At 38.3% G+C, this 72,089-nt stretch overlaps 2 protein-coding genes and 1 non-coding gene across 3 annotated transcripts; 2 read left to right on the forward strand and 1 right to left on the reverse strand.

Moving 5' to 3' along the window:
* Positions 1–19,894: 19,894 nt before the first annotated feature.
* On the forward strand, positions 19,895–25,976 carry LOC127081959 (CLP protease regulatory subunit CLPX1, mitochondrial). The gene is made up of 15 exons (XM_051022187.1): positions 19,895–20,816; positions 20,903–20,961; positions 21,115–21,227; positions 21,790–21,869; positions 22,345–22,395; positions 22,995–23,069; positions 23,146–23,223; positions 23,412–23,468; positions 23,803–23,873; positions 23,966–24,065; positions 24,162–24,266; positions 24,599–24,661; positions 25,008–25,130; positions 25,361–25,519; positions 25,596–25,976. The coding sequence occupies exons 1-15, from the start codon at positions 20,253–20,255 to the stop codon at positions 25,662–25,664; spliced, it is 1,767 nt and encodes a 588-aa protein (XP_050878144.1). The 5' UTR covers positions 19,895–20,252; the 3' UTR covers positions 25,665–25,976.
* Positions 25,977–45,039: 19,063 nt separating this feature from the next.
* LOC127088732 (small nucleolar RNA R71) lies at positions 45,040–45,146 on the forward strand. Its single transcript, XR_007790555.1, has one exon. It is a non-coding gene; the product is annotated as a small nucleolar RNA R71 (small nucleolar RNA).
* A 2,257-nt stretch (positions 45,147–47,403) lies between these two features.
* Positions 47,404–49,143, reverse strand: LOC127079579 (uncharacterized). Its single transcript, XM_051019963.1, has 4 exons — positions 48,756–49,143; positions 48,471–48,647; positions 47,710–48,399; positions 47,404–47,471 (listed from the first exon to the last, which is right to left on the reverse strand). The coding sequence occupies exons 1-4, from the start codon at positions 49,141–49,143 to the stop codon at positions 47,404–47,406; spliced, it is 1,323 nt and encodes a 440-aa protein (XP_050875920.1).
* Between the last annotated feature and the right edge of the window lie 22,946 nt (positions 49,144–72,089).

The following is a 72,089-nucleotide window of genomic DNA, read 5'->3' on the forward strand; positions in this document are numbered from 1 at the left end:
TGGATTTTTTATGAGAAAGTTATGGGCAGTTGAAGTTGGACTTCTGAGTTTTTCAACTGTTATCTGATCGATAATGTTTTATATTATTGCATGTGTTTCTTTTAGGAATATGAATTTTTGTCCAACATAACATTTGAACTAGACATCTTAAATTTTCCAATGCACTTGGTCCCACCTCAAAATAATAAAAAATGAGTGAGTTAGGTCCCTGCGAACTTGACCCAAAATTAGGGTTTATGTCAAAACAAGTGTATGTGAATTTTGCCAAAAGGGACCAACTTCAAGCCCTTTAGTTTGAATGATAAAAGCCTCAATTGACAAAACCTTCAACATAAAAGTTGTAGATCTTTTCAAGATAATGAATTTGGACTAAAGTTTTGCATCATTTGCAATTTTTATGAGTTAGGTATGGGCACCTGAAGTTGGACTCTTTGACATTTTATCTGTTATCTGACCTATAATGTTTTGTATTATTGCATGTGTTTGTGTTAGAGTTATGAATTTTTGTCCAACATAAGAAGTGAAGTAGACACCTTAAAGTTTCCAATGCACTTGGTCCCACCTCAAAATAATTAAAAATGAGTGAGGTAGGTCCTTGCGAACTTGACCCAAAATTAGGGTTTCTGTCAAAATATGTGTATGTGAATTTTGCCAAAAGGGACCAAATTCAAGCCCTTCAACATAACAATAACAAGTCCTTGAATTAGGGTTTCTGACCTATAAATTTTTGTATTATGAAATGTGTTTATTTTAGAATTATGAAAGAAACGTAATGTTTGGAGTTTACACAAAGATAAATTTGACATAATACGAATTGATATTAATAAAATTTGGATTTTACACAAAGAATCCTAATGGTGATGACCGGGATCACCTAACCGACCTCCGGTCCCACATCCCCTAGCTACCCTAACCCTTGGCCCTAACCCACGTTGACGATTCTGCACCGGTGTTTGTTCATCTGATGGTCCAGGAGCGTCATTACCTCCTACAGGAGAAGATCCGTTGAGGTATTCAGCCAACTCAGCATAGTCTTCAGTATTCAATGATGGTGTACCGGCGTAGCTGAGCTCATGACCCATGCCAGAGAAGTTGGGGTGTGGTTGACTCATGGATGGGCGACCGGGACGGTTGAAGGGGGACATGGGTGACAATGATGGGTCTAGGAAAGGTTGGAAAGGTTGTTGGGGTGTTTGGAAGAGATATGGTTGTGGGATGTTTTGGTATTGTGATGTTTGGGGTTCTTGGCTACGGTAGGTGATGGGGCGGTTAGTGTTTTGGGTAAGGCGACTTTGGTAGGGTGATGGCGTGGGTGCGAAGCGATGTTCGGTCGAAGGTTGATGGTCCATTTGTTGGTGGTGGTATGAGGGATGTTCTTGGTTTTGGGGTTGGGTGAATGGCATGTTTTGGTTGTATGTTTGTGTGTTTGTGGAACGGAAAGTTTGTCGGATAGGTGGTTGTGAGTAACCGGGCTGAGAATGTTGTTGGGGGTTAGATGTTGATCCTTCTTGTGTGTAACTTGTCTGGCGTGGGTCGTAGAGGTACATATCATCGGCGATGAATTGAAATCCAACTGATCTATACCAAGCCATATAAGTACGACTTGGTTTTACCTCATTTGACATGACTGCGTCAGTTAAGACATGGTCATGACGGTGCTTCCACTTGTGACACTCTGATCTTGCGAAGGTTTGCCAAGGGTTGTAGTTCCATTGGTCGTTCACTTTACGCATATGCCATTCTCCTAGGCTAGTTGGGGGATCTGGGATATTCTGGACCATACCAAACTGCAGCTTCACACGGTCGGTGTTGTGCAGCTCCACTGTTGTGAACCGTATTATCGGTGTGCATGTTGTCCATACGGCTGCGTCTTCAGGGTTGATCTGATGCTCATGATCCATATTAAGGTATGTGTCATACGGTGAACTGGACTTTTTGTGTTTTTTATCGCAATGTCGCGGTTAGCAAGAGTCGCCACCGACTTTTCTTTTATCCAATAAGGAAAGGTGGAAAAGAACAGGAAAGACCTTAATTTAGATTTTGGGTTCGGGAGGTACATTATACAAAGGGAAGGTGTTAGCACCCTTTGTATCCATGGTTATCCATGGGCTCTTAATTGCTCGATCACTTATATTATTTTTGTCTGAAAAAAAGTGTTTGTGAATTGTTTGGAAAATTGTTTTTGGAAAGAGAATTTAACTTTGTAATGATTCTTGTATGAATGTATACAAAGTGATTATCTCGTTTAGTTTTGAAAATTGTTTAGAAAAATATAACTCGGTAATGATTCTAGTATGAATGTATACCAAGTGGTGATTTTCTGAAGGTATTTTGAAAGGTGTGAGGTGTGAAAAAATGTTTTAGGTTGTGAGCCAGCAATTAAGAGTTATACCGACCCAAGGTCTTTATGAGTATTTCCTATCCTTATGAGGGTAAAACTGTCCTTATTATTGAGAAATAAGTAGTTTTATCCTTTGGATGTAAAAGGGTCATCGTAGGGTCATCGATTGGTCATTGAAGGCAACAGTTACGAGGATACCTTAGCATTCGAAGGGACTATCATCTTTTAACCGTAGGCAACATCGGAGGGTCATCGAGGGACAAAGTTGTATATTCGAAGGCAACATCCGAGGGACTATAATTTATTTTATGATGATTTAACCGAAGGGTCTTTGCTAAGGGTATCCCCACGTTCGCGGGACATGACCGTAATATCGTAATCGTAAGGCAACAAAGAGAGGTCCAAGATCACTTATTCAAAGGCAAAGTTTTACAATTAATTATATAATTAGGATGAAACTCCACATTAAAATTATTAAAAATAATATATAAAAAATTAATACATTAGAAATTAATACATTAAAAAATTAATTTAGGGTGAAACTCCACAAGGGTATCCCACAAATAAAGTGGAATACCTAGCCAATAACCTTTTCCTGGGATATGTGAACCTTTACGAAACTCAAAAAAAAGAAACATGTCAGAACACCAAATCAGGGTGCAATCGAAGATTACACCGGAGAAATATCACAACAATAAATAGGATAGGATAAATAATGCATGGCTATGATAAAAACATAAAAAAAACAGACTAGAAGAATCAGGTACTGTCTCGTTCGCCTCTGCCTCGCCTAGCGAAGGCCACGGATTTTGAATTTGAAAACAGCCCCATGTTAGGAACTTTGAATTTTATGGCATTTTATCACAGGAATAACATGGTCAAACATTCAGGGTATTCAGGCATATTTAAATTCCCATACGAAAGCAAATTATATATCAACATTTAATCATGATGCATTATATATGTAGATATGGCCAATTGAAAGTATAAACAATAGAGATACGCAAACCTGTTTGCCAATTCAAGGTTGAAGGGATTGACCACTTGTAGTATCGGAATAAGTTAGGCAGCGGGAATTGGACGGCGATGGCTTCGGTGCAGATGGGCTGCCTTCAGGGTTTCTTTACTCTGAATTCTCCGGGTAGGCAGGGTTCCTATGCCAAAGTTTCTATCCGTCCTTCTCTGTTCTCTCTCTTTCTTTTTCCTCAAGGTTTTGTTCCAAGGAAACCTCAGAGTGTTTTGCTTCTCTTCCTTCTTTCTCCAGTAAATCTCCCAGTGTAAACTCCAAGTCTCACTCCCCTACTGAAACTTCAGTATTTATAGACTAATTTCGTGGGTAATGGGCTTGGAATGAGGGAGACCCAAGTCCAAAATAATTTGTTATATTTTATTTATTTATTTATTTTAATTATTTAATTATTTAATTAATTAATTAATTAAAAAAAAAATTCTCTTTTTTTTTCGTTTTTTTTTTTCGTTTTTTTTTTCGTTTTTTTTTTTTTTTTTTTTTTTTTAAAAAAATGATGGGTAATTTTTGGGGTATGACAGCTGCCCCTGTTTAATATTCTTGAACCGAGAGAGTTAGGATGGCGTGTATGCCATTCGTGGTCTGGAGGTGGAAGATTATTGAACACTAGAATGCCCCAAAAATTTGCACTTGAGAATCGACAGTTGGTCTTGATGGAGATGGGCTTAAAGATGCCATCCGGGAGGTTTGATGACGAAAGCTTCAGATCGCGCCGTATATTAGGCCAATTTGAAGACATGGGTGCCACACTGGGTCGTACGTTAGACCGTATAATGAGTCATCCATTAGGCTGCCGACTTCGCTGGGGAGTCGGAGTGTGTCATATGCTGTTGGGGATAAAGGATCAGAATGGACCATACGCTAGATCGTATCTGAGTTGCAGAATGAGCCGTACGTTAGGCTGAATCTGATGACGAAAGGGGTAGTCGTACGTTAGACTACACTTCAGAAATGTACCGTATGTTAGGTAGGATCTGATGATGAAAGGGGTAGTCGTACGTTAGACTACACTTCAGAAATGTACCGTACGTTAGGTAGCATCTGAGGGTTGTAAGATCCAAACGGGTCGTACGTTAGACCGCGTTGGAGTTGCTGGAGTTCAGAATGGATCGTACGCTAGATCGTATCTGAGTTGCAGAATGAGCCGTACGTTAGGCTGTATCCGAAGAAGAAAGTAGTCGTACGCTAGACTACACCCCTGAATGTACCGTACGCTAGGCAGCATCTGAGGATTTGAAGGTCCAAATGGGTCGTACGTTAGACCGCATTGGAGTTGCTGAAGAAGTCATATGTTGGGCTGAATCAGAATGAACCGTACGTTAGGCTGTATCTGATAACCTGTATATGTTGTACTTGCAATAAATGTCTGGGATGGGCTTAAAGATGCCATCGTTAGGAGGATATCGAAGTGTTGTCAGAATGAATGTTCCCATGAACTGTATTTGAAATATGTATCTGAATCTTGAATGTGATTGATAAAGGTGTCTGTCTGAATGAACCTTCTACTTTGACTATATCAGGAGGATAATTAACCTGCAAAGAAAAAGTTAGCTTCATGCTATGTCATGATGCATGAGATGTTTCGTGTTATGCTAAAATAAATGTGAATGTTGTATGCATGCGTATGCTGTGAAAGGATGTAATGAATGAGTTATGCGTATGAGAAGTTCTGCTTGGGGACTCTACTGGGGAAAATAAATCCCCATCTACTGATTTGAGACATTTGTGTCGATGACCCTTTCTCGGCTGGGGATGCTTGATTTCTGTCTGATGGTGGAAATATTCAACAGAGCCTGGCTGGGGATGGATGAGATGATCAATCTGTCTGGTGACGCCGACCTCTGTTGGGGAGTAACTGGCTGTGCCTGGGGATACTGCCATTTTCTGAGGAAAAAAAAAGGCTTGCTGGGGAAGAGAATTGGTAGCGGATTCATTGGAAGCATGATTAGACCTTTTCCTTGATCCTGAAGTCGGGTAGTAATTGCTATTGCTATTCTATGCATGTATTTTTGGTAAACATCAGTCATATTCAAATGCACATATTAATTCAAATTAAATCAATGGACATTTACGCAACCAAAACAGAAAAGTAAAAACAAAAGCATCTTTTGAAAGAAGGTTGTATTGATTTTGAAAGAAGGCCTATAAACAGGCAATTTGTGTACAAGGAGACAGAAATCCTAGTAAGAGGAAATTGTCGAAAACAAAGAGAAAGCTATGTGGAAGAAGTCCTATTGATTTTAAGTCTACTACTGTCATTATGTCTTCGAGCATCTCATCCCTTGCTGTCGGATAGAAGTGATTGGCTTGGTCAGTCCCTCGAACTTGGATGAAAGTTGACTGAGAACGGGACATAGTCATACGCTTTAATCCCTAATTTTTGCCTGGACCGCCTTTTCAGGTTTTCAGTCCACCAGGATACCCTTTTTTGCCCAAGCCGCCTTTTCAGGTTTTCGACTTGCCGGGTGTACATTTTTTTTATATATCCCTAATTTTTGCCCGAACCCTTTTGGTTCGCCGGGATGCCCTTACTTTTGCCTAGATACGTCGATCTAGCGGGTCTCTTTTATGCGTAGTATTTTTTAACTATGTCCGCGTTCACGGGATGTGGGAAGTCTTCACCATCCATTGTAGCGAGTATCATGGCTCCACCTGAGAATACCTTCTTAACTACAAATGGCCCTTCGTATGTGGGAGTCCATTTGCCTCTGGGATCAGTTTGTGGTAGAATGATACGTTTGATTACCAAGTCGCCAATTTGGTACACCTGTCTCTTGACCCTTTTGTTGAATGCCCTGGTCATGCGCTTCTGATATATCTGCCCGTGACATACAGCCGCAAGTCTCTTCTCATCAATCAGATTTATCTGATCGAGTCGAGTCTGAATCCATTCATCTTTATCTAAGCCCGCCTCTTTCATGATTCTTAGAGAGGGAATCTGAACTTCCACTAGTAAGATGGCTTCCATTCCATAGACTAAAGAGAACGGAGTTGCCCCTGTCGTAGTGCGCACTGAAGTGCGATAACCGTAAAGAGTAAAGGGTAACATCTCATGCCAGTCTTTGTATGTTACTGTCATTTCTTGCATGACCTTCTTGATATTGTTAGCAGTCCCCACGGCGCCGTTCATCTTTGGCCGGTACGGAGAAGAGTTATGGTGTTTTATTTTGAACTGCGTGCAGAGTTCAGTAATCATCTTGTTGTTCAAATTAGTACCATTGTCAGTGATAACTCTTTCAGGAGACAGCAGGTTTCTCAAATAGGTATTTGATAGAATCCATCTTAGAAGTCAATAAGGTGGTATGATTCAACATATACTGTCTTAGTCGGCGAGCAACCCAGGCCAAAGCACAGCAAGCTTTCTCGGGCTGTGAGTATCTTGTTTCACAGTCGGTACCTTTTGCTAAGGCAGTATATGGCATGCTCTTTTCGACCAGACTCGTCATGTTGCCCCAACACACCTCATTGAATTTTCTAACACGGTCAAATACGTAATTAAAGGTCTTCCTTCAACTGGTGGCATCGGAACTGGAGGTTCTTGGCGATATTTCCTGATTTTGTCATAAGCTTCTTGGCATTCATCATTCCATACCATCTCTTGATTTTGTCTCAGTAATTTGAAGATGGGTTTGCAGGTAGCAGTCAAGTGTGGAATGAATCGGGCAATGTAATTCGAGTGCCCCAAGAAACCTCTGACTTCTTTCTTGTTTATTTCAGTACCCAGATTTACAATTTCAATTGATTCCTCATGCGGCTGTATAGTCTTTTCTTCTTGCAGTAGTCGGGCAAGTTCTCCAGGGACTTCACAATCTTCCTCGCTTCCATCCTCGGCTTGGTAGATCGGATTTTCAAAGTCATAATGAACAGTAGCAGAGTCATTACCAACAGGATCCAGAGTGGATATGGATCGGCAAATTGTTACGTGAGTGTGTGCAAGAAACATAGCTTGTTTGAAAAATGACAGGAAAGATAAAGAGCGCAATATTTGAATGCAAAAAGTCCATTGATCTATTGAATATGAATATGCTTATGAAAATGACAAACCCCTAACAAATTAGCCATTGTGCCTCGGGCATAGACACAATGCTTTAAGAAGTTTGATTGTAAAAGAAAATTAAAATTTGCAATTCTAGAATAAACAATAACAATTACTCCTGACTAAAGGAAATCGGGATAATGTCTTCAGTCTTCCAATTGTTGAGTCCGTCACCAATTGTTGGGAAAATCCAGCTATCCAAGTCGCAATCACTATCAGCATCTTCCATTGCATTAATCTGATTTTTGACTATCTTTCCAGAGTTAAACCCCAGGCCAGCTTTATCAGACTTGTACGGTACATTGATCAGTTGACCCCAACCAGCACGATCACCATTTTCAATCGCGGCTTGAGCATCTTTCAGAGAGATCATGACAGGGGGAGCACGAACAACCTTGGGCACAAGGGGAGTTGGCTTAAGGACAGGACTGGGTGGAGGAACCACTTCAAATGACTGAGAAGGAGTCTCAAAGAATTCACCATCCATCTCGACGTATTTGAAGGCTTGCACACTACTGACAATATACTCTTCTTCTCCACATACAGTGACAACCATGCCTGCTATTGGATACTTCAGCTTTTGATGAAGCGACGAAGCTACCGCACCTGCCCCATGGATCCAAGGGCGCCCCAACAAGCAGGAGTAGGCGGGACGAATGTCCATCACGTGAAAGGTAGTGTTGAAGACTTGAGGTCCTATCTTGATAGGGAGAACCACTTCACCATAGACAACACTCTTCGCACCATCGTAAGCACGCACCACAACATCACTAGGTTTCAGTTCAATGCCTTTGTAGTCAAATTTATCGAGTACAGCTTTCGGGAGCACATTCAAGGAAGAGCCGTTGTCGATCAACACGTGAGCCAGGGTGATCCCCTCACACTCGATGGAGATATGCAGAGCTTTATTGTGATTCTTTCCTGCTGGCGTCAGGTCAGCATCGGAAAAGCCTAGGCCATTGTCAACAGTCAAATTAGCAACATAATGTTCGAATTGATCGACGGATGTTTCTTGAGGCACATGAGCGGTCTTCAAGAATTTCATCAATGCATTGGCATGGGATTCAGAGGATAATAACAAGGACAACATTGAGATTTTAGACGGAGTATGCCCCAATTGTTCCACTACATCAAAATCGCTCTTACGGATGATTTTCAGCATCTCTTCCATTTCCTGTTTGGCAACATCTTCAGAAGTAACTTTGACCGATGTCTCTGACTGAGGAGGATTGACTGGTCTTTTTCCTCGAATTTCGGGAGCGGGAGGTGAGATTTCTGGGGAGTAGATCCTTCCACTTCGAGTAACTTTACTAGTCCCCACAATATCATTAGGATTAGCAGAACTACCAACTTGCTTTATGCCATGGATGTAAACGTCGCCTCCATAGTTCCACGGAATAGCTTTGCTGGAGGAATATGGCACGGGGCCAGGTGCGGTAATAATCAGGGGAGCCACTTTGGGCTCAGCGGTAATCTTCACAGGCACTCTAGTAGCGGTAATCTTCACTGGAGCTTTGGACCTAGCAATCACAGATACCTCTTCAATAGAGTTGTCCACCTTAGGAACCCTTTCAAATAGAATTGTACGATCATCCATCAGCCGTTGAATGCCGTTCTTCAACTTCAAACAATCATTGGGTCGGAGTACACAGAGATCGCAATCTTCAGCACAACCTGGAAATAAACCAGCTTGCAATAAATTCTTCTTAACGATCAGGAGAGGAGATGCTAAATCAGCAACGTCAGTAACGTGAGAATTGTCGTCCACAACATTAACATTCTGGTCATGATTAGGCATAGGTGCTGTGATGACATTGGGGGTCGCCGGAGGATCAAATTCAATTTCTCCAGCGTCGATCATATCCTGAATCTTGTTCTTCAACAACCAGCAATCATTCGTATCATGCCCGGGGCTATCGGAGTGATAGGCACACCTGGCGTTGGGATTATAACGAGGAGAAGTAGTGTTGGGATTTGCAGGAGGGCCTCTGAGGGTAATCAAATTGGCCTTTAACATACTCTGCAGTGCTTGGGTTAAAGTCATATTGATCTTGGTAAACTGTCTTCTCGACCTGTCTTGTCTGTGTTGGAAGTTCTGAGATGGCGGTGCGGCAATTGTAACTGCCCCAACAGTATGGTCACGATTCTTCTTGTTATGCTTCCTCTCACTGTACACAGCATTTGATTCATTCTTTCCCTGATAGGACTTTTTGGTGCTTGCAGAAGTAGCTGCCTGTATCTTTCCACTTCGAATGCCGCTTTCAACCCGTTCACCTGTCAAGATAAGTTCAGTGAAACCTGACGAGGAACTTCCCAGTAGATGGCTGTAGAATGGGCCAGTCAGTGTACCCATGAACATGTCCACTAACTCTCGATCAGTCATAGGGGGTTTGACTCTGCCAGCCAAATCTCTCCACTTTTGAGCATATTCTTTGAAACTTTCTTTAGAGCCCATAGTCATATTTTGTAGCTGTAGCCGAGTAGGCGCTAACTCAGAGTTATACTGGTAGTGCTTGTAGAAAGCTGTTGCTAAATCAGTCCATGTGCGGATGTTAGAGCTCTCAAGCTGATAATACCACTCTAACTGTGTGCCAGACAGACTCTCTTGGAAGAAATGGATCCACAGTTTCTTATCAGTAGTGTGCGGCTGAATCTTTCTCACATAAGCCCTTAGATCCATCTGAGGACAAGAGGCACCATCATACTTAGTGAAAATGGGAACCTTGAATTTGCGGGGAATGACCACATCAGAGACCAAACCCAAGTTTTCGAAATCCAGACCGGGCACTTTCTGCCCCTCCATAGCTAGCATACGTTCTTCCAGCAACTTGTACTTATCATCCTTCGGAGAGTACTGTTCATGTTCATAATCTTCATCGTCGTCCTCAGAATTGACGAGATTAGGATTCTCATCTTCCGAATCATTCTCGGTCTCTTCTTCTGAATCCTTCGGAATTCTAATCTTGACTCCTGTAACCTGTCCCTTAAGCCTTCTCCCCGGGTTGATGTAACCCACAGGCTTCTGGTCCTTCTTCTTCTTCATCAAAAGAGCTTTCAGTTCTTCCTGCCCCTTAGATAAGCTCAGCATCATTTCCTGGAATTGAGCATTCTGGGCCTGGAGATCTTTGACAGTTTGTTCGAGAGCCATTGTTCAATCTGTTTGAATCTGCTGGAATCTGTTTGATAGGAAAATCGTGAGAACACTGATCCTTTAGAATACCTGTTATGCGATGCAATGCAATGTATGAAATGTTTTCAAGGACTTTCGGGATTTAACTTTGCATAAACTAACAAAAAGAGCTTTTTTTTTCTTTTCTCTTTTGTTTTTGCTTTTGTTTGTGTTTTTTCTTTTAGCAGAGTTAAATCCCTAAATCCTTGAAATGGTTAGTACAATGCCATGATGTTATGATGTTATGTTGTTATGATGTCATGTTGTTAGATAAATAACAAGCACAAGCAAGTCACACAACAATCATTCCTAGGTTTTAAGGCTTGCGTGAGTTCCATAGGTAAATACCCTCCCCACTGAAGTTTGGTTGGTTCAACCTGTCTTAGAATAGTAACCGGGTTCTAGAAGGATCTCAAATCATTGACCTTTCCTTAAGTCCACTTCAGTGCAACACCAAGTGGTTGACCGAAGCTTCCCTAAAGTCCAATCTCAAAGAGTGTAGTATCGAGTCTCAACCAACTCCAGTCGGAACCGAAGCCAGTTATCTCACTACTTTCTAATGGCCAGGATGAGTCAATTAGGGTTCTAAAGGTCTGGTTAATGCTTTTATGACACCACGCGAATGCCAAATATTTCCTCAACTAACATGAGGAACATCAGGACATCCAAAGTGCCACATTAACCGTAGCCATCATTTTGACCATTCCAGTATACGCCGGACAGTCGCGATGATCTCTTGCTACTTACCTAAGGTACACTAGATCCGGGTGTAGGATCTTTCACTCAAGCATATCATACCCAAGCAATCCCTTAAAAATAAATCAGACAAATTGAATAAGTGATCTTGTTTTTAAGGTAACCTCTCTTTTTAAATATTTAGGGTCCCCAGTGGAGTCGCCAGTTCTGTCATACGGTGAACTGGACTTTTTGTGTTTTTTATCGCAATGTCGCGGTTAGCAAGAGTCGCCACCGACTTTTCTTTTATCCAATAAGGAAAGGTGGAAAAGAATAGGAAAGACCTTAATTTAGATTTTGGGTTCGGGAGGTACATTATACAAAGGGAAGGTGTTAGCACCCTTTGTATCCATGGTTATCCATGGGCTCTTAATTGCTCGATCACTTATATTATTTTTGTCTGAAAAAAAGTGTTTGTGAATTGTTTGGAAAATTGTTTTTGGAAAGAGAATTTAACTTTGTAATGATTCTTGTATGAATGTATACAAAGTGATTATCTCGTTTAGTTTTGAAAATTGTTTAGAAAAATATAACTCGGTAATGATTCTAGTATGAATGTATACCAAGTGGTGATTTTCTGAAGGTATTTTGAAAGGTGTGAGGTGTGAAAAAATGTTTTAGGTTGTGAGCCAGCAATTAAGAGTTATACCGACCCAAGGTCTTTATGAGTATTTCCTATCCTTATGAGGGTAAAACTGTCCTTATTATTGAGAAATAAGTAGTTTTATCCTTTGGATGTAAAAGGGTCATCGTAGGGTCATCGATTGGTCATTGAAGGCAACAGTTACGAGGATACCTTAGCATTCGAAGGGACTATCATCTTTTAACCGTAGGCAACATCGGAGGGTCATCGAGGGACAAAGTTGTATATTCGAAGGCAACATCCGAGGGACTATAATTTATTTTATGATGATTTAACCGAAGGGTCTTTGCTAAGGGTATCCCCACGTTCGCGGGACATGACCGTAATATCGTAATCGTAAGGCAACAAAGAGAGGTCCAAGATCACTTATTCAAAGGCAAAGTTTTACAATTAATTATATAATTAGGATGAAACTCCACATTAAAATTATTAAAAATAATATATTAAAAAATTAATACATTAGAAATTAATACATTAAAAAATTAATTTAGGGTGAAACTCCACAAGGGTATCCCACAAATAAAGTGGAATACCTAGCCAATAACCTTTTCCTGGGATATGTGAACCTTTACGAAACTCAAAAAAAAGAAACATGTCAGAACACCAAATCAGGGTGCAATCGAAGATTACACCGGAGAAATATCACAACAATAAATAGGATAGGATAAATAATGCATGGCTATGATAAAACATAAAAAAAACAGACTAGAAGAATCAGGTACTGTCTCGTTCGCCTCTGCCTCGCCTAGCGAAGGCCACGGATTTTGAATTTGAAAACAGCCCCATGTTAGGAACTTTGAATTTTATGGCATTTTATCACAGGAATAACATGGTCAAACATTCAGGGTATTCAGGCATATTTAAATTCCCATACGAAAGCAAATTATATATCAACATTTAATCATGATGCATTATATATGTAGATATGGCCAATTGAAAGTATAAACAATAGAGATACGCAAACCTGTTTGCCAATTCAAGGTTGAAGGGATTGACCACTTGTAGTATCGGAATAAGTTAGGCAGCGGGAATTGGACAGCGATGGCTTCGGTGCAGATGGGCTGCCTTCAGGGTTTCTTTACTCTGAATTCTCCGGGTAGGCAGGGTTCCTATGCCAAAGTTTCTATCCGTCCTTCTCTGTTCTCTCTCTTTCTTTTTCCTCAAGGTTTTGTTCCAAGGAAACCTCAGAGTGTTTTGCTTCTCTTCCTTCTTTCTCCAGTAAATCTCCCAGTGTAAACTCCAAGTCTCACTCCCCCTACTGAAACTTCAGTATTTATAGACTAATTTCGTGGGTAATGGGCTTGGAATGAGGGAGACCCAAGTCCAAAATAATTTGTTATATTTTATTTATTTATTTATTTTAATTATTTAATTAATTAATTAATTAATTAAAAAATTTTTTTTCTCTTTTTTTTTTTTTTTTTTTTTTTTTTTTTTTAGGAAAAATGATGGGTAATTTTTGGGGTATGACAGTATGGACGCCAAATGAACTGAAATGTTAAAGACAATAGGATTTAAATGAATGTAGAAAAAGTCAACATAATATGAAGAAATAATGAAATTATTTTGCTTACGTCTGCCGGTCGAAGGTGATCCAACAGGTTGCGATATTGAGTAATACAATGTCTCGGACATCTGCTGTAATTCATACCGTGTGCTGACCATCTACACCAAAAAGTTAAAATAAATTAGTTATGGGTAATAAACTGTAAGGAAGGAAGTAAAGATATAGCAATTTAAACAACTTACTTTTTTGCATATGGAAAAGTGAAGGGGTTGCTATTGACCGGTGCTAGAGACGGTAGTCTTGACCATCCCCATGCTTGTAGCAAAACAGCACATCCAGAAAATGTAGAAGTATCTTTGTGGGAGTTTTTGCACAAAGAACTATAGAGATATGCTAGACATGCGGATCCCCAACTATAACTACCTATTCTATCTATATGTCTAAGTAAAGGTAAGTACATAATATGCATGCTAGAACCACTACCTTCGGGAAATAAAAAGGATCCTAGTAACAATATAATGTAACACCTAGTTTTGATGATTCGAGCATCTTCGGTAGAATGCTCATCTAAATAAAAACTATTATAATATGACTTTAGGCGTGAAAGTAGTATACCTTGTCCCCTAGCATTATCATCTAACAAATCAGTGTTTAAAAGCTCCATGCAAATTGAATTTGCATAGTTGGTCTTACCATTAACAGCTTTGCCTTCAATTCGTAGTCCTAAAAGCATGTAGACGTCTTCTAACGTCACGGTACACTCACCGGTTGGAAACCAAAATGTGTGTGTCTCTGGCCTCCATCTTTCGCATAAGGCTAGAATGAACTTGTTATCTATAGACCAAGACATAATTTTGCTAAGGTGACCAAAACCGGCGAGTTCAACATAAGGTTGAATCATCGGGTCCATTGGGACAAATTCGTGGACTCGAGTTCGAAACCTTGAGACCTCCTATAATAGAAATAATGTAACACTTGACTAAGTCGGTATTTAAAAATAAAATGGGGTTGGTGGAGATGAAACATAAAAAGAAGTATAAGAAAAACTTACGTATGTCGCGATGTTTGCAACTGTTCCTCTGTGTGCTTCGCCCATTGTGAGTAAAGACATATTGTTGGGGAGTTGGTGTAGATGAAAATGGAAGATTTTGTTGAAGATGAAATTGTAAAAGAAGTAGTGAGAAATGTAGATGAAGTAGTGAGAATGTTGGTGTGGAAGAATTGTTGAAGGAGTGGATCAATTTATAGGCAAATGAAGGAGTGCATGAAAAATTGTGTTTGTATGGTGTCTCCACCTCATTTGGCGACCATGTGCAATATTAAAGTGGGGGCGCCATTCAAATTGGCGACACCCTAGGGCACATGCATGCAAGGCTAGTTCTGAATGCTTGGTTTCGAGGACTGACTCCATGGGGCGCCATTCAAATTGGCGACCATGTACAAGCCTTAAAGGTAGGCGCCAAACCAATTGGCGCCACCTTCTGCATGTCTGACAAGTGGCATTGTTGTCTCCTGCATGCTGAACAAATGACTTATGGATGGCTTGCATGATTGACACATCATCTCTGACCATCTTAGGTGTCCGACACGTGTCTGTCTTGTCTCCTGCATGCTGATGACTAGCTTCTTGATGGCTTGCATGATTGACACATCATCTCTGACCATCTTAGGTGTCCGACACGTGTCTGTCTTGTCTCCTGCATGTTGATGACTAGCTTCTTGATACCTTACCTGGTTGACACATCATCTCTGACCATCTTAGGTGTCCGACACGTGTCTGTCTTGTTTCCTGCATGTTGATGACTAGCTTCTTGATACCTTGCCTGGTTGACACATCAACTCACACTGTCTTGCAGGATTGACACGTCATCTCTGACACGTGGCTCTCTAGTATCCTGCATGCTGAATACTCACTTCTGTCTTGCATGACAGACACATCAACTCTTGACTAGCTAGCATGCTTGACACATCAACTCACACTGTCTTGCATGACAGACACATCAACTCTTGACTAGCTAGCATGCTTGACACATCAACTCACACTGTCTTGCATGACAGACACCTCATCTCAGAAATTACTTGCATGCTTGACAAGGTATCTCAGACTAGCTTCAATGTGAGACACTGATACCATCTATTTAAGTGTCTTACTATCACATTCATCTGCACTTGCAAAATACTTTTCATCTCCAAAATACTTTTCATCTTCACTCACATTCATCTTCACTCACATTAATACTTATCATCTGCAAAATACTTTTCATCTTCACTCACATTCATCTGCACTTGCAAGCCTTAGTTTTCATCTCCAAAATGTCATCTTCATCATTATACAGTATCAACGTTCACTGCAACGGTGAAACTTTTGAGTCTGAGCTTCATGGTTTTTGTTTTACAAACACTGATACCATTAGAGTCACGATGAAGAGAAATGAAACCTTTTTGCATTTCAAAAAAAGAATACAATCCTTTATAGCATCAGGTATTTTGTCAAAGATGACATATCAGAATCCTATATTTTTTGAGAATGGTCAATGCAAGTTTTTCCCCCTAAAGATACGAGACGATGAAGATGTTGAAAGCATGTTTCTTAGTCATGAACATTCAGGCATGGATTGTATCGAGTTGTACATTACTCTACAACCATGTATACCGTCTCAACAGTCTCAACTAACAGATCAGGATCCAGCTGGTGGAGATGCTGCAGATGATGCACAATGGTCAGATGAACTCAACCCAGAAGCAGAAGTAGAGGTCGATGTTGTTGATGAAGAAGAAGAGGAGACTAAGATACAGGTTGATCACATCCTGAATAACGACGATGAAGATGAGGCTCAACAACCACCAATACCTCCTACTCATGCCTATATTCCTCCTCAACATATGACAAATATGGATCTTCACGACGATGAAATGTCCGACAGTGTCTTCTATAATCCGTATCCGAGACCAGTAGGCGAATTAAAGGTTGGAGACATGTTTCGTACCAAAGAGGAATGTGTCTTGGCAATCAAAAAATACCACATGAACAACTTTGCTGACTTTACGGTGAAACGCACTGATTCTAGAAGGTATGTTATCGAATGTCGTAACATGCTTTGTAAGTTTCGTTTGGCTGCATCTTACAAGAAGAAAAATGACTCTTGGGAGATCGCTTCAATAGACCCACCACACAGTTGCGTCGCAACAACCGTTCAACAAGATCACCGTAAACTGAGCACAGCTTTGATATGTCGAGACATTCTGCCATTGGTAAATAAAGACCCATCTGTGAAGGTGAGTATAATTATATCCCATATCCGAACAACATATAATTATACTCCATCTTACAAGAAAGCATGGATTGCAAGGACAAAGGCTGTTGAGCAGGTTTTCGGCAACTGGGAGGACTCATTCAAGGAATTACCACGGTTTTTATGGGCACTAAAAACTTATGTTCCAGGAACTGTGGCAATTCTGGAGACAGTGCCAGCAATGATGCCAGACGGAACCTGTGCTACAGGTAATAGAATATTTCACCGTCTCTTTTGGGCATTTGACCCGTGCATCAAAGGTTTCGCTTTCTGCAAACCTCTCCTGCAAATTGATGGCACTTGGTTATACGGAAAATACAAGGGTACGTTGCTCATGGCAGTTGCACAAGACGGTAACAACAATGTATTTCCCATTGCCTTTGCTCTTGTTGAAGGTGAAACGGCTGCTGGATGGGGTTTCTTTCTTCGACATCTCAGAACGCATGTCGCTCCACAAGCCAATCTATGTCTGATTTCTGATAGACATGCTGCCATCGAAAGTGCCTACAACAACCATGACAACGGATGGCATGATCCTCCTTCTACACATGTCTACTGTATCAGACACATTGCACAAAACTTCATGCGTGCTATAAAAGATAAGAATCTTCGCAAGAAGGTGGTGAATGCTGGGTATGCTTTAACTCAACCGTCTTTTCAATATTATCGTGATGAGATTCGACTGTCTAATGAAGACGCGGGGAGATGGATAAATAACATCCCAGTAGAGCAGTGGACAAGAGCATTTGACGGTGGTTGTCGATGGGGCCACATGACAACAAACATTGTGGAATGCATGAACGGGGTTTTCAAAGGAATTCGAAACCTGCCCATAACCGCCTTGGTAAGATCAACCTATTATAGGTTGGCTTCTATGTTCGCAAGCAGAGGTGAAAGATGGAGTGCAGTGTTAATGTCCGGACAAGTATTCAGTGAATGTTGCATGAAGGTCATGAAAGAGGAGAGCATCAAAGCTACGACACACGCTGTAACAGTGTTTGACCGTCATAGACAAAATTTCAGCGTCCAGGAAACAATGGGCAACAGCGAGGGGAGACCAAATTTAGCCTACGCGGTTAAACTACACAGAAGTTGGTGCGATTGTGGAAAATTTCAGGCCTTCCGTATACCTTGCTCCCATGTCATTGCAGCATGCGCTTATACTCGTCAAGACGCTTACACCCATTTATCTGATGTGTACAAGGCCAACACCATCATGAATGTATATAGTAAAAGCTTTTCAGTACTACCAATGGAGGATTACTGGCCTCCATATGAAGGAGATATTGTTTGGCACAATGAAGAGATGCGTAGAAAGAAGAAAGGAAGGCCAAACAGCACACGTATAAGAACATAGATGGATTCCACAGATAAAATGATAAGATTATGTAGTATCTGTCGTCAACCAGGACACAACAAAAACAACTGTCCCAATCAAGGAGCATCATCTAGATCTTAAGCTTATTGTAACATGATATCTAGATCTTAAGCTATTTGTAACATTGTATCTAGATCTTATGCTTTTTATAACATTGTATTTCTGTAACAATCAATCATTATATATCATTAAGTTCTTGTTACAACGAGTTTCATAACCAACATCAGTACAAAACATCTGAAAACATAAATAATTCTAACTGATTACAACAATCAAATTAATATCGTCTCGACCGAACATCATTTCCCTAGCATCCTTATCAGTCTTCATTCGCACCCAACCAAAGATACTGTCAAGTCTCTCAATACTTCTGATTTTTTCCCCTTCTGGTATTTTCCTGTCTAACCATCGAACCAGCTCCCTCTTCAGTTGATCTAACGTGGTGATGTTCCAAAACAGCATCAGCAATTGAGGTTTGTCTCTCGCATAAATCACCTTACCGTATCGGCGACGAACACCAAACATGATAGTCAAATGATTATATGAATTGTGGAACAATAGGTCACACTACGCATCTATTTATAAGACAAAAAAGGCATTTTATGAGGGACTCGGCAATTGAGTTGGCGCCTCCTTTTAAAACATACACATAGGCGCCAATTGGATTGGCTAGGGCACCTACCCTAGGCTAGGGCACCTGCCCTAGCCAATCCATTTGGCGCCTCCATTCAAGTTTTAACAACAGTCGCCATATGAACAACTTTCATGTTCATCAAAAATCCATTTGAAACTTGGAAGCTCATCATTAATTTCAAAACATTATAGGTCATTTTGACATAAACCCTAATTTTGGGTCAAGTTCGCAGGGACCTAACTCACTCATTTTTTATTATTTTGAGGTGGGACCAAGTGCATTGGAAAATTTAAGATGTCTAGTTCAAATGTTATGTTGGACAAAAATTCATATTCCTAAAAGAAACACATGCAATAATACAAAACATTATCGGTCAGATAACAGTTGAAAAACTCAGAAGTTCAACTTCAACTACCCATAACTTTCTCAAACAAATTCCAAATGATACAAAATTTATATCCAAATTCATTGTCTTGAAAAGATCTACAACTTTCATGTTGGAAGTTTTTTCATTTGAGGCTTTTTTAAGGGAGGTGCCAATTGGATTGGCGCCCCCTCTTAAAAATTACACACAGGCGCCAATTGGATTGGCTAGGGCAGGTGCCCTAGCCAATCCAATTGGCGTCTCCTTGCAATTTTTAAGAGGGGGCGCCAATCCAATTGGCGCCTCCCTCTAAAAGTGGGGTATATTGGGATTTTTTTTGAAAACTGAGTTATTTTGGGAATTTCTTCGAAAATGTGGGTTAATTAGGTAAAAAATCCAAGAAGTTGACACAAATAAACTTTAAATAAAATCTATTTATATTTTAATTTTAATTTAAAAAAATTATAAAAAATTACGTGGTTTTATTTGAAAAGAAAAATAAATTCCACTGATTTTCTAAAATCGTTGATACGTCAATTTTACTGATTTAGTCGGTTTTGACCAATTCTCATTAATTTAGTAAATTATTTAATTTAATAATTAAATCAAACTGATGACTCTTTAATTTTCGATTCAACCGATTCAACCGATTCAATCTCCTTATTCTATTGGATTTTTAAAACATTAGAAAAAAAATAGTATCCGCGTTCTCCTCTAGTCTCCTCCTATAGGCCAAAAGAAAGAAGTAAAAAAGAAAGGTTTATGCAAGTAGTATTTTGAACACCAACCATTTCCGAAAGTAAGTAACTTGGACATCATCAACCACTGTAAAACCAAAAAAACGAAAACGGATAAAAGAAAGAAAGAAAAAAAGCGATAGAGGTGTTTCATCCCTTCCCGCAAACTCGATTCTCTTAATAAGACAACACAACACTCCCCTTCTTCAAGACACAATTCCGATTTCATTCATCATCCACACACACCACACCATCATCATATTCAACCTCAAACAAACACTTACCACGAATCTATGCTTTTTTTTCTGCCTAAAAATAATCCCAATTTATAACATAAAATCAAACACCCAACAATCACAAATCAAATCAACCTTGTTCCATTCCATCCATGGCTGCTGCTGCTGCGTTTCGATCGAAGCCTTCAAACTACAAAGATAAAGCAACCCTTATGTTATCTCAGTTAAGGTACTTCGCTTTCAACTACACTAACGTTGGTAATTCTCACTCTCCACCTCGCTCTCCGTTAATCAACACCCCTTATCACTTCACTTCCTTCAAACCCCTTTCCCTCCGCGGCGATTTCACTCACAACAATCCAACGGCTCGTAGTAACACCGCTCATTTCGATGACTCTACCACACCCAATCAAAACCCTAATCTCGTTCCTTATGATAGAACCGCGTATAGGGTTCTTGTTTCTTCATTTGGGGATCCTCCTGAAGTTTGGTCTGGCGCTGGAATTGTTGTTCGCCCGGGGAATTCCGGTTATGATGTGTCTGGTGGCGGTGGTGGTGGGGGTGGAGGTGGTGCTAGCTCCGGTGGTGACTCCGGGTCGGTGAATTCGAAAGATGGATGTTGGGGTGGGTCTAATTTGGGAGGTAGTTTCCCTACTCCGAAGGAAATTTGCAAGGGGCTTGATAAATTCGTAATTGGACAAGAGAGAGCTAAGAAGGTGTGTGTGGATTTTTTTTTCAATGCTTTTCTTTTCAGTGATTGATGATGGTTTTGTTAATGTTGTTACCTCAATTGGATTTGTAGGTGCTTTCTGTGGCAGTTTATAATCACTATAAGAGAATATTTCATGAAAAGTCCATGTGGTTGGTATATTACTTCAGCATGTTTTTATCCTTTCAATAATTTCATGCACATGTGATGCACACACTTTTTTACTTTTAGTTTAAACTCTTCAATTGTATTTAGGTAGACTGTTTTTTTTCTTCTTTTTGTGTTCTTACTATTTGGAATGTTAGGCCTGCAGGAGATTCAAGTAATGATGGTAAAGCCAATGTTGCTGTTGATGATGATGATGAAGAAGTTGAACTTGAGAAAAGTAATATCCTTTTGATGGGGCCGACGGGATCAGGTAAACTAGTTTTTACTTTCTCCACTCTCGAGTGTATTCCGTACTTACAGCTCTGTGTTGTCATGTTTCAGTGTTGTAAGATGTTAATGTGTGATGATTTTGTTTTTTGAATCACAAATTGTTCTGATGGATTTAGTTGACTGTCAGCGACCTGGTTTCATTTGGTTGCACTAGCAGTGTCATCGAATATCGGCCATGGCAGATATCGGTGGCGGTTTTGGGCTAGTCACAACGATAAATATGGGCTGATATTGCGGGTTTTCCGCCATAATCTGCTATGAGGGCACCACAAAGGGGCCGGTACGGCGGGACTTTGGCTCTCTGCCATGGACCGCCATCTGCCATCGACAATACTGTGCACTAGTATATCATTTAATTTTTATGCTGAGCGTTGGTTTTGAATCTTCTGTGAATTTGTTAATTTTTTTTGAAATAGATAGGGGAGTTAATCAAGTTTGGGGCTTTTGCTTTTTCCATCATCATTTCTTTGAAAAATTGTTGTTTCCTTGATTCTCGTGGCTACCAGTTTAACTTGCTTTTCTTTATGTTGTTTCAAGGACAGGGAAGACATTACTTGCTAAAACCTTGGCTAAGTTTGTAAATGTTCCCTTTGTTATTGCAGATGCAACTACACTCACTCAGGCAAGTTAGAAGACTTTATTCTTGCTTTTTGATTTATTTATCATATGTTGAAGTGAATAATAAAACATAAAATTGGAAAGGAAAGAGGAAAAAAATTGTTTGGACTTGGGAGTTTTTTCTTTTCATGTTGAAAGACTTGTAATATTCCACATAGGCTGTAATTTTCGAGGATAAAAAATAAGAAAAATGCGAATGTTGATGCCATCCCTATCCTCTGATCCCATATACTTCAAAAGTGTAGACAATTTATGCAAATTCTAATTGAAGCCAAATATAGATATGTATCGGAAACATTTCCTTGTCAAGCTAAGGTACCATAGGGAATTATTTCGATTCCTTTTCTCAATGATTGGAATTTATATGACAGTTATTCAGTATGTATTCTTGTATTTATATTATTTTCATCTTAATTTATATTATGTGAAAGCTATATGTTTTGTGTTAAAAGGTCCAACTCTAACATCACCTTTTGCAGGCTGGTTATGTTGGAGAAGATGTGGAGTCCATATTATACAAGCTCCTCATGGTAAATGCTTCGAAGAGTGACCAACTATGTTTATTTTTATACACTATAATAACGTGGGATTCTTAAATTCTTTAGACAACCCAAAAAGAATAATGATACTGTATCCGATCTTCGAGTTTCTTTTTGCTATTTCAACAACAAAAAAGTAAATTTATATGGAAAATTAGATTGGTATTTATTCCTTGCTTTTTAATGTTCTTAAGCCTTAACCAATATCCATGACCAATGGCTTTTCATATCTACTTATCTTCAGAACATTAACTGGGTTTAAAGGGTTTAATGTGTGATTCAACCTTGGGAAGAACATAAGGGCTTCAATTCTTATATTTTTATGGCTTGAGCATATTGAATGCCTACTTGTACTAATGCATGCTATTGCAAAATTTTCTTTGTTGTTGGGAATCATTTTCTTTTATATGCTCCCCGCATTTTTTTTTAAATGTGTTTTTTCCATGCTCTATCAATAGTAAAAAACAATTTGTTGGTGTTTCTTCCGTGAAATCATGGAACTAGCTGCTGTTTGATAAAAGAAACATAAATTAAACAACATAGGCATACCAAATGGTGGTCTGAATAAACAATGCGTACATTTATTTCAGGCTGCAGATTATAACGTGGCAGCTGCTCAGCAAGGCATTGTTTACATTGATGAAGTTGACAAGATTACCAAAAAGGTTCTCCATTATTATCTCTATTTTCCATTCCATCTATTATTTGTCCACTGTTCTAAATCACTTCTTGACATTTCAGTCTGAGAGCCTTAATATCAGTAGAGATGTCTCCGGTGAAGGTGTTCAGCAGGCATTACTGAAAATGCTTGAGGGAACGGTTAGTTCTTTTCATAATTACCAACACCAAAAAACTAGATAACTGGATTTTAAGTTTTATGAAACTGCTTCTAACATGACAATGAAACAAAAGTCTAAGATTGCTGAAGTGTGCCCGGTTACTATTTTTATTTTTATTTTTAGCAGAGTCCATTGTATGTTGACGTTGTTGCATTCTGTCCAATCCAGGTTGTCAATGTTCCTGAAAAGGGAGCTCGAAAGCATCCGAGAGGTGACAATATTCAGGTATGTGTACATTATTCTTTATGATTTACAGTTTTAGGTATTTATTTGCATGTAGCCTGTAGGGGTTATCAGATATATTCATGGAATTGATAAGTGGGCGCAGTCATGTTTCAATATTTAAGAATTTTGATTGTTTAAACCTTTAAAGTAAGCTTGACTGATCTCTTTTGTTTTTTTAAGTTTTATCCTCTTCTCTTTCAGTTTGTTTATACATATATATGCATTTGAACACTCTGGATTGGTTGAATTTCATATCTGGTATATTCTAGATCACAGAGCCGTCTGCAGTTTTCATTTTATTTATTATTGTGGTGCCATCTGTGTCTTTTCACAGATTGACACAAAGAATATACTTTTCATTTGCGGAGGAGCCTTCATTGACTTAGAGAAAACAATTTCAGACAGGTTGAACAAACCTGAAAATTTCATAGCATTAGTGTTGTAATATGGTATGTGCAGTGTTGATGTAACTAGTAAGTCTATTTTTCTCCTTTCAGGCGCCAAGACTCTTCTATTGGATTTGGAGCACCTGTACGTACAAAGATGAAAGCCGGAAGTATCACCGAGGCGGCTGTTGCATCATCCTTATTAGGAACTGTAAGTTTCATGTGACCAATCTTGTAAGCATACTGGCTTTTAGTACTAACCAACTAATTTGAAGTTGAATCTATACATCATTGAAAATTTTGACAGGTTGAAAGCAGTGATCTTATTGCATATGGTTTAATACCTGAATTTGTTGGACGGTTTCCTATTCTTGTCAGTCTGTCAGCTTTAACTGAAAATCAACTCATTCAGGTCGGCTTTATATGTGTAACTGTTGAACTTGGTCACTCAATTTTTTTACCTGTTATGCTTTTCTCATTTGACTGTGCTCACAATTGAATGAAGTAGTGGATTGAGTATTTTTTTATTGATAGTAAAATTGAATTGGTTGGTGAGGAAGTTGATGGGACTAGGATTCTCAGTTAGCAAAAGTATTCAAATTTGGTGTTGTTTTTAGTTTTTTTGTCTTTCCCTTCTTCAGTCAGTTAAAGTGTTCTGTTTACTCAATTATGTCCTTAAAAGTGCTTAGATTTTGAACTTTACAAGTCACTTTTCTTGTTACCTGATATCAATAATTTGTATAGGTCCTCACGGAACCAAAGAGTGCTCTAGAGAAGCAATACAAGAAGACGTTCAAAATTAATGGAGTAAGTTTCCGTGAAGCTCCTAATTCATTGTATATGACAAGTTTTCTCTCCAATACCAAACCGGTATCTAACTCTGAACTTTTACATCCGCTCAAGCACATGAAGCTACAATGCAACCTAGCATTCTATCTTGACCCTTAAGCTTAATACATTAGGTCTATGGGTCTTTTCACTTATAACTACATTTATTCCTGTTTATTTATGGTAGTTTTAATGATTGAGGATTAACCAAATAAAAAGAATTAGTGGAATTGGTTGCTCATTTAGATTGTGAATTGATGGCATAGGCTTTATTGGGACCGAAATGGCTGTTCTGACAACAGTTTGTTGTATACATCCTTTTCAGGTGAAACTACACTTCACGGAAAGCGCTCGCAAATCAATTGCAAAAAAAGCAATGTCTAAAAATACCGGTGCTCGGGGCCTACGGGCAATAATAGAGAATGTTTTGGCAGATGCCATGTATGAGGTATGCTTTTTTTAATTTTCTTGAGATGAATAATTTGTTCAGTGTGACACAATAATAGAGTGAAGGTGCTGCCTCTGATATCAGAGAGGGTGCTCATTATCAAAGACAGCTAAACATAATAACACAGCCACACCTCAATATCTATCTCATGGTTGATTAAAATGTCCCGAGTGTAGCTGAAGTTAGGTTAAACAAAAATGATTTGCTTGATTGGATCAAATTTTGTGCAGATTCCCGATGTCAGAACAGGTGACAATGTTATAGATGGTGTTGTTGTCGATGAAGACTCTGTTGGACTTGGAAGTGAGGGCTTTATGAAAGGTGCTAAAATTCTTTATGGTAGGGGTGCATTGGATCGTTATCTTTCCGGGGAGAAGAACGATTCAGAGGTGTGTATAACATGAATCTTGTCTCTTTGCTGTTATCAAATTAAAATCCTAATCATATTTGTTTTCTGTATTATAGACAGTGGAGATTTCTGGCGGAGATCAAGAAGCAGAAACAGAACTTCCTTCCATTGTTGCCAGCATGTAATCAAATCCTTTGCTGGTATTCGTTGTAGTTTATCTTTGTACATAATAACTAGTTGATACATTTAATAAAACAATATAAAGGGTAAGTAGATTCAGATTGCCCTATGTGGATTGGGTCGAAATCAATGTACTATAAGAGTAGTTTCAAGAGTGGCCTCCAGAGGTTAGTTTCACAAAAGCACAAATCACAGTGAGAATACCTTATTCATTGATGTAGTTTTGGGGCAACACTGGTGGAAGGGACTAAATGTATATCACTTTATAAGATTCCTGTTCTTTATTTTGTTATAAACTCTTGGGCCATTTGACTTAACTTATATCGAGTAAAGAGCAAATCCTATAGGTTCAATAAACCATTTTGTTTTTTTGGACTAGACAAAACATGCTGACAATTTCAAGTTCTTCTATTCAACATTCATTCATATAAGAATAAAGTAGGTTGCCATCCCCATCAATGCAGCGATTTCATGACAATCAGTTATTATTTTTAAGAAAGCAATATGAGTTGCTTCAGACAGAGAATCAAGGCGTTTGAATTATTTTATTACTAAAGTGGGAGGAATCCCTAATCAACAAGTTTAAGAGAAAGTTATGAGATCATTACCTTCCAACTTTGACTATATTATAGGTGCAAATAAAAAACCCAAAGATACTGCAACCATGACTGAAAAATTCAAGAAATGTGAGAAAGGTAAGCATTGATCAACTAATTCAAAAAGGATTTATGGTGATATTGTAAGATAGTCAAATAAAGATAGTTGGTTCAAATCGTAAGTTGATCTTAAAGGCTTCTATATCAAAGAGTTGGACCTTTTAAATCAACATGAATGTTGTTGATATTAAGTGTTATAAATCAGTAGAATCAAAAGGATAATGAACAACTGCGGAATTTTAATATTTTCTAAGAAATAGTATGCCAATATGTGGATGTTTTTGCTAGTTTGAAGTACTATGGAATTTTAATCTTTTCTAAAAAATAGTATGCCTATATATGGATGTTCTTTTTTTTTGCTAGAGTGTGATGCAATGACTTGATTCTCATTACAATGGAAATGTTGCCTCAATACAAAAGAGACTTGTTACTTGCAAAACAACTAACTCTTCAAAATGCCTTGATATATGCTTCAATACAAAAGAGACTTGTTACTTGCAAAAACAAGTATCTCTTCAAAGAATGCTAATTAACTTGTGATTTGCAATACAAGTCACATATCAAAATCTAACAAACTCAACAAAGCTTAACAATCACTCTTCTAATATGAAGTTACCCAGAATTGAGATTAAATAAACAAGCAAACAATTACAAAACAACTAATTAATCTTTTCTAATTTACATACACTCAACTTTAATCTTAAAGTACAAAATGAATCTAGCTTAAAAGGCTTTGTCATAATATCAATAATTTGATCTTCTGAGTTGCAATGAAATAGTTCTATCACCCCATCTCTTGTGAGGTCCCTTGGGATTCTTTGAAAGTGTTACGGTAGAACTACACTATTATTGTTCCATGCTGCTGAGCTTGTCCTAGTTAATGAATTATTTTCTTGAGCCAAATGTCTTGGCAAGCACGTGATGTTATTGTCACAAACCCTACTCTTGTGGTGGATAGTGTAACTACAGGTTGCTTCTTTGATGACCATGAAATAGATCTTGAGCCAAACATAAACACATAGTCAAATGTGATTTTCTGTCATCAGTGCCTCCTGTATAAGTGATAATTCTATCACCAATGTGCTTCACAAAGTATGTTTATGAGAACATTTTTTAAACCTTTCTTGACAGAAGTAGGATTCAATTTTACTATAAGAAAGCCTTGGTGCTTGCCTAAGATCATAATGAGTTTTTCACAATTTATAGACCTTATCTTTTCCTGCTTTCTCGTTGCACATTGTCTTGCAAATCCATTTCACACCAATATTGTTGGCTCCTGGTGCTACGTTGGTTAACTCTCATGTATCATTCTTCTCAATTAATTGTATTTCTTGATCCATTGTCTTTCTCCATATTTCATGTTTGACTGCTTCATCATAAGTGATAAGATCATCACTACTGCAAAACACAACCAAGTTGTGTAATTTCTCTTCTTAATTTTCTAGGTCAGTTACACGGTCATTTGTAGGGGTGTTCAAAACCAAACCAATCTAATAGAAAACCGCAAACCAAACCAAATCGAAACCGCAAAAAAACGCATTTGGTTCAGATGTGTTTGGATATTTTTTTACTAAACCACACGGTTTGGTTTGGTTTGCGGTTTGTATTTTGCAAACCGAACTAAGCCAAACCAAACCGCATTATGTTACAATCAAAATTTAACTTATCACGCATCCAATCTAAAACTCAAACTTATTGTGCCTTAACCTTACAATTACGCACGGTTTTATCTTACTCACACTTACGGTTTCAGTTTCAACCTTCTGAAATTTCTTCCAGTAGTATCACGCATTTTTATCATTTTCTTTGTCGTGTATGTATCGCCTCTTTTACTCTAATCTCTACCCTCCGATGCTATTTCTTTTTCATCTTCTCATTTTTATGTTAGTACTTTCTCTTTCAATTATGTTTTTATCACACTTTTCTTCTCTAATGTTGCATCTATTCGATTCTTTCTTCTTCTTCTCTCATCTATTTTTTATGTTTTATATAATGTCTTTAATATCATTTTATGCTACTATTTTATGTTTCTTATTCCACTTTTATATGGTATGATTTTTGTATATTGAATGAGAAGATTTTTTCTAAATATGATGAATTATGATGTTATTTGGTAATGTATATATGACTAAACACAAAGTTATGTTGTTCTCTATAGGTGTATGTATGACTCAATAAAAATCTGGTAAAAAACTGAATCAAACCAACCCAAACCGCATTGGTTTGGTTTGATTTCTAAACGTCAACCAAACCAAACCGAACCGCATGCTTTTTTCTCTTGCGGTTCGGATGAGTTTTAACGTCAAAACCGCCCAAACCGCACCGGGAACACCCCTAGTCATCTGTGAATGCTATGAAATAAATCCAAGTCTTTATACTAAATTCATCTGCGAATGCTATGAAATACCTACTTCCACCATTTGGCCCAAGTTTGATAGGCCCACACACATTTGAGTGAATAAGTTCAAGCTTTATCTTAACTCTTCATGATGCTTTCTTGGGAATGAATTCTCTATGTTGTTTTCTCATCATGCAATATGTTCAGGTTTCCTCCATTTCTTTCAACTTTGGTATTCCTTTGTAACACCTTCTCAACAACCGCGGCCTGCTCAAATCTTTCACCATGATCAGACATCTTATTTGTATTGGCCAAAGTTCTTGCGAAGAAGTCATTGACAAATTCAAGGTCATTCATGGCAAGAATATCAATTTTTGTGTGCAAAACATGCAACTGAGCATGTTTGAACTTATAGAGCCCTCATACTTTTTTCGCATGGAGTCCTAAATGTTGTATTACAAACAAGAATCGTCTCAAGAATGATGTGATCACTTGCTTGAAACACATAATTCTTAACTTTGATATCATTGAGCTCACTTTCCTCTGCAAGCTTGCGTTATTCTAGTGTAGCATCCGCGAGAGCAATTGCCACGCCATGTTCAATTAGCCCCAATATTCTTTAGAACAAAGGAGATTTTCCATTAACATAAACCAATGATCATGGAACCCATCATATTTGAGAATTTCACGGATCACAAACTTGGAAGAATCCGTCATGAATCTCGCCCATAATCAAAGATCTACGTTTTTTTTATTTTTCACTGCACACAGGACCCGGGATTGGACCAGATACCACTTGTTAGAATGTGATGCAATAACTTGGTTCTAAGTACAATGGAAATGCCTTAATATAAACTTCAATGCAAGAGAGATTTGTTACTATTTACTTGCAAAGCAAGTAACTCTTCAAATAATGCCAACTAACTTGTAACTTGTAATACAAGTCACATATCAAAGTCTAACTAACTCAACAAAGCCTAACAATTTTGCTGATAATTAGTTGTAACAAAGAAGAGATTGAAGAATTCACGAGATTGATGGGATATGAATTCTAAATGACTTATATAAGAGTATTGACATAGTTTCTATGAATATAATTTGTGAAAAGTTGATGCTATAGAAAGTAAATGGCTGAACAGAAAGACAATGATAGAAAAATATAACTCTCTTTCATGGTGATTATTGAGATGGAGCTTCACCCTATGATTACAGCATTCCATCGACCCGAATAAGATATCTTGCCTGACTTTTATTTGGACAATTTCTCACGGTTTGTATTTATTGTTACCAATAGCAGTTTGTTACCTTTGAGTGTTGAAATTATTTTCTTTTATTAATATTTCATTTTCAGCCAAAATTTAAAGCAAATTTCTTTTACTTATGTTGTTAATTAAATTATTTATCTAATTTGTACCAAAAAAATATTATTTATCTAATAAATTAATATGTAGATATTTTTCACAGCTTAGTAACTTTTTATGAAGATTTATTTATTATTTCTATATTTTGGATATTGCAACATTAAAACTGGAAAGGATCACGATAACATATAAATATGTTTGAACAAGAGAATGTTTTGAGATAACATAGTTTTTAAGAAATTTAAATATAAAATTGATTGTTTTAATGAAAATTTTGAAGTCATCTTTAAAGAATAATTTGTAAGATAATAGAATTTAAGAATAATTTCTGAAACATTTCTAAAAAATTAATGACATCTTTAAATTTTTTTATTTATTCTATTCCGTTAAATTGATTCTTATTAATATTTTAAATTTTATAAATCGGTCTTTATATTTTTCAAAATTTACAAATTAATTCTAACAAAAAGAAGAGGAAATTGATCACTAAATTATTTTATAAATAATAGAAGTATTCCTTTATTCTTTTAATTGCAAATTAGTCTTTGATTTTTAAATTAAAATTTATCTAAATTTTTTAAAATTTATAAAAAAAGACCAACAATTTAATTGTCTTTTACTATTAATCTATTCATACAATTATCATCTAAAGGATTGTGATCAACTCAACAAAACCTCTTTCAAAAGGTTATCAATATTATCATCCAAACAAATTGATTGCACGATCAATGAATTTAACAGTTTGTAAACATAAAATAAAAGAGATATAGAGGGGGAGAGAATACAAATAGATTTGCTTAGGTAGTTCCCCAATCAACCTTACTATGGGTACGTCTTCCCTCAATTCAAATTCGAATTGAGATAATGAAATTAACCTTACTTTGGAAAAGTATGTATACAAGAGAGATGTAGCAATCCAACCCTACAAACCCTAAGTTTGATGTTGATTCTGACACCTTATCTTCCCTTGATCAAAACTTGATCAAGTAACTCTACAATTCCGATTTGATTCACCGTCTCATGCTACTTCTTTGCAAGAAACCCCTTGTTCTTCAAAGCTTTCACTCGATCAAATCCAAACCGCGAATTGTTGTAACCCAAGATTTACCAATATGATCCACCGTCCCACACTACTCATTTGCAAGAAACTCCCATTTTTCAAAGCCTTCACTCGGTCGAATCCAAATTGCATAATCTTGTCCAAAACCTTTAAATCCGAATTTGATCTTGAAGGAAAATCCCACATTGGTTTTCTTATTTGAAACCCTCAAAGATCTCAATCCAATTTACAATTCAATCAACCAAAATTGGATGTTATCAACCCTAATTCTAGATGACACCCAAATAAAGAATGATTATGTGTAGTTTGTTTGTGTGTATGCATAGAATGAGGTTGAAGATGATGAGAACTCCTTGAAATCCCGGTTTTGTGTAGGTTTACTCTAGAACTTGACTAAAAATGATGCATGTATGAAGTATATATATACATGCATGTTTTGAGGCAAAAGGAATGTAAAAGATTTGAAAAATTTATGAAATTTTGGAAAAATACGTTGCATGTGTCGACCTATGTAAGTCATGTGCCAACTTGTTCGATGCATGTGTTGACCTGTATAGGTCTTGCGTCGACCTGTATTGGTCATGTGCCGACATGTAGAGGCGACACATTAAACATAAGCTACAAGCTTTAAAAATGGAGTACATGAGCCGACCTGAAAATCAGATGTGTCGACCTGTATAGGCCATGCGTCGACGTATGTAGTCAGCACATGCTACAAGACTTAAAAATGACTTACATGTGTCGACCAATGCAGTTAGTACATGCTACATGCTTTAAAAATAACTTACATGTGTCGACCTGTAGCACATATGTGTCGATACAAAGATTGTTTTTCCCATAAAAAACTTGTTTTTAATGCATGGCACCTTTTCTAAATCCTTTCAAAATAATTTTATGCTTCCTAATACTAAGATGCATATTAAGATTCTAAGGATACCGTTCAATATAAACGCTAAAGTATCCTAGTTTTGACGTCATAAAAAACATCTAAGTGGAAGTTGCACTCATGGACGCTTGTCTAGCTGAGTATAAGGAAGACAATTAGTCTCAGGGCACTGAACCGAGATGCATTTTTTTAAAGATGTGCCTTTGATTGATATCACTATGAATCAACTCCACGCCTATTGGCTTGCAGGTGTAAATGAAATAAGAAGGGGTGAAGATGGTTGGTCTAAGGAAGGTCTGAATTTTAAAGCTGCTAATGAATGGCAAGGACCTTGGAGTTATCAATTTACCAAAAATGAAACTTTGGTATGCAGATCCTGGATGTCATACACGATGTCACGACACCAGGGTCATCATATTCTCACACCATAAATAATATCGAGATTTAAGTAAGTAGCACTTAAGTAAATAACTCAAATAGTTGTTAACCCAGTTCGGTGCAACGTCAGCTACATCTAGGGGCTACCAAGCCAGGAAGGAAATCAGCTATCACAGAATTAGTTCAAAGTTCTAAACAACCTCAGGTTTTACAAACTTCTCACCTAATCTCTACCCGTGGAAGTCTCCATCTAAGAATCTCTAAAATATGAGACCCCTCTCACTTCTCTTCGATCACACAACATTGACAAAAATTTATATCAAAAACAAAATCCACTCTTGCTTAAAAGCTCATGAGGGATTGACAATTACAACTCAATAAAACCAAGTCCAATTCAAGTATCGAAGAGATACTCGAATGGCTCACAAAAAGCAAAGACAATTAAACACTAACACAAACAATATTTAGCGTTGCTTCGATGCCTTCTTAGGTTTAGAAAAGATCTATAAATAGAATTAGAAAGACATGGGCTTCGAGCTTGATTGACAGCAGATTAAATGACTCTATACAATCTTCTGCATATTTGATTCCAATCATATCCGATGTTTCGTAAAATGTTTTGACATCTTTACTTCGAAAGTAAGGCAAAACAAAATAGTCTTTTGCTTTTAGAAAATGCGTTTCTTGACCCATACATCTCGTGAAATAAATCTTCAGAGGATCTTTAGATATCTCACAAATAGAAAGAAATCTTTCAAGAAACTGAAACCTGGCACATTCCAATGTTTAACCAACATGCCAGGACATCTTGTCCAACATCTTGCTTGAATACTTGTTTTTCCAAAATGCATCCAATCACTACACACCAAAACTAACAATCTCCCCCTTTGGAAAAATTTGGCTAAAACAACCATTGCATAGACCAACTAGAAATAGGATAAAGATCACATCAATAAAACCAACACGCAAGCACACAAAAAACATGATCTTTTACAAACCAAAAACAACAGAGGCAGGCGCAGCATAAAAGAACATAGCCTCACATCAGAGAGATATAAACTCTCACACGAAGAACCTGCTTAAGAGAAAAATAAATTCTCTTAGTCGGGATGTCAAGACATTTGATCTGACTTTATTAAAACATGAAGTCCATACGAAACAAGCCTATCACCATAGGCTCGAAAAGAAAATGCTCCCCCTGAGTAGAAGAACAGGGGAAAAAGCTACTACCCTTCCATAAGTACTCCCCCTCAAGGGGCAAGAGTCATGGTAGGGCTATCAATCTATCATAAAATTACTTCCTCTTTTTATCCAAAAAGTTGACAAACACAAACAAGCTTTAGATGTAGGAGAGTAATCAAAAGTTAAGTTACAGACCAAGAGCACTTTAAGGTGCATAAATATTCAGGGCATAACCCACCAAAAAAACAAGTAGAAGCACAAACAAAACATAGAAGAACCAAAATACTTAAGTCCTCATCACTGTTGGTTGTCTCTTCATCAACACTTACATCAGTATCTTCTTCACTAGTAACTTCTTTATCTGCATCATCACCTTTCAGATTTCCTTCTTCTTCAGACAAGACCTTTATCAGGATCTCAAGCCTGCTCTTCCTCCCAGTATAAACTTTGATAGTTTCATCCAAGGTTTTGTAGGTATCTTTTAGGCCAATGATGCGTTGTTAAACTTGGTGTTCGCAAGTGTACGAACGTGTCAGAGTAATATAAAAGATTATCGAACCACAGAGACCAAGTGTCAATCTATCGTTATCTGTTGTTATGGTGTTTATCAAAGGCAGTCAAAATAGGTGTTTTTGTAGTGTGCAATGAAAAGTAAAGTATTGAAAATAGAATATAATTTATAAAGACAGGTTCGAATGTAATTCACGTAATCAGTTGATAATCCAAGTACTTGCTAATAGAACTACTTACGGGCAATGTTTCCTACTTTGAAAAGAACTAATTTAACAGGAACTGTCGCTTTCGCATATTCAGAACCGAGTTGTACTCCCTAATCAAACCCTCTTATTGTCACTTATAAAAAGGCGCGCATTGCGTTAGAGTAGTAAACCTATTTTTAAGAAATATAGTATCTTAACTAAGTTGAAAAGTATTATAACCTGGATTTCTTAACCAAAAGAGGTTCTTACGAACCAGACTCTAAACTTATAAACGCGTCCGAAAATAGTTTTAAAATCTCTTTTCTCCTTGATGTTAAAAACTCCTAATGAACTAGACAAAGCGCTTTCGCTGTTTTTGAAATAGTTAAAAACAATTAAGTTTATAAAGACGTTGGACGACTTTCGATCTTACCCAACGGAATTGAAGTGCGGGAAAACTTAAGTTGAAAGTTAAAATAACCCTTAAGTGTTTCTACGAACAATTGTACGGATTATCGGTTTAATTACGATCCTTATATTTTAACCTTTTAGATTTAGTTAGACATGGTAAAGTAAAAGTGCATTAAAGTAAATAAAAGTAGTGCGAGTGCGAGAATTAAATAATTTAAAGCGAGTGCGAGGAAATAAATAATTTAAAGCGAGTGCGAGGAAATAAATAAAGTAAAGGCGAGTGTGGGAAATAAACAAAGTAAAGGCGAGTGCAGGAAATAAATAAAGTAAAGGCGAGTGCGGGAAATAAATAAAGTAAAGGCGAGTGCGGGAAATAAATAAAGTAAAGGCGAGTGCGGGAAATAAATAAAGTAAAGGCAAGTAATGAAAACCTGCTCCAATCGGAGGGCTGAGTAAATTGCAATGCGGAAAAGAAAATGGCGGCAGGATTAACTTCCTTCCAAAGTGCTCCAAACTCGATTACAGACTCTATCACAGACTTGATGACACAATTGTGGTAACACTCCAATGCGAAGCGACTACCACTATAAAATACTGAATATATGCCTAAGTGAAACAAATTTGCTTCTGAGTTTGCCTCTGTTCTAAGTTTGGATGGTTATAAAACTGAATTCGCGTTTCTATTTATAGGAAAATAAAAAAGGTGGAATTGACTTGGATGCCCTTCAACTTAAAAATAGAGGAAACCGTTTCCTTCTTGTGGCGCCCGCCACAAGGCTATGGCGCCCGCCACAAGCACAAAGTGGGGCGCCTTAGTGGATGAAGTGGGGAAACGTGGGAGTTGAGGAAGTTGGACTTGGACACGTCATGGCTTGGTCTGTGGCGCCCGCCATGGGGTAAGCCATAAGCACAAAATGCTGAATTTTAGGGTTTTTAGCCCTTTTTCACTCCTTTTCTCGATCGGGGCTCCGATTAAAGTAAAAACCTGAAAACAAAGGAAAACACAGTAATAACACAACAAAATGACAATAAAATAACTAGAATGCATGTGAAATCGGAGTCGAAAATACGTAAATTTTAGTGTGATCAAACTCTCCCACACTTAAACCTTTGCTTGTCCTCAAGCAAAACATTGAAAAGCTCATAAAAGAAAGACTGGTGCAAACGAGTGCTTCAGGTGAAAATTCTAAGTTCAAGTCGGGATGCAGTGATAGGTACTAACTGAGTGGACTAAGGGTATCATGATGACACTAATCCGCAAGTACGGACATAAACTTCATTCCTATATTAACCAACCCATATTATCCCACAACACCTAGGCCTGCCTCTTCATCTTCTTTTATGTCCTTTTCGTTCGGCGCAATCACATTAAGCCCGTTATCCGTACATGCTTCATAGTAGAGTGGCCTGTTAGTGATTATGATCTGAGCATGGGTTTCCTGGCACATAAATATGTGTAAACCCTTTTATTGAACCCAACTGTAGTTGTGGGGGATCGGATCGTAATCCGCCCTACCGAGTTCAGTGCCAGATACCTCTGAACCAACCAACAGTGGGTGAGTTTCTTTCTTTTTCTTTTTCTTTTTCTAGCAATTTTTTTTACAATCCTTTGGTTTAAATGACTTTGTGAGGGTCACCTATACCTGAGTTGCCTTTTTGCTTTCTTTTATTTTTTTGTTTTTCTGGATCATTCACTTATTTGCATCGGTCCCCTACGTAGAGGATGCGTAGGCCGGAGCTGATTGCTGAGATAAACTACTAAGGACTTATACCGAAATGATGATTAAGGCCATGGAACATGTCTTAAAAACCTGAAAACTTTCGGAATAACACTATTTTCTTTTGCAAAAAAATTTTGGTGGGGCTAAAGGTATGGGGAGACTAGATTGTACTAAAGATTTACTGTATTCGGTGACTCGTCAGACTCATGCATTATACTAAAAAGGAAATTAAACAACTAAGAGGGAAATTAAACAACTAAAAGGAAATAAATAATCTAAAAACAACAAATAAAACCGAAGATAAAAGGAAAACGATAAATGCTCCTCCGACACTTAAGTCGAACATTGTCCCCAATGTTTTGAAATAAGATAAGGAAGGGTTACCTGACAACCCTATTGCTGACCACTAGTGCCCTCGCCATCCTGAGGTGGACGACGGGATCGGGAATGACGACGGTCTCTCTGATCCATCCTCGCCTGCAGGGCATCCTGAGCGGTCCTCACGTCTCGAAGGTGACCTAGAATGGTGCCCTGAGTGTTTTCTATGAGAGCATAGTGTTGCTGGTGGTAGTGTTGTTGACGGGCTTGTGTATTTGTTATCGCAAGCATAGACTGTAGAACAGTCTCGTAGGACCTGTCTGTCCTCCGCTGCGAATCTTGCATAAAGCTCATGTTGTCCGCCATTTGTTGCTGGATGGTAGAGAGTAGGTCATCGCGCCTCTGCTCTCTAGCCATGTGGTCTCGCCACATCTCCTTTGTAATATAGAAGCCAGGAGTGGTACATGCAGAAGAAGAAGATGGTGCAGTGTGTGGTGGTGGAGGATGATGGGGGGACACATGTGGTACGGGAGATCTCTCTCTCCGATCATATTCATCATCAGTGTCTGGTCCCGCCTCATCAGGAATGTTAGGAGGAAGAGGACCCAAAACAGGTGGAGCATCTAAATCGTAGGTCCAATTCCTCTCGTCACGTATATCGGTACGTCTAGTGCAAGGTAGAATAACAGATGGGAGGGCTACCCCATGAACCATAAGTGTATAACCTCCTTCTCTCCTTGAGCGACACAATTTCATGTCTCTCAGAAATTTTAAGTTAATTGTGCGAGGAGGTAAGGGGTTTAGGGTAGCCATCTCATTGTTCAGGTTAAGTGCCCGAGCAATAGACGTAATCAATCCACCAAAAGAAATCGGTCCCACCTTATTCAGAGTTAAAATCATATGGGCGAGCATAAACGGAACCGAATTAATTCTCCTATTTGTGAGACTTCCTTGCAAATATAGAAGCTCTTTAGCGTTAACCTTATTTGGATTCTCCCGGCCAAAAATAATGCATGCCAACAGATATCTAAAAACTCTGATGGCCGGGTTATGGATAGTTGAGGCAAGAACTCCTTCAAAAGAGTTTATGGAAACGTTTGATAAACGCTCCCAGAAGGAAAATACCTCAACAGACCATTCAGAATCCAAAGGGGCCTCACAAATAGCACCTTCCCCATGAGGGATCCCTAACAGGCTGGCTAGTTCATTGGTACTGAATTGGTACTCAACAACAAACATTCTAAATTTGACAGTACCGACTGTGCTAGCAGTGTTAGGGCTGACAATATAAATTAAGGAACTTAAAAACTCGATTGTCAACCGCTCATAGGTGGGTTCTTTGATGGTAAAGAAATTATGCAAACCTAAGATGTCTAATAAATGAAAAACGCTATGGTAGATACCTAAAGTATAGAGACAATCTTCATCAACATACCTTGTCGGGAGGATTTCCCGATTTTGCAACCGTTCAATGATTTTTCTTTGTCTCTCCCCCGGTTTCCCTCCTCGAAGAATGAATCCGTTGAACTCCATTTGAATGCTCTTGAAATATGGATGAAGAAGATGAAGTGGTTGGTGGAAAGGTTGGATTTTTACAAAATCCGGCGGATGAAATCGAAAATGGAAAGTGGATTTGTGATTTGTGTGGTATGATGGTTAGGAAAGTATGAGCTTTTTATGGGTTCAAGGGCTTTTTTATAAGGTGAAAAAATGGATTTTGGAGGTTGTAAGTTGCAAAAATGGTGAAGAAAAGTGGTCTGCCCCGACCATTTACAGACGCTGTGGCGGGCGCCACAGGTCCTATGGCGGGCGCCACAGGTCCTATGGCGGGCGCCACAGGTCCTATGGCGGGCGCCACAAGGCAAAATCTGGCTGGGCCAGATTTTGGTCCTTTGGTTTGGGCTTCACTTGTCTTTTGGCTTTGAGGGGTCTGGATAGCATTTGTCTTGTGATTCTCCTAGTTTCTTCGACTTGCAAAAATTGTATAAAAATAAAAGCGAAAATAAAAAGTGAAACTGAAACAAAAACAAAAATAGAAATTAAATATAAATAAATAAATAATTAAAATGCAAATAAAATATAAAACATATATATATAAAAATAGAAATACTAATGTATAGTAGTAGTTTATATAATATCCAAATGCGATAATGAAAAAATTGAGTAATGCAAATACGATAAATATATGAAGGAAAACTAAAGTGAAATGAAATGGTGAGATCAGGTATCAGGGGAGTCGTCTGCCTGAGTGGATCCACGGAGCACGGCTATCTCCTGCCTGAGCTCTGCGATCTCCTGATATAGACAGTCGGCTTCAGTAGCATGGGTGAGATCAGACACTCCAATCTGTAAAGTTAGGTCCGCCACTTCCTGTCTAAGCGCTGCAATCTCTCTACGGCACTCAGCAATCTGGGTGCGTATATCGGGTGTCTGCAATGAATGATTATTAGAGAGAACAGTGATTTTAGGAGATGGTGGTGCAGGTGTGTATTCAACAACTAGGGGCGATCTCGGCTCCTCAACGGTCTCTCCCTGGCCCTCTAGAGCATAACTCCAATTCGCTGGATCATGCACACTGGTCATCATAGGGTCTGGCAGTGTAAAGTAATGGATAGCCTCACTGTCGACTAGCAATCGGAACTGACATGGGTGGAAAGAGGCTCTCCTCATCAATCCTCTGGTCAAACAGAAATCGATGTCCATGGTAGTGTGTCCACAGTAGATCCGAAGATGTGACAGCTTGCGAGACAGACCCAAAGCGACAGCAATCTGTGTGATGATTCCACCAACATGGATGACTCCTTCGGTGGATCTAGAGATACCGCTGAGATTATTCAATAAAAAGTTCCCACATGCTACTGGGCGAGACTGGGATGCGCAAAATAGTAGGAAGATCTCCTCTTCACTTAGTAGAGTCTTTACATCCTGTCTTCCCAAGAAGGAATGTGCTAATATCATCTGAAAATATCTGAAGGCCGGGTTATGTATGACATAAGATAACTGTGTAGATGGATCCTGGCTTCCGCCACCTGATATATCACTCCAAAACTTCTCCACCCCCTTACCCAGAAAATATCCCAAAGGTGTCTCCGGGATAGCATCATGAGTGGTCTGGAAACCCAATAAGTCGCCGAACTCTTTCTGGCTGAAGGAGTACTCAACTCCAAAAAGTCTGAAAGCAGCATACCCATCTGGTCCAGAATATGGGTCGTAGTCTAATGAACTCAGGAACTCCAAAGTCAGGTTCCTATATGTGTTATTCAAGTCATCAGCAAATTCATCCTAGTGGAGCTGGTGGCTAAGGAATCTTATACTAGGCTCGATACCCAGTGCCTCCATACAATGCTGATCAGGGTAACGTGTGGGTGACATAGGGTGCTGGTATAAAGCAATGTAGCGCTCCCTCTGAGCATTGTCTCTATAAGCAACATGCATGTCATCAAAACCCTGCATCCTGTAAAAGTTAGGAAAGTGATCCTGAAAATACAAACCATTCAAACTTTAGTCTCAATGCAAAATAAGATAAAATAAAATAAAGATAAAAATAAATGTAAATAAATGCGAAAAAAAGTAAAATGAAAAGAAAAACCATGGGTTGCCTCCCACGCAGCGCTTGTTTAACGTCATTAGCTTGACGGTTAGAACTTATACACCTGTAATAGTATGAATCGGTGGATCAATCAGGGTGTGGCTTGAGTAGTATGCTGGAATGTCTCCTCCTTCATAGAGCTTCAGTCTTTGTCCATTTACAATGAATGGACTACAGGTATCATTCTTGATTTCTACGGCTCCGGATCTCAGAATCTTGGATACTTCGAAGGGGCCAGTCCATCTTGAACGTAGCTTTCCAGGGAAAAGTCGTAACCTAGTGTTGAAAAGGAGAACAGAATCGCCTACATTGAAGTTTTTCTTTACTATTCTTTTGTCATGATAGGATTTTGTCCTCTCTTTATATATTTTTGCATTTTCGTAGGCAGATTGCCTAAGTTCTTCTAATTTATGAATGTCCAGGATACGCTTTTCTCCAGCGGCTAAGTAGTCTAAATTCAAAGTTTTAATGGCCCAATAGGCCTTATGCTCTAACTCGAATGGTAAGTGACAAGATTTTCCATAAACTAGTTGGTAAGGAGTAGTTCCTATAGGGGTTTTGAAAGCGGTTCTATAGGCCCATAATGCTTCTTGAAGCTTCTGAGACCAGTCTCTCCTAGAAATAGAAACAGTTTTCTCTAGGATTTGTTTTATCTCCCTATTAGATACTTCTACTTGGCCACTAGTTTGTGGGTGGTATGGTGTTGCTACTCTATGCCTAACTCCATATTTTCTTAAAAGTTTATCAAATATTCTCGATATAAAGTGTGATCCTCCATCGCTTATGACCAAACGTGGTGTTCCAAATCTAGGGAGTATATAGTTTTTAAATAATTTGATTACTACCCTAGTGTCGTTTGTGGGTGCGGCTATAACTTCAATCCACTTAGACACATAGTCTACAACTACTAAGATATACCTGTTCCCTAAGGATGGTGGGAAAGGTCCCATGAAATCTATACCCCATACGTCAAAGAGTTCTACTTCCTGAATGTTTCTTAGAGGCATCTCATCACGTCTTGAAATGTTTCCAGTGCGTTGACATCTATCACATTTGACAATGAAAGCATAGACATCACGCCACATGGTAGGCCAGAATAGGCCAACTTGAAGAATCTTGGCGTATGTCTTAGAGGTGCTCGCATGTCCATCATAAGGTGCAGATTGACAATGCTCGATAATATTATTTACCTCTTCTTTTGGAACGCAACGACGAAAAATGCCATCTTTACCCCTTTTGAAAAGGAGCGGTTCGCCCCAGTAGAAGTTTCTCACATCGTGGAAGAATTTCTTCTTGCGGTGGTAGTCAAGATCAGGGGGTACTATATCAGCAGCTAGGTAATTAACGAAATCTGCATACCATGGTACGTTACTTATTGCTAAGGAATTTTGGGAGTGCTCATAAAGGTCTAGGTTATTGTCTTCAATGGTTTCTACTTTAGCGATCAGTCTATCATAGGCGAAATCATCATTTATAGGTACTAGTTCAGGTTTTAGATGTTCTAGCCTAGAAAGGTGACCGGCTACTACATTTTCAGTGCCTTTTTTATCTCTTATGTCTAAATCAAACTCTTGTAGTAATAGAATCCATCAGAGTAACCTGTGCTTGGCATCTTTTTTACTTAATAGGTAACAAATGGCAGCATGATCGATGTAAACAATAATTTTTGCTCCTACTAGATAAGATCTAAATTTGTCTATAGCGAAAACTACAGCGAGTAATTCTTTTTCAGTTGTTGCGTAGTTAAGTTGGGCAGCATCTAGGGTTCTACTGGCATAATAAATGGCATGTAATTTTTTATCTTTCCTTTGTCCTAGAACGGCTCTAACTGCATAATCATTGGCATCGCACATTATCTCAAAAGGTTCCGACCAATCGGGCGGTTTCATAATAGGTGCAGAGATTAATGCTTGCTTTAAGAGATTAAATGCGTCATTACATTTTTCGTCGAAAATGAATTCAGCATCTTTCATTAAAAGTCCGGTTAACGGTTTTGTTATTTTGGAGAAGTCCTTAATAAAACGCCGGTAGAATCCAGCGCGTCCAAGAAAGCTTCGGACTTCTCTGATTATTTTTGGTGGTTTTAGGTTTTCTATAACTTCTATTTTAGCTTTATCTACCTCTATACCTTTTTCGGAAACTATATGTCCTAAAACTATTCCTTCAATCACCATGAAATGACATTTTTCCCAATTTAGCACGAGGTTTACCTCCACGCATCTCTCCAGGATTTTCTCAAGGTTAGCAAGGCAATTGTGGAAATCGAATCCGCAAACCGAGAAATCGTCCATAAACACTTCCATGATACCATCAAGGTAATCTGCAAAGATTGACATCATGCAGCGTTGGAAAGTAGCTGGGGTGTTACAGAGGCCGAAAGGCATTCGTCTGTAGGCAAAGTACCCATCTAAATAACAGAAGTAAGAGTGTCTGGCTAGACGCTCCAACATCTGGTCTATAAATGGTAAAGGGAAATGATCCTTCCTAGTTGCTTTATTTAATTTTCTATAATCTATACACATCCGCCATCCTCCTTCTAAACGTTTTGCTACATGTTCGCCTTTATCGTTTTGCACGACTGTGATGCCTCCCTTTTTAGGTATTACATGCACATGGCTCACCCACTTACTATCCGAGATCTGGTAGATTATACCTGCCTCAAGCAACTTAAGAACTTCCTTCTTAACAACATCACTCATTATAGGGTTTATTCTTCTCTGATGCTCCCTAGAGGGTTTTGATTCTTCTTCTAACAAAATCCGATGCATGCATACGGACGGGCTTATACCTTTCAGGTCAGAGATATTATATCCTAAGGCTGAGGGATGTCTTCGCAAAACGTCTAAAAGTTGGTTCGTTTCCTCTTGGCTCAAGGTAGCACTGACTATAACTGGACGGTTCATCTTTTCATCGAGGAACTTATATCTCAGGTTCTTAGGCAGTTCCTTAAGTTCTAAGGTTGGTTTCTTAGGGCATGGCATAGGATCTGGGGTAAGGGATAAACATTCGTAAAGGTTATCATCGATGTAAGGTTCTTTAAAGTCATCATCTTCCTTTATGGGGGTTGATGGTAACTTGATAATTTCTTTTTGTTCTAATTCTCTAACACATTCATCAATGATATCTAAGGCATAACACGAGTCTCCCATCACAGGTGCCATAAGAAATTTCGAAAGTATAAATTCTATTTTCTCGTCACCTACCTCAAATGTCAACTTTCCTTCCTTGACATCTATTATGGCTCCTGCAGTCGATAAGAATGGTCTACCTAGAATAATTGGTATATCATTGTCCTCTTTGATGTCCATGACGATAAAATCAGTAGGGATAAATAGTTGACCTATCCTAACAGGGACATCTTCTAAAATGCCTATCGGATATTTGACAGATCTATCGGCTAACTGAAGTGACATCTTAGTGGGTTGTAATTCTCCTAAGTTTAACCTCTCACAAACTGCTATAGGCATTAAGCTCACACTAGCTCCTAAGTCTAGAAAAGCTTTATCGATGACATGATTACCCAAAAGGCAAGGAATGGAGAAATTTCCAGGATCTTTATCTTTCTTTGCTAATTTGTCCTCGGAAATAGCATTACATTCCAAAGGCTTCGGATCGTCAAGTCTACGTTTGTTGGTAAGGATGTCTTTCAGAAACTTTGCATAAGAAGGTATTTGGGTGATGGCTTCTGTGAAAGGGATTTCTACATGAAGTTTTTCTATAACTTTAATAAATTTTTGGTACTGTTTATTGATCTGGGTTTGTTTGAGTCTTTGAGGATATGGTATAGGTGGTTTATATGGCAGGGGCGGTACGTAAATTTTATCTTTAGGTTCTTCTCCTTTATCTCGACCATCCTGGTTTTCAGATTCTTCTGGTTCCTTTACTTCGTCTGGGGGTTTGGTACATTCCTTAGAAGTTTCGGGTTCACTCAGTCTTGGGTTTGGTGGCTCATCATAAGCGTTCCCACTTCTTAGGGTAATGGCATTGGCTTGTCCTCTCGGATTTTGTTGAGGTTGTCCAGGGAATTGTCCTCCAGGTGTAGTCTGAGGGGCTTGGTTTAAAGCTACCTGAGAGATCTGTGTTTCAAGCATCTTGGTATGAGTAACTATTTGGTCAACCTTAGTTCCTAACTGAGTAATCAATTCGTTAACATGAATGTTTTGGTTCATGAACTCCTTGTTTTGTTGGGTTTGAGCGGTGATAAAATTTTCCATAATTTTCTCAAGGCTCGGCTTTGGTGGTACAGGTTACATATGTTTATTTGATCTAGGAGCTTGATAACTAGGTCTCGGAGGTGCATTATTTTGAATTGGGTTATTGTTTCTATAGGAGAAGTTAGGGTGATTCCTCCATCCAGGGTTATAGGTATTTGAATATGGGTTCCCTTGGGTGTAGTTCACTTGCTCGGAGTGGGTTTCGTTCAATAGACTGCATTCAGCGGATTGGTGTCCTTGGGTTCCACATATCTCACAATCCGACGAAACTGCGGCTACAGTATTTGGGTTCGTGTACATATGCTCGACTTTGAGAGCTAATGCGTCCATTTTAGCTTGCATCATGTCTATAGAGCTTAGTTCATGCACTCCTCCTTGGGCTTCCTTCTTCTCCACTGTCGCTCGTTCGACTCCCCATGATTGATAGTTTTGAGCCATGTCTTCGATGAGGGCACTAGCTTCAGGGTAAGGTTTGTTCATCAGAGCACCGCCTGCGGCAGCGTCGATGGTCATCTTTGTGTTATAATGAAGTCCATTATAGAAGGTTTGAATGATTAACCAATTTTCTAAACCATGATGTGGGCATGCTCGTAATAACTCTTTATATCTCTCCCAAGCTTCGAACAGCGATTCTCCTTGGTTTTGGGTAAATCTAGTTATATGGTTTCGAAGAACGGCGGTCTTACTCGGGGGAAAATATCTAGCAAGAAAAACTCTTCTAAGGTTATCCCAAGTCGTAATGGAATTGGGTGGAAGGGAATCTAACCATGATAGGGCTTTATCTCTGAGGGAAAAAGGGAATAATCTTAAACGTATTGCCTCAGGAGAAGCTCCATTGGTTTTAAAAGTATCTGCTAATTGAAGAAATATTTTTAAATATTGGTTAGGGTTCTCGGTAGCGAGACCCGCGAATTGTCTCTGTTGCACTAATTGCAACAAGGATGGTTTAAGTTCAAAATTATTGGCTGGGATGATTGGGTTTACTATACTAGAACTAGGTTCTTCGTTAGATGGTTGAGCGAAATCTTTAAGAGGTCTTTGGTTTTGATCTTCGGCCATAGCTCTCTTAATTCTATGAAAGAATAAACGTGCGCGAGCGTAACATTCAGGTTCCGCCAGAGGATTTACTACACTTAAACTTCCGGTACTGCGAGTTCTTCGCATTAACCGGCGGGAAATAACCTAAGTCTAAACGATATAACAACAGGAAAATGAAATTTGACGAAATTGGTCCCCGGCAACGGCGCCAAAAACTTGATGCGTTGTTAAACTTGGTGTTCGCAAGTGAACGAACGCGTCAGAGTAATATAAAAGATTATCGAACCACAGAGACCAAGTGTCAATCTATCGTTATCTGTTGTTATGGTGTTTATCAAAGGCAGTCAAAATAGGTGTTTTTGTAGTGTGCAATGAAAAGTAAAGTATTGAAAATAGAATATAATTTATAAAGACAGGGTCGAATGTAATTCATGTAATCAGTTGATAATCCAAGTACTTGCTAATAGAACTACTTATGGGCAATGTTTCCTACTTTGAAAAGAATTAATTTAACAGGAACTGTCGCTTTCGCGTATTCAGAACCGAGTTGTACTCCCTAATCAAACCCTCTTATTGTCACTTATAAAAAGGTGCGCATTGCGTTAGAGTAGTAAACCTATTTTTAAGAAATATAGTATCTTAACTAAGTTGAAAAGTATTATAACCTGGATTTCTTAACCAAAAGAGGTTCTTACGAACCAGACTCTAAACTTATAAACGCGTCCGAAAATAGTTTTAAAATCTCTTTTCTCCTTGATGTTAAAAACTCCTAATGAACTAGACAAAGCGCTTTCGCTGTTTTTGAAATAGTTAAAAACAATTAAGTTTATAAAGACGTTGGACGGCTTTCGATCTTACCCAACGGAATTGAAGTGCGGGAAAACTTAAGTTGAAAGTTAAAATAGCCTTTAAGTGTTTCTACGAACAATTGTACAGATTATCGGTTTAATTACGATCCTTACATTTTAACCTTTTAGATTTAGTTAGACATGGTAAAGTAAAAGTGCATTAAAGTAAATAAAAGTAGTGCGAGTGCGAGAATTAAATAATTTAAAGCAAGTGCGAGGAAATAAATAATTTAAAGCGAGTGCGAGGAAATAAATAAAGTAAAGGCGAGTGCGGGAAATAAACAAAGTAAAGGCGAGTGCGGGAAATAAATAAAGTAAAGGCGAGTGCGGGAAATAAATAAAGTAAAGGCGAGTGCGGGAAATAAATAAAGTAAAGGCGAGTAATGAAAACCTGCTCCAATCGGAGGGCTGAGTAAATTGCAATGTGGAAAAGAAAATGGCGGCAGGATTAACTTCCTTCCAAAGTGCTCCAAACTCGATTACAGACTCTATCACAGACTTGATGACACAATTGTGGTAACACTCCAATGCGAAGCGACTACCACTATAAAATACTGAATATATGCCTAAGTGAAACAAATTTGCTTCTGAGTTTGCCTCTGTTCTAAGTTTGGATGGTTGTAAAACTGAATTCGCGTTTCTATTTATAGGAAAATAAAAAAGGTGGAATTGACTTGGATGCCCTTCAACTTGAAAATAGAGGAAACCGTTTCCTTCTTGTAGCGCCCGCCACAAGGCTATGGCGCCCGCCACAAGCACAAAGTGGGGCGCCCTAGTGGATGAAGTGGGGAAACGTGGGAGTTGAGGAAGTTGGACTTAGACACGTCATGGCTTGGTCTGTGGCGCCCGCCATGGGGTAAGCCATAAGCACAAAATGCTGAATTTTAGGGTTTTTAGCCCTTTTTCACTCCTTTTCTCGATCGGGGCTCTGATTAAAGTAAAAACCTGAAAACAAAGGAAAACACAGTAATAACACAACAAAATGACAATAAAATAACTAAAATGCATGTGAAATTGGAGTCGAAAATACGTAAATTTTAGTGTGATCAGCCAACAAGGATCCCTGCTCTAGTAGTAGACCTGAAAGGTTTCTGGTCAGATGTCATGAGAATATCTGGAACATATTTCCCAGTGAAAAGCATAATGTAATGATAGAGGGGGATCTCTTTTGTAGACACTATCAGAACTAAGCAAAATACTTGTTTGTTGACTCAGTATAACACAAAAAATTAATGAGGGAAAGGCTATAGGAATCTTCACAACGAAGGAGGTAACATGCTTGATTGTTTGTTCAAACACATAGGATCCAAAGTCAAAATTTATTTTGGTCCCTACAATGTAAATGAACTTACCCAATTTTATAGCAATGGTGTAAGTATGATTAGTTGACACCCAATTAGTAACTCCAATTCTGTGAAGTACTACATACTTCACAGTCAAGTAACTTGCTGACAACTTCCCTTTTGTTTCCCATTCCTTCACTTGTTTAGCCGTAATCTCTTTGCAAATGACATTGTTAAAAACTTCCACTTCAGCTTGTTCTTCTTCATTTCTGCCCAAAAACATGTTTATGATTTCAGAAGAGAAATCCACACACCTTCCTCTTACATACATTTTTCTAAACTTCTTGCTACTCTTGTTATCACATTCCTTAGAGATATTCATAATGAATTCTTTAACAAGCATTTTAAAACACCTACCAAAGCCAGTTACACTTTTCATTAATCTAACTTCTTCAATCAGACTCGTCACTTTTTTGCATTCAAAAGCATCTTTCCCAAGTTCTCTTTCCAGCTCTAGTCTTATTTGGTAAACAAATTTCCATTTTTCTACATTATCCACATAGTGAAAGGAGATGTTATTAATTGGAACTTCAGGAATATTTGCTGGAATCTTCTTCCCAGAAGCTTGCTTTCTTGTAGCAGGAATGATATCTTGAACATTGTGTTCGACATCATGGTCAGATTCACTAGACCCATAAAGGACTTCCTTCCTCTTAGGAGGTTTCTTCTTGGAAATAGGAGTAACTACCTTTCTCCATCCTTTTTAGGGCCAACATAAGTTCTTCTCCTAAGAGATTTTGAGGGCGTGCTGGAGGATTCAACTACTTTACCTTTTCTGTTCTTTAACCTTTTAGTTATTCCTGGTGCCAGTCTTTTACTAATGGGCTCATCATCAGAGTCCATATCATATATATTCACTATGTATGTAGATTGATCCTTCTTCTCTACAAAGTTTTCTTCTTTGTCAGCTAAATCACTAGACATGCCATCAAAATCTTCTTTGTCTTCTGATTTTTTAGGAGATTGAGTAGACACACTGACAACAAATTTATCCACAGGGGTTTCAGTAGTGTTATCGGGTTAGGCCAAGGATGTGGAGACATTCGGCACAACACCAGTCTCAGGTTCAATACCCAAAACTTGAGATATCAACATACGAATATTCTTATCTATGTCATCTCTATCAACAAAAATCATGCTAGATTTAGTCAAAGTAGTAACAGATCTAGGTTTATTAGTGTTTTTAGAGGTTTCAACATTTTCCATAACATTTAGGGCAATAGGATATTTTGCAAAAGCATCAACATTACGTTCGACATTAATAGGATCAAGGTACATGCTAGTCATCGAATGAGGTTTCTTGACAACAGTAGAGGGTTCAAGAATTTTTACATTACTAGCAACCATTGATGGAGATGAAGAGGTACTTACTTTATAGAGCTTTCCCTTTCTCAAAGCAGATGTTATAGGCTCCCTTATAGAGGTTGCATGTCCAGGAACCATAGAGCGAGGAACGACATCAGTAATAACTTAATAAAGACCTATATCAGTACCGCATTCTTATGGTTCAATTGCTCTTTGGTGCGCTTGCTAGGAGTTGAGACAGAAGGTTGAGACATTTTGGAGTTTTGATTTTGAGATATGAACTTCAAAGATAAGATAGAGAGATGGGGGTGTCTGAGAATAAAGTTCAGAGAGAGAGTAGAGAGAATAATTATGGTAGCGTGAATGATATTGATGGAGTAGGTAGGATGGCATGTTGGGAAAATAAGGAAGGTTTGTAATGATTTTCCTTGAGTTTTGTGCACCATTAAATGGAGGGAAGAGAAAATTTGATTTCCATGTGTCATACGGTGAACTGGACTTTTTTGTGGTTTTAATCGCAATGTCGCGGTTAGCAAGAGTCGCCACCGACTTTTCTTTTATCCAATAAGGAAAGGTGGAAAAGAACAGGAAAAACCTTAATTTAGATTTTGGGTTCGGGAGGTACATTATACAAAGGGAAGGTGTTAGCACCCTTTGTATCCATGGTTATCCATGGGCTCTTAATTGCTCGATCACTTATATTATTTTTGTCTGAAAAAAAAAGTGTTTGTGAATTGTTTAGAAAAATTGTTTTGAAAAGAGAATTTAACTTTGTAATGATTCTTGTATGAATGTATACAAAGTGATTATCTCGTTTAGTTTTGAAAATTGTTTAGAAAAATATAACTCGGTAATGATTCTAGTATGAATGTATACCAAGTGGTGATTTTCTGAAGGTATTTTGAAAGGTGTGAGGTGTGAAAAAATGTTTTAGGTTGTGAGCCAGCAATTAAGAGTTATACCGACCCAAGGTCTTTATGAGTATTTCCTATCCTTATGAGGGTAAAACTGTCCTTATTATTGAGAAATAAGTAGTTTTATCCTTTGGATGTAAAAGGGTCATCGTAGGGTCATCGATTGGTCATTGAAGGCAACAGTTACGAGGATACCTTAGCATTCGAAGGGACTATCATCTTTTAACCGTAGGCAACATCGGAGGGTCATCGAGGGACAAAGTTGTATATTCGAAGGCAACATCCGAGGGACTATAATTTATTTTATGATGATTTAACCGAAGGGTCTTTGCTAAGGGTATCCCCACGTTCGCGGGACATGACCGTAATATCGTAATCGTAAGGCAACAAAGAGAGGTCCAAGATCACTTATTCAAAGGCAAAGTTTTACAATTAATTATATAATTAGGATGAAACTCCACATTAAAATTATTAAAAATAATATATTAAAAAATTAATACATTAGAAATTAATACATTAAAAAATTAATTTAGGGTGAAACTCCACAAGGGTATCCCACAAATAAAGTGGAATACCTAGCCAATAACCTTTTCCTGGGATATGTGAACCTTTACGAAACTAAAAAAAAAGAAACATGTCAGAACACCAAATCAGGGTGCAATCGAAGATTACACCGGAGAAATATCACAACAATAAATAGGATAGGATAAATAATGCATGGCTATGATAAAAACATAAAAAAAACAGACTAGAAGAATCAGGTACTGTCTCGTTCACCTCTGCCTCGCCTAGCGAAGGCCACGGATTTTGAATTTGAAAACAGCCCCATGTTAGGAACTTTGAATTTTATGGCATTTTATCACAGGAATAACATGGTCAAACATTCAGGGTATTCAGGCATATTTAAATTCCCATACGAAAGCAAATTATATATCAACATTTAATCATGATGCATTATATATGTAGATATGGTCAATTGAAAGTATAAACAATAGAGATACGCAAACCTGTTTGCCAATTCAAGGTTGAAGGGATTGACCACTTGTAGTATCGGAATAAGTTAGGCAGCGGGAATTGGACGGCGATGGCTTCGGTGCAGATGGGCTGCCTTCAGGGTTTCTTTACTCTGAATTCTCCGGGTAGGCAGGGTTCCTATGCCAAAGTTTCTATCCGTCCTTCTCTGTTCTCTCTCTTTCTTTTTCCTCAAGGTTTTGTTCCAAGGAAACCTCAGAGTGTTTTGCTTCTCTTCCTTCTTTCTCCAGTAAATCTCCCAGTGTAAACTCCAAGTCTAACTCCCCCTACTGAAACTTTAGTAATTATAGACTAATTTCGTGGGTAATGGGCTTGGAATGAGGGAGACCCAAGTCCAAAATAATTTGTTATATTTTATTTATATATTTATTTTAATTATTTAATTAATTAATTAATTAATTAATTAATTAATTAATTTTTTTTTTTTTTTTTTTTCGTTTTTTTTTTCTTTTTTTTTTTTTTTTTTTTTTAGGAAAAATGATGGGTAATTTTTGGGGTATGACAGCTGCCCCTGTTCAATATTCTTGAACCGAGAGAGTTAGGATGGCGTGTATGCCATTCGTGGTCTGGAGGTGGAAGATTATTGAACACTAGAATGCCCCAAAAATTTGCACTTGAGAATCGACAGTTGGTCTTGATGGAGATGGGCTTAAAGATGCCATCCGGGAGGTTTGATGACGAAAGCTTCAGATCGCGCCGTATATTAGGCCAATTTGAAGACATGGGTGCCACACTGGGTCGTACGTTAGACCGTATAATGAGTCATCCATTAGGCTGCCGACTTCGCTGGGGAGTCGGAGTGTGTCATATGCTGTTGGGGATAAAGGATCAGAATGGACCATACGCTAGATCGTATCTGAGTTGCAGAATGAGCCGTACGTTAGGCTGAATCTGATGACGAAAGGGGTAGTCGTACGTTAGACTACACTTCAGAAATGTACCGTATGTTAGGTAGGATCTGATGATGAAAGGGGTAGTCGTACGTTAGACTACACTACAGAAATGTACCGTATGTTAGGTAGCATCTGAGGGGATGGACATCCGAACGGGTCGTACGTTAGACCGTCGCAGAATGAGTCGTCTGTTAGGCCGCATCTGATGATGAAAGCGGTAGTCGTACGCCAGACTACACTTCAGAAATGTACCGTACGTTAGGTAGCATCTGAGGGTTGTAAGATCCAAACGGGTCGTACGTTAGACCGCGTTGGGGTTGTTGAAGTTCAGAATGGATCGTACGTTAGATCGTATCCGAGTTGTAGAATGAGCCGTCCGTTAGGCTGCATCTGAAAAAGAAAGTAGTCGTACGCTAGACTACACCCCTGAATGTACCGTACGCTAGGCAGCATCTGAGGACTTGAAGGTCCAAATGGGTCGTACGTTAGACCGCATTGGAGTTGCTGAAGAAGTCATATGTTGGGCTGAATCAGAATGAACCGTACGTTAGGCTGTATCTGATAACCTGTATATGTTGTACTTGCAATAAATGTCTGGGATGGGCTTAGAGATGCCATCGTTAGGAGGATATCGAAGTGTTGTCAGAATGAATGTTCCCATGAACTGTATTTGAAATATGTATCTGAATCTTGAATGTGATTGATAAAGGTGTCTGTCTGAATGAACCTTCTACTTTGACTATATCAGGAGGATAATTAACCTGCAAAGAAAAGTTAGCTTCATGCTATGTCATGATGTATGAGATGTTTCGTGTTATGCTAAAATAAATGCGAATGTTGTATGCATGCGTATGCTGTGAAATGATGTAATGAATGAGTTATGCGTATGAGAAGTTCTGCTTGGGGACTCTACTGGGGAAAATAAATCCCCATCTACTGATTGGAGATATTTGTAACGATGACCCTTTCTCGGCAGGGGGTTCTTGATTCCGTCTGATGGTAGAAATATTCCACAGATCTTGGCTGAGGATGGATGAGATGATCAATCTGTCTGATGATGCCGACCTCTGTTGGGGAGTAACTGGCTGTGCCGGGGAATACTGCTAATTTCTTCTGAGGAATAACAGACTTGCTGGGGGAATAGAATTGGTAGCGGATTCATTGGAAGCATGGTTAGACCTTCTCCTCGATCCTGAAGTCGGGTAGTAATTGCTATTGCTATTCTACGCATATATTTTGGTAAACATTTATCATATTCAAATGCACATATTAATTCAAATTAAATCAATGGACATTTACGCAACCAAAACAGAAAAGTAAAAACAAAAGCATCTTTTTTTTGAAAGAGGGTTGTATTGATTTTGAAAGGAGGCCTATAAACAGGCAATTTGTGTACAAGGAGACAGAAATCCTAGTAAGAGGAAATTGTCGAAAACAAAGAGAAAGCTATGTGGAAGAAGTCCTATCGATTTTAAGCCTACTACTGTCATTATGTCTTCGAGCATCTCATCCCTTGCTGTCGGATAGAAGTGATTGGCTTGGTCAGTCCCTCGAACTTGGATGAAAGTTGACTGAGAACGGGACATAGTCATACGCTTTAATCCCTAATTTTTGCCTGGACCGCCTTTTCAGGTTTTCAGTCCACCAGGATACCCTTTTTTGCCCAAGCCGCCTTTTCAGGTTTTCGACTTGCCGGGTGTACATTTTTTTTTATATATCCCTAATTTTTGCCCGAACCCTTTTGGTTCGCCGGGATGCCCTTACTTTTGCCTAGATACGTCGATCTAGCGGGTCTCTTTTATGCGTAGTATTTTTTAACTATGTCCGCGTTCACGGGATGTGGGAAGTCTTCACCATCCATTGTAGCGAGTATCATGGCTCCACCTGAGAATACCTTCTTAACCACAAATGGCCCTTCGTATGTGGGAGTCCATTTGCCTCTGGGATCAGTTTGTGGTAGAATGATACGTTTGATTACCAAGTCGCCAATTTGGTACACCTGTCTCTTGACCCTTTTGTTGAATGCCCTGGTCATGCGCTTCTGATATATCTGCCCGTGACATACAGCCGCAAGTCTCTTCTCATCCATCAAATTTATCTAATCGAGTCGAGTCTGAATCCATTCGTCTTCGTCTAAGCCCGCCTCTTTCATGATCCTTAGAGAGGGAATCTGAACCTCTACTGGTAAAACGGCTTCCATTCCATAGACTAAAGAGAACGGAGTTGCCCCTGTCGTAGTGCACACTGAAGTGCGATAACCGTAAAGAGTAAAGGGTAACATCTCATGCCAGTCTTTGTATGTTACTGTCATTTCTTGCATGACCTTCTTGATATTGTTAGCAGTCCCCACGGCGCCGTTCATCTTTGGCCGGTACGGAGAAGAGTTATGGTGTTTTATTTTGAACTGCGTGCAGAGTTCAGTAATCATCTTGTTGTTCAAATTAGTACCATTGTCAGTGATAACTCTTTCAGGAGACAGCAGGTTTCTCAAATAGGTATTTGATAGAATCCATCTTAGAAGTCAATAAGGTGGTATGATTCAACATATACTGTCTTAGTCGGCGAGCAGCCCAGGCCAAAGCACAGCAAGCTTTCTCGGGCTGTGAGTATCTTGTTTCACAGTCGGTACCTTTTGCTAAGGCAGTATATGGCATGCTCTTTTCGACCAGACTCGTCATGTTGCCCCAACACACCTCATTGAATTTTCTAACACGGTCAAATATGTAATTAAAGGTCTTCCTTCAACTGGTGGCATCGGAACTGGAGGTTCTTGGCGATATTTCCTGATTTTGTCATAAGCTTCTTGGCATTCATCATTCCATACCATCTCTTGATTTTGTCTCAGTAATTTGAAGATGGGTTTGCAGGTAGCAGTCAAGTGTGGAATGAATCGGGCAATGTAATTCGAGTGCCCCAAGAAACCTCTGACTTCTTTCTTGTTTATTTCAGTACCCAGATTTACAATTTCAATTGATTCCTCATGCGGCTGTATAGTCTTTTCTTCTCGCAGTAGTCGGGCAAGTTCTCCAGGGACTTCACAATCTTCCTCGCTTCCATCCTCGGCTTGGTAGATCGGATTTTCAAAGTCATAATGAACAGTAGCAGAGTCATTACCAACAGGATCCAGAGTGGATATGGATCGGCAAATTGTTACGTGAGTGTGTGCAAGAAACATAGCTTGTTTGAAAAATGACAGGAAAGATAAAGAGCGCAATATTTGAATGCAAAAAGTCCATTGATCTATTGAATATGAATATGCTTATGAAAATGACAAACCCCTAACAAATTAGCCATTGTGCCTCGGGCATAGACACAATGCTTTAAGAAGTTTGATTGTAAAAGAAAATTAAAATTTGCAATTCTAGAATAAACAATAACAATTACTCCTGACTAAAGGAAATCGGGATAATGTCTTCAGTCTTCCAATTGTTGAGTCCGTCACCAATTGTTGGGAAAATCCAGCTATCCAAGTCGCAATCACTATCAGCATCTTCCATAGCATTAATCTGATTTTTGACTATCTTTCCAGAGTTAAACCCCAGGCCAGCTTTATCAGACTTGTACGGTACATTGATCAGTTGACCCCAACCAGCACGATCACCATTTTCAATCGCGGCTTGAGCATCTTTCAGAGAGATCATGACAGGGGGAGCACGAACAACCTTGGGCACAAGGGGAGTTGGCTTAAGGACAGGACTGGGTGGAGGAACCACTTCAAATGACTGAGAAGGAGTCTCAAAGAATTCACCATCCATCTCGACGTATTTGAAGGCTTGCACACTACTGACAATATACTCTTCTTCTCCACATACAGTGACAACCATGCCTGCTATTGGATACTTCAGCTTTTGATGAAGCGACGAAGCTACCGCACCTGCCCCATGGATCCAAGGGCGCCCCAACAAGCAGGAGTAGGCGGGACGAATGTCCATCACGTGAAAGGTAGTGTTGAAGACTTGAGGTCCTATCTTGATAGGGAGAACCACTTCACCATAGACAACACTCTTCGCACCATCGTAAGCACGCACCACAACATCACTAGGTTTCAGTTCAATGCCTTTGTAGTCAAATTTATCGAGTACAGCTTTCGGGAGCACATTCAAGGAAGAGCCGTTGTCGATCAACACGTGAGCCAGGGTGATCCCCTCACACTCGATGGAGATATGCAGAGCTTTATTGTGATTCTTTCCTGCTGGCGTCAGGTCAGCATCGGAAAAGCCTAGGCCATTGTCAACAGTCAAATTAGCAACATAATGTTCGAATTGATCGACGGATGTTTCTTGAGGCACATGAGCGGTCTTCAAGAATTTCATCAATGCATTGGCATGGGATTCAGAGGATAATAACAAGGACAACATTGAGATTTTAGACGGAGTATGCCCCAATTGTTCCACTACATCAAAATCGCTCTTACGGATGATTTTCAGCATCTCTTCCATTTCCTGTTTGGCAACATCTTCAGAAGTAACTTCGACCGATGTCTCTGACTGAGGAGGATTGACTGGTCTTTTTCCTCGAATTTCGGGAGCGGGAGGTGAGATTTCTGGGGAGTAGATCCTTCCACTTCGAGTAACTTTACTAGTCCCCACAATATCATTAGGATTAGCAGAACTACCAACCTGCTTTATGCCATGGATGTAAACGTCGCCTCCATAGTTCCACGGAATAGCTTTGCTGGAGGAATATGGCACGGGGCCAGGTGCGGTAATAATCAGGGGAGCCACTTTGGGCTCAGCGGTAATCTTCACAGGCACTCTAGTAGCGGTAATCTTCACTGGAGCTTTGGACCTAGCAATCACAGATACCTCTTCAATAGAGTTGTCCACCTTAGGAACCCTTTCAAATAGAATTGTACGATCATCCATCAGCCGTTGAATGCCGTTCTTCAACTTCAAACAATCATTGGGTCGGAGTACACAGAGATCGCAATCTTCAGCACAACCTGGAAATAAACCAGCTTGCAATAAATTCTTCTTAACGATCAGGAGAGGAGATGCTAAATCAGCAACGTCAGTAACGTGAGAATTGTCGTCCACAACATTAACATTCTGGTCATGATTAGGCATAGGTGCTGTGATGACATTGGGGGTCGCCGGAGGATCAAATTCAATTTCTCCAGCGTCGATCATATCCTGAATCTTGTTCTTCAACAACCAGCAATCATTCGTATCATGCCGGGGGCTATCGGAGTGATAGGCACACCTGGCGTTGGGATTATAACGAGGAGAAGTAGTGTTGGGATTTGCAGGAGGGCCTCTGAGGGTAATCAAATTGGCCTTTAACATACTCTGCAGTGCTTGGGTTAAAGTCATATTGATCTTGGTAAACTGTCTTCTCGACCTGTCTTGTCTGTGTTGGAAGTTCTGAGATGGCGGTGCGGCAATTGTAACTGCCCCAACAGTATGGTCACGATTCTTCTTGTTATGCTTCCTCTCACTGTACACAGCATTTAATTCATTCTTTCCCTGATAGGACTTTTTGGTGCTTGCAGAAGTAACTGCCTGTATCTTTCCACTTCGAATGCCGCTTTCAACCCGTTCACCTGTCAAGATAAGTTCAGTGAAACCTGACGAGGAACTTCCCAGTAGATGGCTGTAGAATGGGCCAGTCAGTGTACCCATGAACATGTCCACTAACTCTCGATCAGTCATAGGGGGTTTGACTCTGCCAGCCAAATCTCTCCACTTTTGAGCATATTCTTTGAAACTTTCTTTAGAGCCCATAGTCATATTTGTAGCTGTAGCCGAGTAGGCGCTAACTCAGAATTATACTGGTAGTGCTTGTAGAAAGCTGTTGCTAAATCAGTCCATGTGCGGATGTTAGAGCTCTCAAGCTGATAATACCACTCTAACTGTGTGCCAGACAGACTCTCTTGGAAGAAATGGATCCACAGTTTCTTATCAGTAGTGTGCGGCTGAATCTTTCTCACATAAGCCCTTAGATGCATCTGAGGACAAGAGGCACCATCATACTTAGTGAAAATGGGAACCTTGAATTTGCGGGGAATGACCACATCAGAGACCAGACCCAAGTTTTCGAAATCCAGACCGGGCACTTTCTGCCCCTCCATAGCTAGCATACGTTCTTCCAGCAACTTGTACTTATCATCCTTCGGAGAGTACTGTTCATGTTCATAATCTTCATCGTCGTCCTCAGAATTGACGAGATTAGGATTCTCATCTTCCGAATCATTCTCGGTCTCTTCTTCTGAATCCTTCGGAATTCTAATCTTGACTCCTGTAACCTGTCCCTTAAGCCTTCTCCCCGGGTTGATGTAACCCACAGGTTTCTGGTCCTTCTTCTTCTCCATCAAAAGAGCTTTCAGTTCTTCCTGCCCCTTAGATAAGCTCAGCATCATTTCCTGGAATTGAGCATTCTGGGCCTGGAGATCTTTGACAGTTTGTTCGAGAGCCATTGTTCAATCTGTTTGAATCTGCTGGAATCTGTTTGATAGGAAAATCGTGAGAACACTGATCCTTTAGAATACCTGTTATGCAATGCAATGCAATGTATGAAATGTTTTCAAGGACTTTCGGGATTTAACTTTGCATAAACTACCAAAAAGAGCTTTTTTTTTCTTTTCTTTTTTGTTTTTGCTTTTGTTTTTGTTTTTTCTGTTTTTTTTTTAGCAGAGTTAAATCCCTAAATCCTTGAAATGGTTAGTACAATGCCATGATGTTATGATGTTATGTTGTTATGATGTCATGTTGTTAGATAAATAACAAGCACAAGCAAGTCACACAACAATCATTCCTAGGTTTTAAGGCTTGCGTGAGTTCCATAGGTAAATACCCTCCCCACTGAAGTTTGGTTGGTTCAACCTGTCTTAGAATAGTAACCGGGTTCTAGAAGGATCTCAAATCATTGACCTTTCCTTAAGTCCACTTCAGTGCAACACCAAGTGGTTGACCGAAGCTTCCCTAAAGTCCAATCTCAAAGAGTGTAGTATCGAGTCTCAACCAACTCCAGTCGGAACCGAAGCCAGTTATCTCACTACTTTCTAATGGCCAGGATGAGTCAATTAGGGTTCTAAAGGTCTGGTTAATGCTTTTATGACACCACGCGAATGCCAAATATTTCCTCAACTAACATGAGGAACATCAGGACATCCAAAGTGCCACATTAACCGTAGCCATCATTTTGACCATTCCAGTATACGCCGGACAGTCGCGATGATCTCTTGCTACTTACCTAAGGTACACTAGATCCGGGTGTAGGATCTTTCACTCAAGCATAACATACCCAAGCAATCCCTTAAAAATAAATCAGACAAATTGAATAAGTGATCTTGTTTTTAAGGTAACCTCTCTTTTTAAATATTTAGGCTCCCCAGCAGAGTCGCCAGTTCTGTCATACGGTGAACTGGACTTTTTTGTGGTTTTAATCGCAATGTCGCGGTTAGCAAGAGTCGCCACCGACTTTTCTTTTATCCAATAAGGAAAGGTGGAAAAGAACAGGAAAAACCTTAATTTAGATTTTGGGTTCGGGAGGTACATTATACAAAGGGAAGGTGTTAGCACCCTTTGTATCCATGGTTATCCATGGGCTCTTAATTGCTCGATCACTTATATTATTTTTGTCTGAAAAAAAAAGTGTTTGTGAATTGTTTAGAAAAATTGTTTTGAAAAGAGAATTTAACTTTGTAATGATTCTTGTATGAATGTATACAAAGTGATTATCTCGTTTAGTTTTGAAAATTGTTTATAAAAATATAACTCGGTAATGATTCTAGTATGAATGTATACCAAGTGGTGATTTTCTGAAGGTATTTTGAAAGGTGTGAGGTGTGAAAAAATGTTTTAGGTTGTGAGCCAGCAATTAAGAGTTATACCGACCCAAGGTCTTTATGAGTATTTCCTATCCTTATGAGGGTAAAACTGTCCTTATTATTGAGAAATAAGTAGTTTTATCCTTTGGATGTAAAAGGGTCATCGTAGGGTCATCGATTGGTCATTGAAGGCAACAGTTACGAGGATACCTTAGCATTCGAAGGGACTATCATCTTTTAACCGTAGGCAACATCGGAGGGTCATCGAGGGACAAAGTTGTATATTCGAAGGCAACATCCGAGGGACTATAATTTATTTTATGATGATTTAACCGAAGGGTCTTTGCTAAGGGTATCCCCACGTTCGCGGGACATGACCGTAATATCGTAATCGTAAGGCAACAAAGAGAGGTCCAAGATCACTTATTCAAAGGCAAAGTTTTACAATTAATTATATAATTAGGATGAAACTCCACATTAAAATTATTAAAAATAATATATTAAAAATTAATACATTAGAAATTAATACATTAAAAATTAATTTAGGGTGAAACTCCACAAGGGTATCCCACAAATAAAGTGGAATACCTAGCCAATAACCTTTTCCTGGGATATGTGAACCTTTACGAAACTCAAAAAAAAGAAACATGTCAGAACACCAAATCAGGGTGCAATCGAAGATTACACCGGAGAAATATCACAACAATAAATAGGATAGGATAAATAATGCATGGCTATGATAAAAACATAAAAAAAACAGACTAGAAGAATCAGGTACTGTCTCGTTCGCCTCTGCCTCGCCTAGCGAAGGCCACGGATTTTGAATTTGAAAACAGCCCCATGTTAGGAACTTTGAATTTTATGGCATTTTATCACAGGAATAACATGGTCAAACATTCAGGGTATTCAGGCATATTTAAATTCCCATACGAAAGCAAATTATATATCAACATTTAATCATGATGCATTATATATGTAGATATGGCCAATTGAAAGTATAGACAATAGAGATACGCAAACCTGTTTGCCAATTCAAGGTTGAAGGGATTGACCACTTGTAGTATCGGAATAAGTTAGGCAGCGGGAATTGGACGGCGATGGCTTCGGTGCAGATGGGCTGCCTTCAGGGTTTCTTTACTCTGAATTCTCCGGGTAGGCAGGGTTCCTATGCCAAAGTTTCTATCCGTCCTTCTCTGTTCTCTCTCTTTCTTTTTCCTCAAGGTTTTGTTCCAAGGAAACCTCAGAGTGTTTTGCTTCTCTTCCTTCTTTCTCCAGTAAATCTCCCAGTGTAAACTCCAAGTCTTACTCCCCCTACTGAAACTTCAGTAATTATAGACTAATTTCGTGGGTAATGGGCTTGGAATGAGGGAGACCCAAGTCCAAAATAATTTGTTATATTTTATTTATATATTTATTTTAATTATTTAATTAATTAATTAATTAATTAAATTTTTTTTTCTTTTTTTTTTCTTTTTATTTTCGTTTTTTTTTTTCGTTTTTTTTTTTTTTTTTTTTTTTTTTTTTTTTTTTTTTTTTTTAGGAAAAATGATGGGTAATTTTTGGGGTATGACACCATGTCTCCATATCAGTAATCGTTATAGTGCTTCAAGCATGCAAATATCCAATTCACCCCTTAACTTTTTAAACTAATTTGCACCCAAAGCTTTAGTGAAAATATTTTCCAGTTGCTTCTCAGTGGCTACATGCTCAAGAGTAACAATTTTGTCTTCAATAAGATCCCTGATAAAATGATGACAAATATTAATATGTTTAGTTTTGCTATGCTAAATAAGTTTCTTAGCTATGTTGGTAACACTTAGGTTGTCACAATATAATGTCATGATATCTTGCTAGACATTGTATTACTCTAGCATTTGTTTTATCAAAATTAATTGAGAGCAGTTGCTTCCTGTTGCAACATATTCAGTCTCATCCGTAGACAACGACACACAGTTTTGCTTCTTGCTGAACCAAGATATTCATTGCTTCAGCCCAAAAATGGTAGGGTAGATGCTTAGCATGGAGCATGACTCTAACTGATTCTTGTAGAGTCATATTCTTGTGCTCAACAACTCCATTTTGCTGAGGGGTGATGGGATAAGAGAACTCGTGGCGAATACCTTCAGAGGAGCAAAATTCAGCAAATTTTCTATTTTCAAATTCCTTGCCATGGTCACTTTTAATTCTGAAAATTACACTTTCCTTCTCTCTTTGAAGTCTTTGACATAAATCTTTGAAGACCTCAAAGACATCTGATTTTTCCTTAATGAAGTCCAGCCAAGTGAATCTTGAAAAAAATCAACAACAACATAGGCATGCCTTTTCCCACCAAGGATATCAACCTGCATGGGCCCCATTAAGTCTGTATGAAGGAGTTCCAGAACCTTTGAAATGGTCTAATGTTGCAACTTTGGATGTGACATCTTGGTCTGCTTCCCAATTTGACACTCACCATAAATTTTACCTTCTTCAATCTTGAGCTTAGGAATACCTCTGATGGCTTCTTTAGACACAATCTTTTTCATGCCTTTCAGATGTAAATATCCAAGTTTTTGGTGCCACTGGTTGACTTTGTCTTCTTTGGATACCAAGCATGTGGAAGAGAAATTAATTTCTTGAGATGTCCATAAGTAACAATTGTCCTTAGACCTGACTCCCCTCATCATAACTTCATTTTTCTCATCAGTGACCAAACAATTAGATTTTGTGAAATTAACTTTAAGACCTTCATAACATAGTTGACTGATACTAATCATATTAGTAGTCAGACCTTTTACCAACATAACATCATCAAGACTCAGGAGTCCTGTACGAGCTAGTCTTCTAACTACTTTAATTTCACCTTTATCCCCATCATCAAAAGTGACATAACGGTTGAATAGGACTTGATGTTCTCCAAGAACTTCTTGACACCTGTCATGTGTCTATAACATCCACTGTCAAAATAACAGTCTTCTCTAGCTGAATCTCTAAGAGAGGTGTGAGCTATGAGACTAACATTGATATGCTTGGGTATCCATTCCCTTCTAGTGTTAGTTACCACTTGATTAGCCCTAGTTTATGTTAGATACCCGGGATAGCCATACAGTTTGAAGCATACAGGCTTTATATGACCAAATTTTCCATAGTAATGACATCTCCAGTACAATAACTTGCCTCCGGTTTGAGTATTCTAATGTCTGGCACGATGTTGAGTCAGATGATTAGACATTACATGCTCATGCTCCCTTTTAGGAAGAACAAAGTTTATCATAGGGATTTCTCCTTGTTTGTCTAGAGATTGATAATTAAATCCCATCCCCCTCAAATCTCTAACCATTTTCCCAACTTGCAGAACTTCATCTAACACATCAGAACCCTTGTTCAACATTCTTACAGACTTTGTCATGTTATCAAGTTTGGAAGTCAACAACATCACCTTATCTTGAAGATCAAAGATGGTAAATAGATATTTTTCTTTTTCAGCCTGCAGTTGAGATATAATTTTCTTCTGTTTTTCTCCCAACTGACAAACTTCTTCACTTCTGATGCACAGTTCTCTGTAGGAGGCAACAAGTTCCTCATAAGATACTTCTTCATCACATGAATCTTCATCAGATTCATATCTTCCAGTTAAAATAGTTACATGTTTTGCCGCTTCATCCTTAAGTTCACTTTCAGAGTTATCATCATCAGACCAAGAAGCAGATAACCCTTTTTTTGTTTCTTAAGATATGTAGGGCATTTTGCTCTAATGTGTCCAAATCATTCACACCCATGACACTGAATTCCTTTACCTTGATTGGATCTCTCTTCTATTCTTGTTTATTTCTGAAAGTCATTGTTATTCCTGATGTCAGATGGGATGTTCTTGACATTTCGTCTTGACTTCCAGTCCATTCTCTTTAGCACCTTGTTGAATTGTCTTCCAAGTAGTACAATAGCATTAGTCATTCCTTCATCAGTATCCAAGTCACATTGGTCCTCTTCATCTTCAGTGTTGGATACAAAAACTATGCTTCTGTTCTTCTTTTCAGATATGTCACTAGTACCCAATTCAAAAGCTTGGAATGACCCAGTACGTTCATCTACTCTCATGTTGCTGATGTCTTGAGCCTCTTTAATGACTGTGACCTTCATGTCAAAATTCTTAGGTAGAGGTTTGAGAATTTTTCTAACCATCTTTTCTCCCAAGGCACTAGATGAATTTTCTATTTCAAGAATATTCATGTGAAAATCATGAATATTCTCATCATCTTTCATCTTTAAATTCTCAAATCTGACAGTGAGGAGCTAAAGTCTAGACATTTTCACTTTAGATGTGCCTTCATGAGTAGTTCTGAGGATTTCCCAATCATTTTTGGCCAAAGTACATGTGTTTATTAACCTGCATATATTTTTGCCAACTCCATTGAATAAATCATTCAAAGCTTTGGAGTTTTCAAGAACAAGTTCATCTTCTTCCTTAGACCAGTCCTTTTCAAGCTTCAGGTCAGCAATAGCTTTCCCATCTTTGTCATTCACAACAGGATGTTCCTAACCCTTGATGACAAATTTCTTGGTTTTCCTATCCATAGATTTTAGGAATGCCACCATCTATTCCTTACAATAATCATAGTTGGAGCCATCTAAGATTGGGGGTTTGTTAATAAATCCTCCTTCCTTGTCCATGATACCAGAAAGTATCTTCCTCAAATCTCACCCAGAAATAGAGCTAGATGCATGCTCTGATACAAATTGAAATTCTGGTATGCAGATCCCGGATGTCGTACATGATGTCACGACACTAGGGTCAACACATTGTCACACCACAAACAATATCGGGATTTAAGCAAGTAGCACTTAAGTAAATAACACCAATAGTTATTAACCTAGTTCGGTGCAACGTCAACTATATCTGGGGGTTACCAAGCCAGGAAGGAAATCCATTATCACATAATTAGTTCAAAGTTCTAAACAACATCAAGTGTTACAAACTTCTCACCTAATGTTTACCCGTGGAAGTTTCTATCTAAGACTCTCTTAGATATGAGACCCCTCTAACTTCCCGTCAATCACAAAATAATGGCAACAACTTATATCAGAAAATAAAATCCACTCTTACTTAAAAGCTCATGAGGGATTGACAATTATAACTCAATAAAACCAAGTCCAGTTCAAGTATCAAAGAGATACTCAAATGGATCACAAAAATCAAAGACAACTAAACCCTAACACAGACATTATTCAGCGTTGCTTCGATGCCTTATTAGGTTTAGAAACGATCTATAAATAACATTAGAAAGATATGGGCTTTGAGCTTGATTGATAACAGATCCAAGGACTGTGTACAATCTTCTACAAATTTGATTCCAATCATATCAGATGTTTCCTAAAATATTTTGACATCTTTACTTCGAAAACAAGGCCAAGAAAAAGAATCTTTTTCTTTTAGAAAACGCGTTTATTGACCCATACATCTCGTGAAATAAATTTTTAGAGGATCTTCAGATATGTCACAAATAGAAACAAATCTTTCAAGAAACTGAAACAGGGCACATTCAAATGTTGAACCAACATGACATAACTTCTTGTCCAACATCTTGCTTGAATACTTGTTTTTCCAAAATGCAGATAATCACTACACACCAGACCTAACAAAAAAGATATAATTAGCAGAGGAAGTACATTCTGATGGTAAGACAAGTGGAAATATTCACAATAAGAAAGGGTAGGGAAGATGGTCATGTAATCCACGTAATAGGAAATTTGTATCGTTTATACTTGATCTGAAAGGAGTGGCAAGATTATCTACTAAAGATATGTATGAATTAATTTGATCTCTTAAGGGAAGACAAAATTTTAAAAAAACTTCTATTACTTTGTTGAGGTCATTGTCTAAGGAAAATGAGGGGGTTTTGTTGTGAGTGGGATCAAAGGATTGAAGTTCTAATGAGGATTGTAAAAATTAGATGGCATTACATGGTAAACCTCAGAAGGTTGTCGATGATGTTTGTGAGGTAGGAAAATCTATTGGGTTAAAGATTAAATGTGATTATTCTAATATGTTCAGTGTGTTATCAAGGGGGAGAGGTGATGGGGTTAAGAAAGAGAGAAAAGGTGAGGGAGGGAAGGGAAGGGAGTTGTTGGGGATAGAGAGGGCATTTAAGTTAGGGTGGTTTAGTGGTGATGTAGATGTAGGGTGTTAGTAATAATGAAGCTTATTTCTTTTAATATGATAAGGTTAAGAGGATAAGGGAAGATGATGGAGGTTCAGAGGTTGGTTTGAGAGCAGTGTCCGCTGGTACTTTGCATTCTTGAAACGAAATTGGAAGTGATTGATGACTCACTATGCAAGTATCTGTGGGGGCCCCTGAGGTGGGCTACTCTTTTTGGCCTTTCGTAGGGGCCTCTGGCTAGTTTATTGATGTTATGAGATACTAATAAGGAGGAGGTGATAATTCCAATGAGTTTAGAGAATTTTTTTATTATTAAAGGGTGATTTTTTAAGTCGCGACATGAGTTTGCTATTGTCAATGTTTATGCTCCATGTGATAGCGGGGGTAGGATATTGTTATGGAATCAGTTGGGTGTTCTGATTAACGATAACAAGTGGAATGTCTAGTGTGTGAATGAATATTTTAATGCTATTCGATCGAATGAGGAAAGAAGGAGTAGGGTATTTGTTGACCGATTTGAGGGTTTTACTCATTTTAATTAGTTTATTGAAGATAATTGTTTGGTTGATTTATCGATGTGTGGGAGAAGATTTACGTGGTACCAGGGGGATGGTATTTCTATGAGTCATCTGGATCGTTTCTTATTATCAGATACTTGGGTTTCTTTATGGTCGAATTGCATTCAAGTGGCTCTTTGTTGCACTATTTCTGATCATTGTCTAATTCTGATGACTATTGATGAAGAGAATTAGGGTCCTAGGCCAGTGAGAATTTTAAAATATTGGGCTGATTTACCAGGCTACAAGAAGTTTGTGAAAGATCAATGGCTTTCTTTTCAGGTGGATGGTTGGGGTGGTTTTGTGATGAAAGAGAAACTTAAGTTGATTAAGGGTGGGTTAAAATTATGGCATCAAAATCATACTCGGAATCTAGAAGGAAAAATCGAAGCAGTAAAAGATCGTATCTCTTTCATGGATGTTAAAGGAGATGCACAAGATTCAGCAGAGGAAGAGTTGAGAGAGATGCATTCTCTATCGTCATAAATACTATATTTATCCAAATTACACTCAAGCATCCAATGGAAAAAATCTATATTACATTTGCTAAAGGAGGGAGACACGAATTCAAAATTCTTTCACAATATTAGTCTTCAAGGAGAAGTTTGAATGCTATTGTCTTGATTTCAGTTCATGGTGTTCAAGTAAAGGGTGTTAGTTGTGTGAGGAAAGCCATTTTTTAAATCAATTTTATAATTATTTTTAATCAGTAGCGGTTAATCATCCATGGATAGAAAATCTTTCTTTTAAATCAGTCTCTAGGGATGAGAGGTCGATATTGACTCTACCTTTTTCAGAGGTTTTAAGATTCCAGGTTCGGATGGAATCAATCTTGGTTTTATAAAATATTTATGGAACATTAACGAGTTGATGCACTTCTTTGTTGAGTTTTACCATAATGGCAAGTTGACAAAATGTATAAATAGTACTTTTAGCGCTTTGATTCCTAAAGTTGGGAGCCCTTAGCGACTGTCGGATTTTTGACTTATTTCTTTGGTTAACTTCCTGTATAAAACTCTATATAAGGCTCTTGCTAATAGGTTGAGGCACATGATTGGAAGTGTTATTTTTGAGTCTCAACCAACTTTTGTAAAAGGTCGGTAGATTGTGGATGGCATTCTCATAGCTAACAAATTGGTGGACGATGTGCATAGTTTGAAAAAAGAATTATTATCATTTAAGGTCGATTTTGAAAAATCCTATGACTCAATGGATTTGTGGTATTTGACTAATGTTATATGTAAAATGAATTTTTCGACTCTGTGGCGGAAGTGGATTTTAGAAAGAGGTATTTAACAAGGTGGTCCTCTTTCCCATTTTCTCTTCCTGTTAGCAGCTGAAGGGTTACATGTCTTGATGAATGTTGTAGTGCAAAAAGGTATGTATACATGTTATGGGATAGGGGCAATGTGTTGCTTTCGTTTCTCAGTTACAATTCACTAATGATACTCTTTTGGTGGGGTTTAAAAGTTGGGCTAATGTTTGAGCTTTGAAGGCGGTCTTGATTCTTTTTGAAGTTATATCGAGTTTAAAAGTTAACTTTCATAAAAGCATGTTGTTTTAGGTCAACGTCTCTGAATCTTGGATGCATGAGGCAATACTGGTTATGAACTATAAGCACAACCACCTACTTTTTTTGTATTTGGGGCTTCCCATTGGCGGTGGTTCTATGAGGCTTAATTTCCGATTTCCTTTGATTGAGTGGATCAAAAGAAGATTGCCAGGGTGGAAAAGTCGTTTTCTCTCTATGGGGGTCACTTTATTTTCATTAAGTCGGTCATATTGTTCATTCCAGTCTACTTTCTTTCCTTTTTCAAGATGCCTGCAAATATCATGTCTTCTCTTGAATCTATTTTTAATGCTTTTTTTTTTGTGTGTGTGTGGGGGGGGGGGGGGGGGGGATGAGGAAATGAATAAAATTTCTTGAATTAAATGTGATATTATTTGTTTAAAAAAAGAAAATGGAGGTTCGGAGGTTGAAGGAATTTAACTTAGCCTTACTTGGTAAATGGTGCTGGAAAATTCTAAATGAGACGGGAAGTATTTGGTATAGGGTATTAAGTGCTCAAAATGGTGAAGAAGGGGGACAATTATGCTTTGGGGGGAGGTGGTGGATCTGTTTGGTGAAGGAATTTGAATAACATAAGAGAGGGTGTCAGTTTGGTTGATAAAGGATAGTGGCTCGATAACATTGATCAAAAGATAGGAGATGAGGCTTCTACTTTATTTTGGAAAGACCTTTGGCTTAGTGATATTCCTTTGAAGGTTAAATTTAGTAGGTTGTTTGATTTAACGGAGAATAAGTTGGTGTCAACCGCTAAGATGAACGAGTTGGGGTGGGGGAGAACGGTGAGGTGTAAAAGTGGCGTAGGAGGTTATTTGTATGGGAGGAAGAGTTAGTGGGAAAGCGTATTGAATGGTTAACCTCAGTTGTTTTATAGATGGACTTAGAAGATCGATGGGTTTGGAATTTACATTCCTCTTCTTGATACACAATCAACAATGCTAATAAAAATTTGTTCACAGTTGAAGACAACAACAATCATGATAATTCCCAACTTTTATGGTTGAAGACTATGCTGCTTAAGGTATCTATTTTGTCTGGCATTTGTTTTTGAGTCGTATTCTAACGAAGTATAATTTGGCTAGGTGGTGGATTCCTGTTATCACCGGTCAAAGATGTGTGGCAAATTATGGTGTGGATGAAGACAACGATAATTTGTTTGTCATTGTGATTTTTTTGGTAGACTGTGACCTACAATTTCTAATTGGCTAGGTTTCTCAATGACATTTCAAGAAAAGTTGTTGGATCATCTCTTACAGTTTGGAGGACTATACAGTTTGTTAAAAAATGTTCGGTTGCTTCTTAATAATATTTGGTTCTTTATGATTTGGGTTATTTGGAAAGAGAGAAACACTCATATTTTTCAGAATAAAGAGAAACGTTTGCAGACGTTATCAGAAAGGATAAAACTTCTGTCTTTTTGGTGGGTAAATTCAAAATATGTTTCTTTTGATTTTGATTTCCAGGTTTGGAGGAAAAATCCTTTATCTTTCTTATCTATTATTTTGTAACCAACTTTGTGTTGTGTCTTATTCAGAGTTTTGTGTTATAATTTCGAATTCTTTATTGTCATCTTCAGTACATCTTGTGCTGGAGTGATTTATTTGATTGTTAATATATTTCTCATTTTGACCTTTTAAAAAAATAATAAAAAAAATAAATGATGTTTATTACTAGTATATTTTTATTTTAACAGTATTATAAAAATATAAATTGGATTTAATTTTTTTTTTGTCTAAACTCTCCAAAATTCTTCAATAGAATTTTTGAATTTCCCTATTTTATAGATATTTTATATTATGAAAAAAAAATTATATTCAAGTTGGGAACTATTTTTTCTTTCATTTTCCTTTCCTCCTTCATGGACTACGTGAACATAATCTTTAAGTCTTATTTGGATAAATTTGTTATGATTTTCATTGAGAAAAAAAAGACCTTAGGATATTGTGTTGCATATTCTTAGAAAATTATTTTCACCAAATTAATTATGTGTGAGTTTTGGATGATATAAGTGAAATTTTTGTATCACATAATCTTCCATAAGGGAATAATGGTTGATCCATCAAAAGTAGAAGCCATTTCAAGTTGAGAATTACCCACCAACATCACAAAAGTGTAGAGTTTATTAGGGTTATTGAGTTACTCGCAAAAGTTCATTAGATAGTTTTCTAACATAATGTTACCTTTAACCATCCTAACTCTAGGCCATGCCTTTGTAAGGTTTGATGAGTGTGATATAATTTTCTAAGAGCTAAATACTTGTTTGACTAAAACACATATCATGGTGATTCCTGATTCTACAATAGGTTTAGAGGTTAAATGTGATGCTTCCATGAAAGGGTTAGGATGTGTATTGATATAAAACTGTAATTTTTTTGCATATGCTTTAAGACAAATTAGATCACTTAAGGAAAATTACCTTTTACTAGTATATTCGCAAATAGCCCATAAGAGGTGGTATAGGTGTAGCACCTCAAATTTGCACCTATCATTGTACATACATTTTCATATTAGGTCATAACATTAACATAGTCCACTGCATAACATTGCATTGTCCCTTTGCCCAAGTGCAGGTTCATCAGATGGATTAGGTCAAACTGGTCAGGAGATCAGTCAATCAAGCAAGCCAGTGCATTTTCCTTTGAGACAAGGGCCTAGGGTTGGTCCAACATGTTCACATGACCTAGGGGTCCTTTTGAAGTGTTTTGGTCAAGGTTTGATTGCTCAGAAGTCATCAGTCAATGCACAGTCCACCAGAAACCCTAAAAAGTCAACTATTGGTCAACTGTGCATTTAATCAGTGATTTAATGGTGGGAATTGGTTTGAGAGGGTTCATTCATGTCCATATAGGCCTCATATAACATGTCAAACATCATCATGGAAGAATTTGAAGTCAAACAAGAAATTTCCAAAAATAGAAAGTTGACCTGTAATTGGAATTTGCCAAAAATGGAAAGTCTTGATCCTCAAAATTACATCATGATATAAGCTTCAAATGAATTTTTGACCAACATGAAAGTTGAAGATCTTGTTCTCCCATTTCCAAAAAGTACAAGAACACTCAATTCCCATGTATGGTTAGCAAGTTATGATCAAGTCATTCTCAAAAAATTTTGAACTTCAAAGTGGCATATCTTCCAAACCATTTGGCCAAATTGGGTGGGGTTTTTTGCTACAAGTCACATTTGATGCCATCTTTCCAAATATGTCATCACCATTTACCAAAAGTTCACCAATCAAAATGGCACTTTTTGAAGTAACTTGAATTATTTCAAGTGAAGTAAAAAATTGACTTTTCAAAATAAACATTTCCAATGACTTTTACCACTTGGAATGTTTCAGAAATGATATTTAGACTTTGTTGGAAGCCCAATTCGTGCACTTTCATACACCCTTTGTGAAATGGCATGGTTTTAGCAAAAATGGTCAAAATATGTCATTATGCAAAGTGTGATTCACTTTTCCATTAGCCAACTAATGCAAACACTAAACAGCATACATATATTGCATTTTCACTCTGAAAAAGCCCTAGCAGCCACATTCAAAACAGAGAAAAACCCTTGTTCTCTCAATTTCTCATTTTTCCATTCTTGAAACTTTGCTGAAAAATTGTAAAGAACTCGAGCCTTGGTTGGTTGCTGCATCATATACCATCATTTTGGAGTTCATTGCAAGCTTTATTCCACGACTGTAAAGCCATTACAACTCTGTTTTCATTAAAGCTCCATCAATGGCAGATCTGAATTGAAGCCATTCCAAGGATTCCTGAGCCACATTACCTTATTCATTCATCATTTGAAGCTTGAAGCAACAACTGTTTTTGCCATTTGGAGCCAAACAACAACTACATCTCAACTATTCCTCAAATCAAGTAAGAATTCGACCATGACCATTTGCTAAACTATGTTATGCTTATGATAGATCTTACTTTGTTGATTGTTATGAGTTTTTAATCGTGCAAAATGATTGAGTGATGAGCGAGAAATCTGGGTTTTAAGTTTAATGTTCAAATTTGTTTTTGCTTGATTCTTGCTTGCTAGCTCGATTTAGGATAAATTATGGTTGGATTCATGATGTGTGTTGCTTGCTGAGTCTAATGGTATGCTTTTGGTCCATTTCTGGGCAAGAAATTTTTTTCGATTTGGTGAAGAAGATGATGTTCACTGTAGCGAACCCTAGAGCATTTCCAGAATCGTGTTTGGTCGTTGCTGTTTGCAG

The sequence above is a fragment of the Lathyrus oleraceus genome, chromosome 5 (assembly GCF_024323335.1).
Source record: "Lathyrus oleraceus cultivar Zhongwan6 chromosome 5, CAAS_Psat_ZW6_1.0, whole genome shotgun sequence".
NCBI lineage: Eukaryota > Viridiplantae > Streptophyta > Magnoliopsida > Fabales > Fabaceae > Lathyrus > Lathyrus oleraceus.

Excerpts from the sequence above, each read along its gene's own strand:
- LOC127081959 (XM_051022187.1), top strand. The coding sequence starts at position 20,253 with ATGGCTGCTGCTGCTGCGTTTCGATCGAAGCCTTCAAACTACAAAGAT. Across the intron at positions 21,228-21,789 it reads GATGGGGCCGACGGGATCAG|GGAAGACATTACTTGCTAAA; the intron begins GTAAACTAGTTT and ends TTTCAAGGACAG. Across the intron at positions 23,874-23,965 it reads GAGAAAACAATTTCAGACAG|GCGCCAAGACTCTTCTATTG; the intron begins GTTGAACAAACC and ends TTCTCCTTTCAG.
- LOC127079579 (XM_051019963.1), bottom strand. The coding sequence starts at position 49,143 with ATGGTTCCTGGACATGCAACCTCTATAAGGGAGCCTATAACATCTGCT. Across the intron at positions 48,648-48,755 it reads GGGTATTGAACCTGAGACTG|AAGACAAAGAAGATTTTGAT; the intron begins GTGTTGTGCCGA and ends CTAAAAAATCAG. Across the intron at positions 48,400-48,470 it reads AAGGTTAAAGAACAGAAAAG|GATGGAGAAAGGTAGTTACT; the intron begins GTAAAGTAGTTG and ends GGCCCTAAAAAG.